The sequence below is a fragment of the Sebastes fasciatus genome, chromosome 13, assembly GCF_043250625.1.
Source record: "Sebastes fasciatus isolate fSebFas1 chromosome 13, fSebFas1.pri, whole genome shotgun sequence".
NCBI classification, from domain to species: domain Eukaryota; kingdom Metazoa; phylum Chordata; class Actinopteri; order Perciformes; family Sebastidae; genus Sebastes; species Sebastes fasciatus.
The window spans coordinates 20,383,668-20,450,071 of NC_133807.1; the positions used below are offsets into that span (position 1 = coordinate 20,383,668).

The window sequence follows — 66,404 nt, forward strand, 5'->3', positions numbered from 1 at the left end:
AGTGTGAAAAAGTATCTGATGTGGCACCATTGGCCTGGGACTGCTCTGACGCTATTAAGCATAAAACTTGAGATTTAAGTACATATGTGACAGTAACGCCGAGGCCAAATCACATTTTTTCTTTACGTAAAAGTGTCTCAATGCTAAATTGAGCCTTTAAAGCTGTTGCCTTAAAATGATCTAAGTGATTAATATAATATAAATTATTATAGAAGACAAAGAGGATTCATCGTTCCAGCTTTGAGGTCAGCCGGACACTCTTTATAGCCACAGTAACCAGTGGTCTGCTCTCCAACCAGTTGCCTTTACGAGCCAGCCAAACACAACAACAGATGTTTTCACTGATTAGCTCCTCTTCTCTTTTTGAAGGTGCTAAGCAGTAAAATCACCTGTTGTAGTGTTTGGTTTGGAGTTAAAACCTGCCTACTCATGCGTTTGGAGAGCACTGCATTATGTTTGTTCAGCTAAATGCGCTATTGTTTATATTTCTGTCTTGGTTATGCAAAATGTTACTCGGTGGTCATGCCAAATAGTTAATTTAGTAAGTAGGGAAAGTAATACTAGAGAACAGCAGTCAGTACAATCCAGTAAAGGCTTCCATACATGTCGTCTAATTTAGGAGTTTTGAAGTAACATTTTTCATTTGTGATTGAAAAGTTTAAAACTCAATTATTAGGCCACAATTTGTATGCAAGCCTTTGCTGTACTATATCGATATATCTATGCCTTTTTTTCTTCTATTGGGCACAAAGATATAAAAAAAAAAAACTTGTCTCACATCTACAGGGTGTCTACAGCAGATAAATCAGCTTTTAAAAGAGGCATATCTGATGCACCTTGCGGTCATTAGAGCTCATCCATGGAACGCTTGACATGTGTTGGTATAGTTTGGTGGAGAAATTGTTGGATTTGTCAGTGGAGCTGGAAAGTGTACAGTTAGTTATGTTGTTTAAGACATTGGAGGGCGTTGGGCAGGTGCTGCAAATTGACTCTGTTGGTATTTTTGTGACCCTTTGACTACAGAAAGTATTCACAATTTCTGCTCTGATATTTTGAAATGCAAAAGAGGTGAATACTTGTTTCCCACAGATTGGAACAGGCAGAATTGGGAAGAGTGAAATGTTGAATTGGAAAGTGATTAATGAGCATTTTTGGGCCAGATTTGTTTGGATTCAGAAGATCTGACATAACCCAGCTTCTATCATTATATAGCACTTAAAGCAAACTGTTCAGATGCAGTATAAAACAAAACAATTCACAGGGCAACTGATTTGTAGAATGACAGATAGAAGCATGATTAAATGTGGTGTGACCATCGACTAGGTCAAGCCTAATGTACCTAAAGATGGTATACTCTCTGATATGTATGCCACAGCACTTACTGGGTGATGTTTTGCCTCTTTCCTTTACATGCCACTCTTTGGTAGGTAATCCATATTGGATATAGTGATAATGAGAGCGGTCCTTACAAGTGAAATGCAATTTTTAACTTACTTCCTGTATATTACAGACTAGCGAAATGCTAAAGCTCCCACTGCCTCCGTTGTCACTTTACATTGAGAACTCCGTCCAAATAGAAATCATTCCTACTGCTGGGTCACGAGAAGTGCTGCTGCTGGTGTTGGTAACTCTCTAACAGTAGCTATTAACTTTGCTTTTGACACACTCTTCTGCAAGAGAACTCCTGACGCCCCTCTCTATAAAACAGTGGTGTCACGACAGCTAAATGCAGTAAAACACCTTCCTCCTGTTGTGCGTTTTGAGATATTTAAATATGAAATTCACTTGAAATCAAGCCGTTCTTACCGAGGATCCATTCCTAATTTGGAGTGAAGTCAATAGAGATTGTTCATGTCAGGATTTTCTCTTGGCTAAAAGAGGACATGAGTTTTTCCCCTGTTCCATAGCTGCAAAGAACAGTACGGGGAACTTTGCTGCTGTACAACCTGCTGTGATTTTTAAGCAGGGGCAATGCTGTGTTCTTACTTTTTGTATTTTCACTTGGTTTCTATGTTGATACATCCTATGTTCTCTTTCTGATACTTAGTTTTATATGCATATACAGTATATAAATATATATATTACATATTTTTCTATATTTATGTCTTTTACTATTCTGGGAGTGGTGTGATTATGTAATCATTCTTAATCAGTCAAATTATGTTGATGCTGACCTTTTTTTTCTGAAAAAGTTGTATTCACATTTACAATGAGAAAACTATTTTCATAACTTAAGTGTTCTTTGTGAGTATTTATACCCCATGAATAAGTCTTCTCAGCACATTTACTATGTGTCTAATTCTCAAATTGGACAGACCGTGACTAGGGTTACATACAGGCTGCAGCTAATTATCTGAAACAGTCAAGAATTAACCGTTTAAAAACGGGGAAATGACGTTCTGACTGCAAGATTCACTGTTAGGAAAGAGCATGTGTATCTGTCATTTTAGTTCATAACGTGAATCTTATAATATTGTTTTAAACGATACAAAATTAAATGTAATTAAGTGAGATTCTACATAATTACTGGATCATTAAGCTTGAAATATATGCCAAACCTCCAGCAAATCAATGATCTCAAATATTGAAAACAAGTGTACATAATTCAACACAAGAGCACATTGGTCTGATGTGATCAAATTTTAAAATGTCTAATATTGATTAAATGTTTAATCCTCAGTTGGGTCTTTTGGGCTCAATTAGTTTAGGAATACATTAGAATATTTTATTCAGAAAAAAATAAATAAAATGCTCTTATTTTGTAGTATTAACCTGCATGTAAACCTAGTCAGTTGTTCCGGATGCAAAGACGATGTACTTTTCTCAAGATGCCAATTGATTTAGTCGACAGTTTCTAATGATGATGGTAATGCTTTTGTAACCGCTAAGAAACTTTACCGGAAAATAACTCCAAAGCTGCTAAAAGACTGTCCACCCAGACCTCTTTATGTCTAAGGTCTGTTTTAAATCAAGAGTCAGAGGAATATATAGATAGATATTACATGTTTACACAATTCATTTTGCAGCAAGTTATTTTTTACAAGACAATACTGCTTGAAGTGTTTTCTGACAGTGACCTCTTGTGGTAAAGTTTCAATACAAAAAGCTGTAAAATGAGGCATTGTTTAATTTAGCACATATTACTGTATTTGGATCTGAGGTGGATGTTTTTAGGCAGCACACCTTTAAAAATAATTATAAAAACTGTAAAACCCACTAACTGTAAAAAGTATACATTTCCGTTCCATGCCATAATAAAAGACAAACCTGTCTCCAGGTGATTTAAGTACTTTGTTGTTAATGCTACATCCAGTGTGACCCAGTAGAGGTCCATTCAAATACATGTTGCTCTTAGGCTAGTTTACCACAAGCAAATGTTTTCCAGACATAATTTATGATTTCCACAAGCCACTTATTTTTGCTAAAATAAAAGCAACCCTGCAAATAAGTTTAGGAAGCGTTATACAGAAATGTAGACAAAGAGAGTTATAAGCATTACCTTCTATGGATGTTTCCTTCTTTACAGTTGAAGCAGCTGCAGCTTATTACACAGCACCAAGGAGCTGTAATGGAACTAAAGTTATCAGTGGTTATTTTACATTTTATATGAACCATAACAATGCAAATGTATGTATGGAAATTAGCGTTTCTTGTTTAACTTGACTAGGTATTCAAGGTTTTAATTTAAAAATACGTCCTAAAAACATGTCTTTGGTTAAATAAGCTGCCACACACAAGCTTCGCCAGTCCTACAAGCTACAGTATTTCACTTTTGACATGTAGAAAGTCAGTTCTAGTATAAATTGAGAAAAAGCTTCATAATAGAAGGAATGGAGCACGTATAATGATGATAGGGTTGTGGGTGAAATACATTAAATGTTAATTAAACAGCAGCGGTTTCTATGTTAAGTTTGTACTTTTGGTTAATGATTTCTTTGTTCTAGTCTCGTAGCAACATGTTGAGGCCAAACAAGGACAGTAATAAGGCAGCATAAACTGAGTATGTACCCGTCACGACTTGTCATTACTCTGCTCATATATATTTTATATTTATTTCATTGAATTGTGTAATTTTATTAAAAAAAAACACCTAAATTATTTTTTATTTTACATTCATTTATTTACATGTTTTCTCAATGAACTACCCTCATGTACAAATAAAAGTATGTATTTGTTTCTGCTCTGATTTAAAGTATGGTAAATTATTCCTATAAATAAGTCTGCTGTGTCTGTTTTTGTACCTTCAAATAAAGCTTTTTCCTCATTGAGAAGTGCAGAGTCACTCAGTTACACAGGCAAAAAACAATTATTTAATTTTGTACGAGTGCCACACAGGACTAAGACACACAAGTCAACTATTTCTTTGTACCCAACTAAATTAATTTCTGCTTTCCCAGAAAGACAGCTACAATTGGCACAAGAGGATATGAAAATTAAAACAACCTATGACTTGATATACAAAATTGGTCTTCAATACCTAATGTACTTAGAAGGCTACATGTCTCCCATGTGACATAAACACAGATGATAACATTTCTAGAGAAAAAAACAAAGTGGGAGAAGAAACTAGGGCTGCAAATAATGATTATTTTCACTGTCGGTTAATCGGTTGATTATTTTCTCAATTAATCGATTAGTTGTTTGGTCGATAAAATGTCAGAAAATGGTGACAAATATCAATCAGTATTTCCAAAAGCCCAAGATGACGTCCTCAAATGTCTTGTTTTGTCCACAACTCAAAGATATTCAGTTTACTGCCATAGAGTAAAGAAAACACAAAATATTCACATTTAAGAAGCTGGAATCAGAGAATTTTGAGTTGTTGTTGTTTTACTCAAACCAATTAATCGATTATCAAAATAGTTGCCGATTAATTAAATAGTTGAAAACTAATCGATTAATTGTTGCAGCTCTAGAGGAAACAAAGTCTCTCAAAACACACAGATTTGTTTATGTTTCTCTTTTCCCTCCACACAGAATTTGGTTTGGTCCGACTACGCCTGAACTACACACATTAAAATACATTAAAATATTCCCAATTCATAATCCAAACAACAAATAGAACATATTTAAACACCATAAATTACACCAATCAAATTCTGGGCATATTTCATAATCTCTGCAACATGGAATTATAACATGAATAGGGACGTGAACACGTCCAACATAAACACATTTACAATAACGCAGAAGCTGCAAAACGACTAATTGCGAGCGTCTGTTGAAGGCTGTCTAAATGCACAGAATTAAACTCTTTAGCATGCTGGGAAAATTAATGAGAAGAATACAACTCCCACTTCGTAGGAGACAGGTTTATCCAATTTGTCCATGCTATGGTAGATACAAAGGATTGTGAAGTGCTATAGTCTGCAGTTTGAAGTGCCTGCTCCAAAACTAAAGTGTCTCTGAACAAATCTTTCCGTTTGTCAGGAAACCATGCAGAGGAATGCTCAGCAAATACTTCAAACGAGCGGATGCGAGAGATGGTCCATAAAGTGTCATTCCCTGCCATCGCTGGCTTCCCTTCTTCTCCTCCTGGAGTCACATATTAATCATCTCCTCTTTGAAACTGACATGAATCAGAGGGAACGCCCGTCAGACGGCCAGAGAGCGAGCACCGACACAATGAACGAAACAGAATCAGGATCAGGGACGCCGCTGAACATCCAGCAGCTTGATTTGAAGAAAATGCACAGCTCCAGATGTCTCCGATACAGTGAAGGTGACACGGCATTATTACTGCTGAGATGAGGACGGGTCACTTCTCTGGTCATTGGCTATCAATTTTAAAAACGACTATTAATTCCATCCTCCTCTTGGTGCTTAAATTATTCATTAAAACCGGACAGAGGCGAGCAGTCCATCTTAAATACTGGGATAATGAAAATTAAACACCTGGATTCAATCCAGCTCTGTGCGATATGCGACACAGCCGTTTCCCCAGGGGGGTCAGAGACGGGGGTGGCAAGGGCACAAACATCTTGCTGGAAGAACGCCTATAACTCATCATCAGAGGTGATCAGCATGATCTTGTCAGACTTGCGGGAGCTCTTGTTGCCCGTGGCCACTTTCCCATTTGCGCTGGGCTGGACCACCTCCTGTGTGGACTGCATGGTGTACTGCTGATAGGCTGGGGAGAAGTTGTGGATGGCATCCTGAACCATGTCTCCCGGATTCATGGTCTCCTTCAGACCGCTGGAGATGCTGTGCATTGTAGGGAGGTTATCTGTAGGAACATAGGAACAAGGAGATGAACAGTTAGACAATCATGTACGTGACTGCAATGTTATAGCCTTTAAAAGAAATAGTTTGAAAGTATAACTTCCTGGAGTCTCCTCTGGTTGCCTGGCAACTGCTCCCGGCCGAGAAATACGTCACTAGAAACTCGTCGTCCGGTATGGCGTGCCTGCAGTGCATTCATCTCTTCCACAGCACGTCGCATTTTTCTAGCGGTTTTTAGATGCGCATAAAAGTTCAAATATCCAAACTTTTCAACGCTAGGCACGGAGTCTCACCAATCGTCAAAGTCAAACTTTGCCCAGGCAGTCAAATCAAGCAAGAGGCAGGCTTTACAACTTTACCACATCCTTCCTGTTTTGATGCCGGTAGATGTGGTGGGGCTAGCCAGCTGTTGGGACTGTGAGAGAGCTATGGAGTATGTCAGAGGGGAAGGTGGAATTCATATCTCATGCCGTGATAGTTGAGAGTGACAGAGCGAAAGAGAGAGACCACATCTTCCTGTTCACAACATTTGATTGCCAAGTTGCAAGCACACAGCCCTGCTCCACAGGTGCATCAGCTGTTTTGCCTGGCTAGCTTTGCCAAGGCATTTTTGAAGCGACCGCTCCTGTATGTATGTGCATTTTTTTACCTTTAAAAACAGAGCCATGCTAGCCGTCTCCCCCCGTTTCCAATCTTCCAATCCTCATATTGCTTGTTTTGTCCTACAAACTTACAAAATTTACAATCATATACACAGAAAATCCTCATATTTGTTCTATTTATCCTTTATTTTAAAGAGGTCCCATTGATATACAATATCTCTTCTGTCAGGGAGTGATGGCATATTCCAGAAGCCAGAACAAAAGGTTTTTAATTTTTGCTTGATAAATGACTTAATGACGTGTCAAATTAATTTTGTCTATCGATTAATTGCCTTCTTGTTTAATTGGTGCCATAAACTATCCACTATGTGACATTACAGCAGTAATGTTTGACAATCAGTTTAAAAAAAGAAATCACTAAATAGGCATGATTTCTTTCTTTCACCATGGCTTTTTCACAGGCTGCAGTCTGTAAATGGACTGAACACAACTCAGTCACAGCCACTCACTGATGGTCCCTTAGCACCCAGCTGTGAGCGAGGTTGAATTTACCCCAGAACTAAAAGGGTCTTCAAGGCAAAAAAAAGAGCGGGCAGACATCCACAGCCTTCTGCTTCAGGGTCACTGGCAGTGCTGTCTGGATCGGCTTATAGAGGTGGCAAAGAGAAGGGCAAGGTACGGTGGGATGGGTGGGGGGGAACAGGGCAGTTAGGCACGGTCTGCTGAGTTTCTCCTTACAGCCTGCCTGCTCCACAGAGGAAAAGGGAACCAGAGGTGTGGCAATCTCTGCAATCACACACATCAACACCTGAGGGACAATGTGCACCAGCAGAGCTACAGTGTTAATGTTAGTGCCGGAAAGGGGACAGGATGACTGAAGCAATACCACAAAACATAAAAAACGACACAAAAAATCAATTGTGAAAGTGTATAAGGGTTTAGAACATTATGGTAGAAGTATACGATGGTCATTCACATGCTCACTTGTGTCTCATAAGTTGTTGCAGCTATTTTTGGGTTGATACCATTTGTTACACAGATTTAGTGCTAAATATAACCTTTTTTACCACTTGAGAATTGATAAATATGATCAATAATCCCTCCAAAATACCACATTAAGACACCAAGACCTGGAGGAACACCAGAGAAAAAGTCATGCTGTGATTTGTGATTTTGTGCCAATGTAGAATCACTTCCACATTGGCTTCACTTCTCAGACCCTGGAGTTGCCCACTGCATAAAACCCATTTTCATTCACATATCTTGAGGTCAGAGGTCAAGGGATCTCTCTGAAAATGGCCATGCCAGTTTGTCATAGCCAAAATGTAGCCTAAATTTGAAGCGTTATTTATTTCTAACATGATATAGTTGGTACCAATGGATTCCTTAGATTGTTTAGTTTCATATGATGCCAGTATCTAGCCCGCTTCAGCCTCTTAAAGACATTAATGACTCACAGGGTTTAACTGGACAGCAAGATGAATAATGGATTTCTTTCCATATGGGCAGGAAGAATGGGTGAGGATGAAAACCAATAATTTTATCCCATTGCTTTCTTTGATTTTCATCTTGATTAAAAAAAAAAAAAAGGTCATATCAAGCTGATGCAGAAATGTTTCCGTTTTCATCATCACCTCCCGTACATCTGCATGTTAAGCAGCTCAAGGGAACAGAGGGTTTCCTATAGGACTGAAATAAATGGCAAAATGATTGATATCGCTACGGAAGGCTTTTCCCATGGCTTCCATTTGTCTTTTACTTGCAAGCAGCACTGACGTCAAAGAGGTGCCGCTCCCTCCCTGCTGGATACTGTACTGTGGCTTTGAATCCCTCTTCATCTTCTTCTACATTGTTTCACTGGCAACTGTCCTCTAAGCAATGAGTAACAATGTGTGCCCTGAGGCCGATGAAAGCCCCCGCCAACTTCCAACCTGACCGACACACTGATCACGACAGCACTACATTATTTCAAGTAGAAAGTTTTAAATATGTAGACATCCCAGTACAGTACAGTTATGCAAGCTGTGAAAATGCTGTCATTATCCAAGGAGTCCAATCATTTGGCACATAATGTTCCCAGATTTGAACTTGGAGCAGCAGCAGTAGGCTACCCATATACATTAAATTAAATTAACCTACATGCATATTTCCCAGTTTCTCCTGTATGATGTTTGCTGAGAAAGTTATAACAGTTCACTCATGAACTGGAAAGTGTTCAAACCATCCAGCTCTGTGAGAACTTACACGGTACTGTGATATCGTTCCTCTTTTTTCAGCTTTTCTGTACAATATACTGGTGAGATTTCCACCCAGTGAAAGCATTTTTTTCAGTAACATGGGCCACACCGCCTACCTCTACCTGACTGCTCTCTCGCTGCTCTGATGCGGCTCGCACGTGTGTGGTGTCCACACAGACAGCATTGATTCTGCGGGGTGCAGCCTCGTGTCCTGAAGTGTAATGTGTGCACATCTGCATAGTATCTCATTCTTTATTTTAAATGTATTTTAAAATTGTAATTCTGATAATAATCCCCATTTTACTAAATGTATCGGTTATCTGATGACGTCTACTTTTCTGTAATGAATTACAGTAATTACGTAACACCGTTCCATGTAATCCGTTACTCCCCAAGCCTGTTTAAAAGTCAGTCTGACTGGACTAAATGGCTGCAAAAGGCACAAAGAAATGCAATTACTGTTGCTAACACTTTCAAGCCTGTGTGAGTCCTTATTCTGTGGGGGGGGGGGGGGGGGGGAGAAGGGCAATTAGCCTCAGATCATGTCAAGATATTTTCAAAGGGAGGGCAAAAGGTAATGAGACAGACTACGGCGCTCACCTGGCACTTCATTCTTTTTTTCCTGGTAGACGGTGCAGGTGAAGGCATATCGGAGGGCAATAGCAGCAAAGAACATTTCAATGCAGATGATGAAGTTCTGCCAGCCTGCTGACACGGTGCCGGCGCCAACCTCTTGTCCTTCGATGAAGAGTGCGTTGGGTATGACGCCGCAGCGCTCCAGGATGGCAAGGACCATTCCTACAAAGCAGCAACATTTTCATCAGCTATTTATACTCTCATGTACCAATACAGAAGAGGCAGATGGGTGACCTTACCTTGCCAGAAGGATAAGAAGATGACAGATTTGATGGTGAGGAATTTTAGCACTGGTTCATACGGCCTGAGCAGGTCACTTGTTGCGAAGAAGAAGAGGAAGAGAGCGTAGAGAGACAGGCTGACTGAGAAGTTGTAGATGATTGTGATGTATAGGTATCCTCCATTTATGCTGCACAGAAACAGAGTAGGAAAAGCCCCATAATTAAAACTTTGGTAAATTTACAACCATGACATTTTTCCATTTGTGATCATATGACAAGCCTGCGTACAGCGACTTCCCTAAAGCCCTGTTCAGACCTGGCATTAACATGGGTCCTGGGTGATCCGATCACAAGTGGACAGCTTTAAGTACGTCTGTTCACACCTGGCATTAAAATTACGTCTCCACACGCATCTACAGTGACCACTTGTAATCGGATTTCCCATTCTATATGCAAATAAATACGTATTTAACACATGGCTAATACAGCAGATGTTGTGACGTAATATTACATAAATGTCAGTAGTAATATCCTAAATATTCGTGAATTTGGGTACATTTTATTAACATCAAAATATAAGGTTATTGTCAACCGGCGGTCCCCGAGGGAGGAGAGCGAGCAAGAGGGCCTTGTCTAATAGTCTGTAGATTATGTAGCCTATAGGTAAGTTATATTTTAATAAAATACAGTCGTACCGACAGGATACAGTAGAGCACAGAAGCTGTTTCCATGCCGTGGGGTAGACAAGCGCTGGTGTCTGCCTGTCTATCAACATGAGGAGTGCAGTGACACCCTGCGGACCTCCACTTCCGAATGTGGTCTGAGGCCATGTTCAGGCCTGTCATTAACATGTGGGTGATCCGATCACAAGTGGAGTTTGAGATCCAATCGCTCAGACCACATTCGGAGGTGGTCTGGGCCGTATATGGCCACATTCTTTTATCAGTGTGTACGTGAATGTGTCCTGGGCCACATTAAGGACCGCATACTCACGTCCCTCTTGGATCCGCAGGGTGTCTTCGCTCCTCATGTGAAACAACAGGCAGATAAGCGCTCCACAAGTAAACGCTAGTTTACGCAGTAATGCATAGCTTTTGTACCCTGTTGGAGCAACTGTATTATCTTTGTAGGTAATAGCAACATATTAAAATATATCTTATCTTGAAGCTATATATCCAGGCTACAGACTATCAGATTAGACAGGGGAAGTGCATTGCTGCCTGCTGCTGTTGTATTTCTCATGTCACAGAAACCACTGAGAGTGAATCTTGTGTTTTGGATGTTATTATAATACTCTCTGTGATGTGTTGGTGTTTTTGTTCTGGTGCTCTGCACAGGTCTGACACCAGGCCCGCCCTCCTGATCTCATCCCCAGCTCTGAAGCTCTGTACGCTGCACGACGATGTCAGTGGCACAGAGATCCCCGGGGACTGCCGTTAGACAATAACCTTATATTTTTAGGTTCATATACCCAAATTCACGAATATGTAGGATATCACTACTGACAAATGTACTCTTATGTTGCGACGTCTGCTGTATTAGCCATGAGTTTACTACATACGTGTTTATTTTCATATAGAGCGGAGAAGTGAGATACGATCACATGCAGTGGTGGAAGAAATACTCTGATCCGTAGCAATACTACAGTGTAAAAATACTCAGTTACAAGTAAAAGTCCTGCATTCTTCTGCGTTACTTAAGTAAAATTACAAAAGTATTAGCATCAAAATATACTTAAAATACCAAAAGTGAAAGTACTCATTATGCAGAATAATGTATATTATAATATTGGATTGTGTTCATTGATGCAGTTATGTGTTCATCACTTTAATGTTGCAGCTGGTAAATCAATTAAAATAGTTAATCGTGATTAATCCCAAATGAATCACCTTAAAAAGGAGATTTGTCAAGTATTTAATACTCTTATCAACATGGGAGTGGATAAATATGCTGCTTTATGCAAATGTATGTATATATTTAATAATGAAAATCAATTAAGATGGAGCCCGCTTTAACCTAAAAATCGCAAGATGCGTTAAAGAAATTAGTGGCGTTAAATCAAATTTGCGTTAACGCATTATCATTGTGTTAACTTTGACAGCCATAATCATAATTTCTTAGTTGGTTTATAATTTGTATTAAGAATCTGAATCTGCAAAGTAACTAATACTGTCAAATAAGTGTAGTAGAGTAAAAAGTAAAATATTTGCCTCTGACATGTAGGGGAGTAGAAGTATAAAGTTACATAAAATACTCAAGTAAAGAATAAGTACCTCAAAATTGTACTTAAGTACAGTACTTGAGTAAAATGTACTAAGTTACATTCCACTACTGATCACAAGTGGTCACTCGAGACGCATTCTAATGCCAGGTGTGAACAGATGTTCTTACAGCTGTCTACTTGTGATCGAATCACCCAAGATGTTGGCATGTTAATGCCAGATCTGAACACGTTTTTTTGACGGGCGACAATTCATTAATGTTTTGAATCCATTTATTACTTTGGGCTGAATGAAGAAGACCGCTTATATTCGTTGTCATTTTCAGCCATACTGCGAGAACAGCTGGAAATACAGCCTCTTATTTGAAGCAGTTATTAAAGCCTGTTTGTACACGTCGTCCTTATTTCAGGATGCATTTGATAAACCTGTCCATATTTCACTGTCAGACCCTCTTTGCATTCTAGAGAGCCTCTCTGACGCTTCAGCTGTGACTGCATTAATTACTCCCATCCAGTATAGAGTGCACGGTTGGCTGAAAGCGTATAAGTAAACAATCAGTGAATCATCATGGTCTTGCTACAGAGCTTAAAGAAAGACATGAAAAAAGACTCCTGCTTGCTAATTTTGCTGTTGAAGTATATGGAGAAATAAGCAGGAATCATTTAATCATGTCTATCTTTAAGCTCGACAGTAAGAGGGTAATGATATAAAGCTGATTAGAAACGTCGGTCTCAAGCCTTTGTTGAACTCTGTGCTTCTTCAGAGGAGTTTAGAAACAAGTGTTGTCACAGCTGAATCTTCAGAATAAGACACTGAGCTGAGAGGCGGAGAAGAGCACCTGAAAATAAGTCAGGCAGAGTTTATGGGCTGCAGATTTTATAGCTTTTGATTACACGCTAAAGACACTTTTATTGATACATTACCCTCTCCATATTCTTTGGAGACCCTTATCTGGTACGACTGGAAATACACTAAAATTAAGTTTGTCAGTCTGCAATTTACCTCCCTCTTTGTATCACATTCAAAGTAAAAAAGTATGAAATGAAACAATGCGTCTCCCCTTATAACACTGTGCAACATACAATAAGAATGAAGTGTCTTCATTTCAGGACACTTACTGCATCTGGGGAAAACTTATGAAGAAATATAATTTCTTTAGTTCATACATCAAATACCCTTAAATTATTCTTTGCAATACCAACAACACCCAAAAGGATGTGATTATAGCTTGGATGATGACACAACTGGGACAACATGCAGTAAAGTACCTGCACAGTCTCACAGAAAAGTTTGAACCCAACACTTTCAGCCTGAAATGAACCCTTTTAATTCTAAACATCTTCATCGTGCCAACTGTGAGGAGGTTTGAAAAATTATTTCCATGTGCACATAAACAGCAAAACTAGCCTGCTGGCAACGACATGGAATGCGTAAGATACATAAAGAATGAAATGGAAAGAGAGGTGCTGCTCACTTAAAATCTCCATCGTGATATTTGCCAAAGGCCTGCAGGATGATGGTGATGACGGCCATGATGGGTTTGACAACGCAGAACTGGAGAGTCGCCTGGAGAACACATTACAATTCAGAATGAGACACCCAAACAAGCAAGGACACCATGAGGGAGGAGGAGGATGGAGAAGGAAGAAGGACGTCAGAATCTGTTTGTACATACCTGAAAAACATCTGTAACTGCTCACTGACAACAAGCAAAGCTCACTAATTAAAAAAACCTATATCTTGTTTGTTTAATCCATGCAAAAAAACAAAGTGTATTTGCCGTTTTATGGGCGTGTGAGCGTTGTGGGTTGGTCTGTTTCTTGGCCAAGAAAAAGACTGGCATTAATATCCCCTCATAAAACAGTAAATTATTGTTTTTAAGCTTCGGTTTTTAGTACAGGTTAAACAAACAAGATAAAACCTGTTAAAAAAAACTTTATCTTTATCGTCATATACAATCATACATAGCACAACATAATGCACTTCAACCTGCATTTAACCCTCCCTGAGCATTAGGATCAGTGAGCTGCTGTAAAGCGCCCAGGGAGCAACATGTGGTTCAGTATCTCGCGCAAGGACACTTTGACATGCGGACAGCAGGAGCCGGGGATTGAACCGCCAATGCTGTGATTCGCTTTCCCCACTGAGCCACAGCTTTAGAGGTGCTTAATCACAGAGTAGTTTTAAATTCAGAAAACACCAAGAACATGGTATTCTCCACCTCCACCAGTGACCCAGACTATCCTGCCATTAAAACTGAACTTCTTGTCCGTCTTCTTCCAACCATTAAACTACTGTGCAGTCAACCTTCATGTCTGTCCTTGACGAATGGAGATATTATGTATTGTCATGCTGCCCCATCAACACTTCAGCTGTTAAACCCTGTGTATCAGAGTGCATTACACTTTATCACAAATGACAAATATCAGACTCGTCATTGTTCTCTGTATCACACGGTCGGATGGAGCTCCTTATAGTGAAGAAAAAACAGCCATCTCATGTTATTAATTTACAAAGCTCTACTGTTGAAGGTCCAAACAACCTCACGTCTCTTCTAGTCAAGTCAAGTCAAGTCAATTTTATTTGTATGGCCAAAAATCACAAATCACAAATTTGCCTCGGGGGGCTTTACAATCTGTACAGGATACGACAACCTCTGACCTTTACAGAACGACCCTCTCATTCTCTCATTTAAATCTAGTAACTACATTACACAATCCAGACACTACTTAACCTTAGATATCCCTCATGTACGCACTGTTGGCAGAACTGGTTTCAAGTACTAAGCACCTTTTAAATGGAATGACCTGCAAACTGCCCTCAAACTAGAGTCCTACATTCGCCTGGGAGATTTTAAAGCTTTATTAACTGAGGTTTATTATGATTCCTGTTTTTAATACCTTGTTTAATGTGTAGTTGTGTCGTTTCTGATTTGCTAATTGTGTTCTTGTGAATGTTTCTTGTTCTCGGAGATCTCAATCACAATGAGACTGTCTGATTAAATGAAGATTAAATACAATTATTATTATTGCTATTACTACTACTACTTATTATAATTACACTGTTTCTAATTTGGCGGCATCTAACAGTGAGGTTGCAGATTGTGACCAACTGAAATTTCTCTCGTGTGCCAAGCGTGTAGAAGAACTACAGTGGCCGATGCGAAAACGTGGAAACGCGAATGGCCCTCTCTAGAGCCAGTGTTTTGTTTGTCCAGTCTGGGCTACTGTAGAAACAAGGCCGCCATCTCCATGAAGAGGACCTGCTCCCTATGTAGATATAAACTGCTCATTCTAAGGTAGAGAAAACACTCTTATTTTCAGGTGATTATACACTGAAGAAAACATACTTATCCCCCTAAATGTTACACACATTAAACCTTTTATTACCTTAATTAAAAAGGCAATAAAATACATTGAATGCCTCCTCTGTTAGTTGTCTCCCCTTCATTTCTATAGAGCAGACCATCAAATACTGATGTCTTCATGCTGATGTGGATGGGGAATGGCTGGAGGATGCAGGGGGATGTAGACCTGCATGCAATATGAGACTGGAGGACAGGTGTCCTCTGTGTCCAATTGAAGCCTGAACCAACCAATTTGACAGAGACGGCTCTAAACTCCCATCACCGCTTTGACACTTGAAAGAAACAGACCAGGAGTGTTCAACTTGATTAGCCAGAGGGAGGCTTTTTACAACGGCCAGAGTCGGTGGTGGGCTCGACAAAATGACATCAATAATCATTTAGATTACTGATTCGCTTTGAGAATATTTAGTGACAAGCTGGCACCAGAACAGGCATAAAGACAGCAAAGACTGTCAGTACTAGAAGCTTCAAAGAAAATCATTTAGCATGATACTTCCTGACATGCTTGATATTCCAAACACAATGCATGTTAATAATACTAGTGGATTGAAAGTCAAGCACGGTTTCTGCTTCAAATTAATTTAGTTGGTAACTGCATACAGACTCTACGCAGACTTAATAATACACTTTAATAAATACATGTGCGTGTCAGATGATACAAATGTAAGATAAGAGGATATGTTAATTCTACATACTTGTTAGCGGCTTGAATAACAGCTCTTCTGCAAACTGGTGCATCAAAGGCTTATGTGAATTTAGGAGAACGTGCACATCTGTTATATTTACCACATTTGACTTTTCCAATTTTTTGCCGTTAGCAACCTGCCGTCGTTTGCCTTTACAATACTAAATAATATCTCGGAGTATTCACGGCTTGAAATGACCGGAAGCATTTCCTTTCTGTTGTAGTTCACTGCAATAGTTCACTGGTGGAAACTATCAACAGAACTGATTATTAATCTTCTCCTGAGTCCTATTAAACAGCAACACCCCTCTACTTTATGTATTACAATACAGACGCTCAAAGCTGATCCTTCTTAATTGATAACAGTTTAATTAACAAATGTATCGGACCACAAGGCCATTGTTTTTATTGTCATGTTGCCTCAAACTCTTCTCCCAGCCTCTGTGCTGCTGTCCACTCTTGTATCTTTAATTTCTTCAACTCTCAGAGGCTTTTCTGATAAAACCTCTGCCCGACAACAAAACATTATTCTAATTTTTTTACATCAACTGCTTGTGTATTCTTGCTGCTGTTCTTCCCTATACTACAGAAAACAAAACTATAATAAAAACTGTTCTTCTAAATGATAACATTTGGTAGTGAAAGAATGTAGAAAAGCCAAATGTATTCAGGGTCTTGTGTTAGTGTGAAGCCAGGTGAAGCACGGAGGCAGTCGCAATGCACAATGTTTTGCACTATTTCCCCAATGCTCAATATTGCAACAGCTGCCCCTCGAGTGCAGGATTCCACTTTTGCCAAGTTTCAGGGAAATAAAAAGTGTCCTACAGTATGATAAAGGACTTAAAAGAATAGTTTGGGTTATTTGAAGTGGGGTTGTATGAGGTACTTCTCCATAGTCAGATTATGTGTACGCTATATTTAAAATATTTTCCGATGGAGAGCTTAAACTTATCTATTAGTGATGCAAAACCGAGCCGTAAAAAAAAAAACGTTTAATGACTGTACAAACCCGAAACGTGGGCTTGTTGAACCATAGCACCACGATTAACTACAGGCCTGCTAATTATCTGATGAGTTGCCAGAGACATAGAAAAGGCAATTATCTGAACATATAACCTACTTGACCATTAAGTAACCTGCCTTATTTCATGTATAAAAATCATTGTTTTGGCTTCATATAATATAGAAATATCATTCATTACTATCAATCAATCAATTTATATATTTTGGAGTTCAAACACATTAGAAATGGTTATGTTTTCTTCTCCCTGATGCGCAAAAACAAACCGAACCAAAACCCAAAAACCATAATACAAACCCAACCCTTAGCTTGTTGAACCGTTGTACCATTATTATCTATACTGCTGTTACAAATAGAGTCTGCTGGCTTTGAAGAGAGCAAAAGATAAGTTTGAATTTCAGTTCAGTTCCCCGTCGGAAAGGGCTATCTGACGGCAAGATAACGCGGAGAAAATATTCTAAATATAGCGTACACTTAAACGGATATTGATTTTTTTTAGGTGGGCCTTTCTTTCAGGTGTCTAAATTACGTTTTGATGCTACCCCCGTCCACGGCAGTACATTACTTTGCTCCCGTGCAGTAACTTCTGTCTGTTTCTCCAAACTGGGGGCGTGCCAACCATCATCTACTGTAGGTAATACACTAACTATGGATAAATACCTCATACAACCCCACTTCAAATCACACAAACAATCCCTTTAAACTGAAATGTCAAAAAACTGTTTGGGATGCGAGAGCAGCTTATCCTCCAACCTTATCTCTAAGAACCACCATTACTCGAGGCTGCTTTTCCATATCAGTGATTCATTTGTTAACTCCTCTTCTAATCAAACACTGAAGCTTCCCAAGATGTGCAAAGAATTTCAATGTTTTTACTCCCACCCCAACCCCCCCAAAAAATGGATCAAGGCCTTCTAGATCTTTAGCTCTACCAGTCTTATCTGCTAGTACTTGACTTTGATGAGCTTTTGCAGATATTTCACCTTGAAGTTTTCTCTCAAAGACGAACACACTGTTTTTTCTCAAAGTGACAACACTATGAGATCAATATAATTGAGTGCTTTCCAGTTATAATAATCAATTAATATGTCCAACGGCAGTTTATCATTACTTTGAACCCAGTTAGTCACTCGCTTCGTGGGAGTTGACCTGCAAGACAGCATTTAATAATCTGAAGTGTTCAATATATTGATTTCTGAAATTTTCTGCTGATGAATGTTAATGAGGTTGACCTATTTTAAAAGCAGAATAATTCAGTGCTAAGCCCTTGCTCAAGGCCAACACTTTCACTGCACTGTCACCCAACAAACTCCCTAGAAAAGTCATATAGTACAATACTACAATGCTCTTTTAAAAATTATGAAATATCCTTTAACTAAGATTCCTTTCAGATATGCCACCAGAGTGAACTTGCATGTTTTTCCGTTTAACAAAACTTCCTGTGAAGGCACAGTGTTTATCACTTGCCGCTTGTAAGAAAAAAAGAAAGTTCATTTCCCCATATATTTTGTTTTGAAGACATTTTCATCAGTGTTAGTCTGGGAGCTTGCGCAGCATCCCAAGACACTGGGAGGGAGCGCTGCGCTGACAGCTCATATCATCTCTCTGTGTTTATCATCAAGCAGCTTTCACCTGGCCTCAATTGCTTTTGTTTCCTTTTTTTTTTAAACCAGTGGATGTTATCCTCTGAAAAGCACACAGCCAATTATAACAGCTGTCATTTTCAAGCAGTCTGGAGATCTGGGCAGAATGGTAATTTACATTGCAGTATCTTCAGTTTTTTTAAGACTATTTGATTTATTCTTATTTTCAATGTGTGTAAATTTACTTCAGTGGTCAAAGGAGCATCTCTAGAGCGGAGATAAGGGGATGATTGAAACTCACCTGTTTGCAGAATCTTAAGAAACCGATGGAGTAGCTCGTTCCACCGAGGCAGCAGGTACCATACAGACAACTTGACCTGTGAAGACAGCAGGAAATGATGAGCTATTAAGTCGTGTCAGCACTGAGACATTATATATTTAGCATCAGATACCAGAAGCAAGTTTAAGTATGTATCAGGTGATGTGATGTAAAATAGAAAACGTGTACTATGTAATACAACGGCTTTACAAATAGAAAGGTGCACAGTAGAGTGCAGATCTCCGCCGGTGTGTCTGCTGTAATGTTTGAATGAATATGACCCACAATAGGCTAACCTCACATCTAGACTTCAAGTGTATCAGGTGCGTTTTTCACTCGCACGTCTCACACTACAGATACACTCTCATGATGTCTGCACCGGCTCTGTGCAGGCGCTCGTCTCAGCTATGTCTGGATGTAACCGCAACTTGTAGCGTTTATTTAGGCTTCAAGTCTATTTTTTTTGACAACACATAGATAGATAGATAGATGGATATACTTTATTGTCATTGTCATTGAAAACAACGAAAAACAGTTTAGCAGCTCTTTGCACGCGTGTAAACGTGAGGTTTATGCACAATAAAAACGTGCAGAATAACTGTGTCTCTCGCCGCAGAGTAGCGACTCAGCAGCGGTTACGTGTAGCGAGTGAGGAATCAGCAGTCAATAAATAGCAGTATCAAACAGGCAATAAACGGTGTTCGGAGAAGATGTGCGTCACTGCAACCACGAGTCATCCTTGAGCTTGAAGTCATAAATGAGCATTATCTTAGAGATAATAATAATAAACACTAGATTGCTTAAATGTTCAGTTTTTGTTGACACGGGAGCTAATAATGTCATTTTTGGTTGATTGATTAGTCAATTGACTATTTTAATAATCAATTAACCTTTTGAGTCATTTTTCTTTTTTCATTTTTTTTAAAGAAAATAATCAGCAGATCAATCGATAATGAAAATAACTGTTGGTTGCTGGTTAAAAATATTAATATTATCAAAAATAAATATATATATAAAAAATTGGCACTGACAATTGTCAAAAAAAAATTTAAAATTTAAACTTGTTGTTCATGCAAAGCTACCTACAGTACATCGGGAGTTATTTAGAGCTGTACAAAAATCATGTAAACTGAAAGACGAGCTGCTTACACCATATTGTATGCAGTTGCATAAACAATAATCTTCTGGTACTTCTAGTATTCAAAGCATTAATGCATTAAACATAAATATTGCTGTTATTTTACATACCATTCCATAGAGCAATACATGTAACATGTACAGTAGGTAAAGGTGTCCTGTGAGAACAGTGGATTTAAAGGCTTCTTGGTCTTATGGTGTCTTTGGCAGATTAACTAAATGGGTCGAGGCTATAGCAACAGTATCAACGACAAACTGGACTGGTCTCTGGTTTCAGCATATGTAATTACATTGTTGTAACTATGTTTCGTTCAATGTTTTATTACTCTAAGACAGTGGTGTTGTGTTTACGAGGCAGTTTAGGGGGCGGGGAGGCAGATGGAATAAATAAATTGGTGAGACGGACTAACTGCTGAAGGACTGAGCCTGGAGGAAGCAGAGATGAAGATTAGGTCTAAACTCAGCCTCATTCTTGCCAACCTTCCCTATTTTCCCGGGGGACTCCTGTTTTTCATTGCCCTCTCCCAGTTTCCTCCTATATTTTTTCACAATTTATGACAATTTTTCCTTTTCATTATCTGTTTCTGTTACAGCGTGTATAAGCCATACGACACTAAAAGTCTACTTATTCCGCCCGGACAACAAAACAGCTATACTCGAGCACATTTTGCATGTCCTGGAAAGAAGAATTCACATCTTTAAAAGGAAAAGGGGCTTATTATTTTGTTATTTTCATTCATAAAAAGTCACGAGAATGCAGGAAACAAAGTCTGTGAACCACCAGGTCCCAGGCTTTGGTTTCAAAATCCTCCCAATATTTGAAGTCTCAGGGTTGGCAAATATGCCCTAAACAACAGCTCACATTCATGGGGCTCTGTAGCTGCATAAGATATGGTGCTGTTCAGAGCACTTTAGGTGCTTTTCATGCACATAACCTTCAGACTGTACAAAGACTGTGCAATATTTCATTACCTGCCTAATATCTACACATCTAATTCTTTTAATTTGCCTGTCTTTTTCTTCTTTGTAGATAAGTTACTGATGCCCAAATACTCAAATGCATCGTCATCGCTTGCAAATGAGAGCAGTCAAATTTAATTTGAGAAACAAATTTGGATTTGCCTGCAGAGTGAAAAAGCATTTCTTGCTCTCTCTGTTAATTCACCAGAACCTGTGTACCTCTTAGGTGTATTATTTAAGCAGTTTACACTTAATCTAGTTTGTTAAAGGGAACATGACATATTAATATGAAGCTAATATTGACGTACAATATAAATTAGAATAGGAGTGGTGTGCTACTAAAATGCCGTGACCATGTTTCTTACATGCTAACACCAGATTGTGAGCACGGTAATGGTGTGATCTAATTAATCTGCCATGCTGCTGATTAAAAACATGCTCCACTTGAACTTTAACACGCTACAATATTATCCACAATATCGGATGTCTCTGGAAATCCTACAGGACGTGTAACAGCAAGGCAGTGCAGGGAATTTTTCTAAAACAAGATGTAGGATTTATGCTTCCCTGTCTCCAGTGGCTGGTGTTGAGCAATGCCTCCATTTATCAGGGCTCAACATTAGTGTCTCCACTTTCTTAAGAACCTGGCAAAGAGCTGCTGCCCTGTGGCTGAGTCAGCTATAAAACACAGCCTGTCTATAGCTGGTCAAAAGCTCTGAGGTAAAGGATAAGTGTCACAGATTAACAACGCAGTTGTTTTATTGCCTGCTCTTTCACTGCGTTGCTCAAACTAATTTAAGGGCGGAAAGATGCACCTATCAACCATTTGTGATTATAAAAATGAAGACAAAACCATATCGTAGTTTGCCTCAGTTGAGCTGAGGAGAAGGTGATACTTCTGTCAACTTGTCATTTGAAAAATATTTTTTTAAATCTTAAAACCAGTATGTACATGTATGAATTGGCATGAGAGCACTCACTGTACGGGCTTCCCTCGGATCTCTGACATGATTGCACTCTCTCCTCCCAGATACTCAAAGGACAGGCTCAGGAAATTGTAAATGACAAATGCTGTAACAGAAAGAGAAGAGTTACTTCTTTAAACCCATGCATGGCCTGATTTTAACTGTAGAATAATTTCTCATCACCTTCAAGTATAACTTAAAGGTCAAATCATTTCAGAGGAGAAAACGGCCACATGATAAAAAATAATTAGTCCTACATTTTGGAACAATAAATGTTTCAGTCCTTACAGTAAGAAGCTTCCAAGGGTTCTGTGTCTTGGAAATCCCCTCCTAATCCTTTGTTGCTATTTAAGGAGGGATTAAATGAAGCTAATGCAGATGGTGTCCAGTCAAGAGAAGGTTCATTATGTTTTAGCCGTAGCCGCTGGTGGTATTCCAGTCTCCCTGCTTTCTGATGCGCTGCACTATCAATCAGCCACTAAATTGGCCTGCAAACTGGAAACTAATCTCCTGAATAATGTATTTCCTACTTTTCCCGTTCTCAAATAACTTGTAATCTATTTTGCATATGATTCACCTTTGGTCTTAAAACTTACAAATACAAATACAAATACACAATTACAGTTGCAAAGTACAATGGCAATTAAACTACAATGTATAGAACAGGGTTTATATCTTATTTTAATATTGAAAATCACTGCATTACAAAACATTTAAATTATCCTACCTTAAAAAAAAAAAGTTTTTCTTTTCATTTGCAAATACCAATTAAAGGTCGACTCCTCCTAGAAACTTAACACCTCTAATAATGAGGTCTACCTACTTAACAACAAAGACTGACTCGTGTGTAAAACTAGTTTGGGCAGTTCCTCGTCTTTCCTTTCCAGGTCAGCGATGTAAAATATGAGGACGTTATCAAGCAGATAATGTAAAGGGGAGTGCATGTGTGAACCTTACCTTCGTAGCAGTCTCGAACAGAACCAAAGTAGACGTAGTACTGGTCGTTGCTGATAAAGAGCAGGCTGAGCCAAGAATCAAAGGAATAAACTGGCACGATAAACAGGATGCGGATGATGTAGCGCTGCTCATTGGGGACTGTGTAGGATCGAAGGTGTGTATAGATCTACAATGAAAACACATAAACAAAGCATATGAAACACATTAGTAAACTAGAGACCATCTTGCTATGGGATCACACCAGCTGCGACGCCAAATCAGGCGAGGGGCGTAAATTAAATAGCAATAGCCTCTTCAGCCCCTTCCCCCCTTGGTACCCTCTCCCGCCCCAGTTTCAGCGCCCTTGCTTGGACCACACCCATCTTCGAACTCATCCTTCATTTTAATCTCAGCTATACACCTATAAAGTTTCCTGACTGCATCTTGCACAGTTGTGACGCTATCACTGAGACAAAAGATGTCAACAGACAGACAGAAATAAACACCTGGCAAAGAACTCGAAACCGCTACCGTTCCCGCTACAGTAGGCATCGCCGACACAACATTTTGCCATGATGACTCACACACAGACTCACAAGGTGAAAACAATACCAGCATCACGTTCATGGCTGGCAACAAGGAAATGCTAATTCCCTTATCAGACTCTTAATTTCTGATCATGATTTATGAGATTAAAATAGAAAACGATAACGCCAACAATAGGGATGGGTACCGAAATCTGGTATTAGACGGGCACCGGTGCTAAATTATAAAAGATGGGAGTATTGATAAACTCCAACGTTATCGGTTCTTTTATCGTAACTTTTTAACGTGGTCTTAACATGGCTACACAAAGAGCGAAGCCAGCGAACAGCAGAGCAGAGAGGCGGCGGTGGAGAGACAGTGAAGTAAACCAGGTGAAGTGAAGATAACTACGCTCGTTACTGTGTAAGTGCAATGAAACCTTCACGAGTAAAAAGCCAATACTTTATCAACACACCTGTTCAACAAGCATAAACATGATGTAAACATGTAGCAAAGCAATATTTCAATCTGCTCTGTCCGCACTCTCATCCACCGCTACTATGTTTTACACAAGCACGGCTAATAGCGAATTGTTACAAATAAGCTAAAACAAAAGCAGTCTGTATGTAGTCTAACTGTTTAGCTTACGTTTGCCACGTTTTTTAAAATTCTTGTAAACTTGCTGGGTGCTCATATCATCAGAGGACAGGAGGAAGGACTGATACTGACTGTCTGTGTTCCTCATTCTTTCTAAACTTCACTCAGGTATATTATTTATTTTACCGACATTCTATATTTGTTTCCAGTGAGTTTATATAGTGACATTAATGTTGTAAACATTACTAATGCTGCTCTAGAAACAATTATGACATATAAATAAATTCTAATCCTGTTCTGAATTTATTCCTTTTTTAAATCATATATTTAAAAAGCAATTATTTAGTAATGAAAAGGAAACGATAAGAGTATCGATAAAGAACCGAATTGACAAGATTAGTATCAATAAAATCCTGATGATACCCGTCCCTAGCCAACAATGTTTTCCTATAGCGTTGACTCTGAAGCAATATAAACCTTGTGTGATTAACGAGCTATATCAACCACCAGAGGGATGCCAGAAAACAAAACTGCTCTGTCCGAATAAAGATCCGTCACTATGAAACACGGCAGCGAGGTCGACTAGAATATAGAGCGATCACACAACTCCCATTTTAATTACGTGCCAAAACATTCCAGCTTTACACTTAGTGGCCACACCTTATACTGCACAGCTTCAACTTCAGATACACTGAGCTGATAAAACGGTCTTAATCTTTACTTTTCAACCACAAACACACAAACACACACACACACACACACACGTTCCCATATGGCCTCCATAAAGGTAATGTGGTGCAGCTGACAACAATTATTGGAATACACACAGCATATGGCAGACAATCTGATTATCATTCTTTCCAGTGACCTTTACACGGCTTTATGGCAAAACCAACACCTGATATAACCGTTTTAACACACATGAGCCACGTCCAAATGATGAATTACATTTTTGAATCCCGACTTAATTGTCCAATTTGCCACTGTAGTAGTGAGGCTGAGGTAAGCGTCGGCTCATCCATTCTGATCTAGAGCAGACACACACTTTATGATGTGTATGTCAGTGAAGGGAGATGTGTTTTCAACAGTGTAAGTTAAACTGCCCCTCTCAGGGCCCCTTAAGTAATGAGGTTGGCCAATCCCACCAATGTTAAAGGACCAATACTGTATGTAACATATTTACTGTAACAAATCATAAAATGACCATGATATGTCATCAGAGATTAAGGAAATATGCTAAATTAAAACACTGGCTTCTCTGACAACAATGCTACAGCCAGTATGTTCTCCTTTTAAATTACCTTTCCGGTCTGAAACGTCTGTTTTTGTTTTGGTCGGTGTGATCCCATCCTCTGCCCATTTCAACACCCTGTCGCCACATATTATGAAACAAACAAACCCTTCTGCACTCATGGAGGCAAGTTAACGAACTGGATCAACGGAGATTACATAACTTTAGATTCTACCGACCTCAAAAGCCTCGGTACATCTCTCTGTAGTCTGTGTGCAGCTGGTTATCATGGCAGTGAGTATTTAAAACACACAGCCAGTGGAGTGATTCTGACTACTGCTAGTGGCCAGTGGAGGAGCGGATGGGTCACGGCTTCAGTGTTTTGAATTTGGACTGCAATTTTATTTTAAAACGCTAGCTGTCAGCACTACAAATTGTTCCTCTAACAAATCAAAAACAAAGTTCTTGCAACATAAAGCTGTGGGGAAACTGCCATAACCTGGCAGCGTCTCGGATCCAACAAATAATATGTTGTAGAAATACATCAATAGTTTATAATATTGCAAATTTAATTTATCCTCAAATAAATGAATGTGTATCTGACTAATACTCGTAGGATCTCTTCAACTAAACAATTAGCATATTTAATAGGACAATCTGTCAAATTGTTTCTCCAGTATTATTAGTCCCTCTGCAGATGACTGCAGTCGTGCAGAAAGAGCTCTTAAAATGTAGCGTGGTTTATTACAGACCAAAGCATATTAGGGAATATTATTATGATGGCAATCGTTTTCTAGTAATGACTCGTTCTTCATAAAGAGACCATTTAAAAAAAAAAAGATTAACCAACTAAACTTTTCTCAGTCGACCAAGATGCTTCTGACCCATTAGTTAACTAATGGAGTACGAGGGGGCAATCCAAGTAATAACACTGAGATCGCTGCTGACTAATAACTCTCTAAAGGGAAAGAAAACAAACACATCGCTACCATATCCATGTGTAACCTCATCAGACAATCAGCTCATTGCTGAAAAAAATAGTCCATTAATTGATGACTATATTGACAGAAAATGAACTATTCTCATGATCCATTGATCATAGAAGTTATTTTTTTAGGGTGATGATTTCCCGCTTTGTCTTATGTGAGTGTACACGGAATATATTTCGGTTTTGGACTATTGGCTCGGTAAAACAAGAAGTATGAAGAGATCAGCTTGAGCTGTACTGTAGGTAATTCAAATTGTTTGTTTTATTTGACCAACAGTCCAAAATCAGATATGACAAGGAAATGCAGCAAATCATCACATTTGAGAAGCTTCAACCAGAAAATGTTTGCTTGAAAAATGACTAAAAAGAAAGAAAAAATTGTGGCCGATGAATTTTCTGTCTATCCACTAATCGATTAATCGACTAATCATTGCAGCTACAGTATACAGTAGTTTCTAGAGTTGGGGAAATAAATGATTCATTCAACAATCGAGATTCTGAATTGATTTACAACTTCCAAAAATCTATTTTAAAAATGCTTTTTCTACAAAAGAACCTACATATTGCTACTGATGGACAGCAATTTGACCAAGTCAAAGTTGTGTCAAGTATTATTGTGTGATTTGTTGAAAAATCCCACAAAAAAATACCAATTATTTTGTATACAATTTATTTTAGGAATTGCCAAGTTTCTGAGATATAAAAATTGTATTTATGCAACAGGCAGTATTTTTTTTTTTTATATAACTTGAACTTGTTATTCTTGAAGTCAGTGAGAATTAAGAAATACTAAAAACGTTTTAGTAAAAAGGGGTTTATTTGTAAGTTCAGCATAAATATATGGTACCTTTTGCCTTATGAAACCCTTGTGTGTTACACTCAGCTGATATAATAACTTATTCAAATATAAAAACTCCATAATCTTACACACACCACCTTTATTAGCGCACAATGAACTGGAGTAAATCCTGAAATTAGCACCTCTCTGTACTGAACTATCTACTTGAATTGTTCTTAATCGAGAATTAATTTTGAATTAAAAGATACCTAAAGATTAACACGTCTAGTAGTTTCACTCATTCTTGGGCTCACTTGCTGAATAATATTTTTCTGAAATGATTTTGCCTACTTTAATTTAAAATGTACCCAGTGGGTCTGGGTCAGAGCATTTTAATTCTAAAAACCTCCATTTGTAGTTGCAAGCTAAACAACATCCAGAGTCTCGCTCTGCTCGACGCATTCAGCTTGATTAAATGCCCATTAGAGGCTGGCTGCACATTAAAGCCTGATTACTGAGAGGGTGGGGGTGTGATGCATTTGGCCATCTCTACATGTGAAGTGAAGCAGACCGGAGACTGATGTCCTCCATTTGCCTGAAAAGCCAGAAAAGCCTACGTCCTTCCTGCCTCCATAGCGCTGACCTGACAGTAATGCATAGTTGTATGCTGAATAATGACTTCAAGCTAAAGTAAGGCCTGCGACTTATTCCTGCAATGTCTGTCCTGACAGCAGAGTTACAGGAAGAGGAACCATCATTTTGAAAAACAAATATAAAAACAGAAGTGATTGTACATACTGTGACTAAACGAGAAGGACATGTTCAAAACATGACGCAGCCATACAGCATATCAGGTAATTGTAGTTTGTTGCTCTTAATCCCGAATGCTTCAAGTTGCAAAGGGACCAATAAGCCCAAAAAGACAAATGAGCCACACTCCACCGATTACAAGCCCGAAAAGCATTGGCAACTTTACAGCAAAGAGGATCTAAGGTCACTGTCTTTCTGTGTTTAGTATTCAGAATGTGGCTTTAGGAGTCTATAGCAATCCTCTAGAGCCAAGTCAGAAGAAACACCACCAGCATTGCAACACCAGTCCTGCAGATCATTTTATTCTCCCTGTGTGACAGAAGGGAGGCCTGTTGCAAACCTGCTCCATTCTCCCCGCGGTACACTTGCTATTTATTTGTTCAATTAAAATGTCTTGTGGCAAGTGTTTGGCCAAACAAGTACTATATTAAAAACGATAGAAACCAATTTGCTGGATATTGAGTCACAAATCCCTAAACAAGGATTGTCTTCATACTCACAGGGTGCAACATGCTGATGCTTTGTGAGGATGGTACAAAGCTTAGAAAGGTTCCAAAACAATAACAACACTTTACTTAATTAAAAAAACAAAACAGATAGAGTTAGGGCTGCCCCTCTTAGTCGACTAATTGGGGGTTTTGGTATCGAGTAAGATTTCTTTCGTCGACTAGTGGGGCTGGGTATCTTTTAAAAATATGATGATGCCAGTACCAATACTAGAACCATTAAAGTGATACTGATAACAATAGACTACTTCATTCGATACCCATCATGTCAATGGAAGCTGTGTGTGTGTGTGTCCCACTGGCTGGCTACTCACCACCGCGCTGCACAGCGCTCATAAAGCAGTTAGCGCTGATAATGACGTCACCCAAACCCCGGTTGCGGGACCGCAATGCCGCGGAACTGTAACGGCCACCCTCCGGTCCACCCCCCCCCCACGTTAAGTGTTAGCTCTGTCAGCACTTGTTACCGCTGGTAGCGCTGTAAGCACCGTTAGCTGCTAGCCGTCGGCTCAGACATCTCCGTTAAAGAACGTATATTGCCAAGAAGTGAAAGTCAATTGTTGGTTCCATCACAACATCACCGCCCAGCAGCAAAACTACGCTTCTGCCATTTTGGACTGAAAGCGACCACCAGAGCCCCAGTAAAACATCCACCTAAAAAGTGTTGTACAAAATAAAACAAAATTATTTCTATTGAATTGTCTATAGAATATTCTACCAAAATTACCTGTGTTGAACAATAAAATATTGTAAATATAATAAGCCAAAATCACGGCAGCAGCTGTTGTCAAAAAAGCACCAGAGTTTTCTATACTCTCTGTCTCCGTGTTCAGAGCCGTGTGCAGGCATGCAATTCTGGCTGTAGCTGCTGCGGTAGTGGGCCAATCACGTATCGTTTGACTGGAGAAGTTTTGATACTACTGGGTTGTTCGGTCGATACCTTAAAAAGGTATCAAGTACAGATACCCGGCCCTATCGATTTGTCATTTTTTATTCTTTTTCGATGCTGAATGACTTATTAATAAGAAACTTATGAGCACATCTCTGGTAAAAACAAGATTTAAAGCGGTGCTTTTGTGTGAATCTTTGTGGAGAAACTCAGTTTTATAGATCTGTCAATTAAATCACCTAATCGATTAGTCGACAAAATCATATGAGTGTTAGTCGACTTTGGTCGAGGACAGCCCTTGTTATGACTTTATGCGTGTCAACATAAATATGATCAAGGCGTATGACTTCCAGCGTGAGGATGTTGGATGGATGCACATTCAATACAGGGGTTACACAATCATCGATTAAAACTGGGAACCATTACTGCTGCACGACATTAAAACCGCAGCGAACAAGAAAACAACACCCTCATCCTTTATAACGCTGTAAATGTTTTCTCAATATCAATTGATTTCCCTGCTGATAATACACTGCACCCTGCCGCATTCTCTACAAATGATAAAACCATAATGATAAGCTATCATCTGCGCACAGTGGGTAACTCGCCCACACTAGAGGAAACACTCATTTAGAGCCGTGTTGAAATGGATTCTGGTTAAAGGTGGCTTGTGTTGAGTCATTTATTCTTCCTGATGCACATAGAGAGAGCTTGCTGTGCATTTATTGTCCTTTAATCAGCTAAAGGAGTTCCGTCCATTTTAATCTGATAGTCACTGTCAACTATAAAGTAAGCAAAACATTCCCACAATGCAGTGCAAGCACAAAGAAGAAAGAAACAATACCTGCACGGAATACTTTACGACTGACGAGATAAGACGAAGTGTGAGTATGAAAATAGGCGGTGTGACACTGGAGTCAATACACTGTGCTGTAAGGTGATAATGATGCTTTATGGATACAAGAATTTGTTTCTGTCCTCTGGCAAAGGAGGTGCAATGTGTCACTCGACAACCATCTGTGATTACATTTACATCAGTGCATAATGCTTCGACGCTGTAGGCTATTCCTCACTAGTGTTATATGGCGCATTGATATTCTTCGAGCATTAGAAACATTCTTGTCTGGGACTTTTGTGAAACTCACCTGGTGGCATGTGAGGAGCAAGGCGGAAAAGACAAATATCCCTGAGAGGGCCTGAGCAGCCAGTGTGTTTAAAAACATCTGGTCTTCTATGATTGTCCCGTTGCTTGTTTGAATAATGGTCATATTGGAGATGTGTGACTTGTCTGGGAGAATCGGTGCAGCCAGGTGAACAATGGAAGTATTTTCAGCTGATGAGTCCATGTCTTGAAAAGTAATGTTCATCTAAAACACATGGAAAACACACAAAGTCAGTGTAAGGTTTACAGGTAAAATGTAAGAACATCTCCCCTGTGGGTCTGACTGAATATCAATCAATCAAACTTTATTTATATAGCACAAGTCATACTCCAAGGGCTGAACATAAAAAGTTAAAAAGAACATGTGTTTAATAAATAAATAAAATATAGTATAAATATAGTATAGAGTATTGTCCAAGTATTTCATGTCACCTGCTGTGAACAAAACAAAACCTAGATTTTATTGTTATTATACTAAGAAAATAATAATTAATTAGAAAATATACTACTGTAGAGGGAAGTGAAAGACTGTTGTTTAAATCAGTGATTCTAAAAATGGGGTCTATTGGCACTCTGTCAGAGAAATAATTTGCTATTAATTATAAAATCGTGCTGTATCATTAAAATGTGCATATCTACAGATGAGGATCATCATAAAACAAGCATATTGTGCCCATTACTCCCACCCATGTTAGCTTTGTGCCAATAGAAACTCTGTTGATTGTGACACACATTTTTTTTTTTAACTGGTAAATTTAACTGTCTGGGTTTATTAGGACTGTGCCAGTCTTGCTATTGTTCTTTTTCTGAAATTACTTGAAATATGGGCAATAAATGCTGTCAAGTTGAGCCCAAAAGCAATTTGAATAAAAACACCCTCTGTTTAAAAAGGTATAAAAGTGGTGTCAACATTCAATAATAATATTGCTAATGTCCCCACTGTGGGACTAATAAAGGATTATCTAATTTTATCTTAACATGATTCAAATTGTAATGTTTTTTTCTGTTTATCATTATGAAACAGGTATAAAGTATTTAGGCTGAAAAGTTTTAGAATACAAATAGTTCCAATGGCATTTAAGAGTACAAATGGTAGTAATGCTTGGATGCATGTGTGTGCCCATGTAAATTATATTACTATATATTTGCTTTTTTGTTTGTTTTGTTTTTTTAACTCTATTCTTTCTTTGTATCATTATTATTATTATTATTATTATTATTATTATTATTTATTTTCTTAAATTTTTATTTTCTATTAACTTATTTGTTGATTTAATTTATTATTACTCTCGTATTTTATCATTATTATTGTTTGTTTGTTTTTTGTTATGTGTCTTTTTTTGTTTGTTTAACTCTATTCTTTCTTTTTATCATTATTATTATTATTATTATTTCTTTTCTCAATTTATTTTTTACAATTTTGAATGTTGAAGTTGTTTTCTCTAGTGTACTTAATGAGTTTGTTTATAAGCTCATCTACTTAAAAATTGGTTTATAAACTACTGTAATTACTGTAAACTGTAAATTGCATATATGAAAACAACCTTGAAAAAAGGGAAAAAATAAAGTATAAAAAAAACAAAAAACAAATGGTAGTAAGCAGCATATGAGTCCTTGTAAAATCTCCTCCCCTGTATGTCTAATAAAAGGATTATCTAATTTTATTTTAACATGATTCAAATTGTAATGTTTTTTTTCTGTTTATCATTATGAAGCAGGTATTTAGGCTGAAAAGTTTTAGAATACAAATAGTCCCAATGGCATTTAAGAGTACAAATGGTAGTAAGCAGCATATGAGTCCTCCCCTGTATGGAAGTGGTCCTAGAGTCCCAACAAAGAGCTCACCTTGTCCCAGGAAGCAGCTTTATCCAGGTGAGATGGCAGGTTAATGTCCACGTTAGAGGATCAACATGGAGAACAAAATCACCTTTCAGAAGAGACAACCGACCTCATTTACTGCCATTTACAAACAGCCCGTCGACTGTGAATCAACGACGGGTTCAACCGGACTGGACTTCCTTGTTTGAAGCAGGTGCCTGACCGAGGTCGAAGTCCACCGTCGGCAAAGTAAAAACTCACAAAACCTGTAGCTGATAAAATATAAATAAAAACCGGTATAATAAAGCGGTATAGCCTGAAGCGTTTACTCTGTGAAACCAGTTTTAAAAAATCCAAGTTTCAGTGTAAACGAGGCGGATTTTAATGTATCCTTGAGCGGTGTATCATCAGAGCAGCAGCAGAGATAAACAGGTTGGGCACAGGTGAACGCGTCACGTGTCCGCAGCTACACGTGTGTCGTCATCACGTTGCCTTTGTCATGGAAAGATTACCTTTCAGTCAGCCTAAACAGAAAAGGTCATGAGCTTTTGGAAAATAATGTGACATTTTTTCCCCTGAAACCCCTGAAAAAAAAACAATTATATATATATATTATCATATATATATATATATATATATATATATATATTTTTTTTTTTAATTTATATTTATTTAATAGATATCTTTTTTATTGTTTCAAACTATTGGACGGTTTGAAACAAACTATTGGACGGTTATATATATATATAATTAAAAGACAATTTAATCTAATTAAATTGTCTTTTAATCTAATTTTATGCTCCTTATATGTGTTTATTATGTCATCGTTTTATCGTCTTTTTATTTTCATTTATTATTTTGTATTGTGTTTGGCCTCATTGTTTTTGGCTTTTTATTGTCATATTGCCTTGTATCCTGCTTTTGCTTGCTTTGACTGTCAAAGCACTTTGTAAACTCTATTTTTAAAGGTGCCATATAAATAAAGTTAAATACAGTTATTATCATTGTATTGTATCACTTGTATCTGTTCTGTATGTGGTGCTATTGTTTACCTGATTTTTCTTGTTTATCATAACTTTGTCTATAAAAAAAGATTATGTTTTAACCAAAGAAGCGAACTTTAAAGACATGCAATATGTATAAATATAATAATAGACAGACAATAATATATATAAAGATATGCAATTAAAAAATTGCATATCTAATTGTATTGCCATTTATTTACATACTGTATATGGGCTACTGCAATCGAATATAATCAAACACAAACTCAGAAATAATAGAAAATCAAGCATAAAGTTGAATGAACACCTCTCTAGCACAGTAAAACATGGAATATAAGATTCATAATTGGCATATGTATTCAGGTTATACTGTATATCTACGCTTTAATAGCTTGATGTTACACAAACAAGTGACACATAAAATCAGCTTTACAAAGTTAAGGCCTTTATCAAAACCAATCACACATAAATGATTCCAAATGACTCCCACATATTACAAATTAATTTTATTTATGACATTTTACACAATTCTGAGGATGCTAAAGCAATATTCATGACAGCCGATGTATCTGAAATAATAGTGCTCATTGCTCAGTGCATTATGTCATGATCTGCAGTAACACACTGCTAGTACAGAATGCATTGCTTTCAAATGTGTTGAAAATGACTCTAAATGACTGTCTAACTGCTTTTTCACAAGTGTACACAGCAGTAATTGATAAACAAACAGATTAGAGAGGAAATGCAAAGCCCGATTTTCCAGTTTGATGAGAATATTTGTGATACTTGAGTTATATTTGTTTCAAAGACAGAAAAAAAGACGCTTTAGAAGTGACTGGTTTTATTTTATAAAATACAAAAATAAACAAACAAACAAATTCAAAACAAACAAAAACTGTAAGGTCAACACATATTTCATACAGTAATGAATGAATGAAACCGAAGCTATTGGTTATCATTTTGCAAAGAAAACATTCTTCAATGGCTCAAAAAATCAAAAGGATCTGAGTCAATGAAATTGGATTTATACATTTATATTGTTGCAGCACAAGTCTCAAGGTTTTTTAAAATCACAGACTGGCATTTCGGAAATAGCAAAGTCCTTTCAGTTTAAAAATAAAAGAACAAAAAGAAAAATGTGACATTGGGGGCATCCTGAAGGCCTGTATTTCAGCAAGCCTCCAGGCTTCATGTCCATTATGTTGATTTCCTACCAGACTTGACAACTTTTGATGATCTCTTTCATGTGTCTTATTGAATCTATGGAGGAATCCTTGAGTGCCAGTCCCAGTAAGACGGGCCTGTTGCCAGCTTCTTGCGACACAAAAGTTGCCAGGTTTTTGGCACAAACATGTGTCAGTGGCTGAAAAGAGAGACACAAATCAGACGTTTAGATAATGACACACAGAAATGCTGGCAATGTAACATGTTTGTGTCAGAAGAAAATGAATTAATGAACATGAATGACTTGTATTTGAAAAGGCCTGTGAAACTCTACTGATAAAATGATGAAATTATGCCTGTAGCACTTTCCTCAGACACTTATCCCTTTACTCTGTTTGTACATCAATAATCTTCTGTTCTGTTTAGCACACAAACCAATTTTCAACCTTTATAAACATGTTCTTTTCTTTAAGGTGAGACACCACGGCGAGAAAACAATGGTCAATTTTGAGTTATTTTGCTTCCATAACATGTCTTCTTTCAGACTAGTGGAAAGATAACATCCAAAATACACATTTAGGTGTTTATTTTACTACGTTTTCTATTTGCGTCTGTAGATTTCTCCTAAATTCACCAAAAGTTAGCATTAGATAGCGCATCATTTGCATATTTAAACATATAATTTCAGAAAACTTGTAATACAAAAACATAATTAACTTAATGCAAGTAATCAACGGGGGGTTTCGCGGTGATATTTATTAGTCAGCATTTTTTACCTTATTCATATGTAGTGTCTTCAAAATGTGTGGATTTTTACATCGATATCTTTCAAGACCGTTTTCTCAAAATTAGTTTTTTTTTCTCACTCTGAGCCAGAAATCTCCACTTCAGTAGCACTTAAATACACTAAACTTTCCAGTTTCATTCCTATCTATATTCTGAAGGTTTTTACTGAGGGGTTTGTTCATATCTCATTCATAGACTGATTTATAGAACACTTTATCTCTAAAAATATATCCCAAATTCCCTTCGTATAAACCTTTGACTCTAATATGTTAGCAAAATGAAACAAGAATTTTGAACCTGGCTTTATCCAATGTTCAGATTACTGTTCTGGAAAGTTATGCAAATTAGCACATATTTAATAAGATAATGCCTCATTCACATATTTAAACATAAAATTAAAGAAAACTTAGAATACAAAAAAATAACTGTCTTAATGTTAAGTAATTAACAGGGGAAGTATCTATTAGTTTAAAAAAGTACCTCATTAACCTAGGGTATCTTATCTTAGCAAATAATTGTTCCATATCTTCACACACTGAGGTTTGATAGATATCAGCTCACTTTCCAAATCATTTCATACTGTGAACAAGTTGGCCAGAAAAAAAAAAACTTTTCCAATCACATTCTGTGCTGCTGCCATCGCTTATAAGGTAAATAGTTATAACTTGCCTTTACTGCCATGCAGCATTATTGATTGGGCTATATTCCACACACACCATGAGAAAAGTAATCTACTTTTTGTGAAGTTCTCCCAAAGTGAGCAGCGTTTGCACGTCTTAGAATATGACTTACAATGTGATTATATTTTAATGAAACCCCTGATGTGGTTGTCGCAGGTTATCTGGCTGCTGTGTAATCCAGTAAAGATGACAACAACAGAGATGAAGACTCGGCTGATGACATAATGCTTAATAAAATTACATAACAGTATTCAATCATAATCATGCATTCAGTCTGTGTTATGGTGCTTCAACACTGCAACTCTCCCCGACTCTAAAACCACACACTTTACGAGAAAGTGCAAAAATCCCTGTATTGTCAATTCCACAAGCAAACATAATTATACTTCATTTCTCTATTGATGATCCATGTCTAGCACTATACGCCTGTTAAAAATTGCATGCTAATGCAGAGCTGAAATAGGTTTCCTTGTGCAAACTTTAACAGACCACTGAACTCCATCCCTGCACACACGTCTCATTTCTCCCCTCCCAACACAGCAATTCAGAACCAATCTTATCTGCCCTTTCACAGCATGAAATGAGTTACCCTGTGTTGCAACAAGTCTGTCTGATGTCCTGTGAACAAGTCTATAACACACTGATACAATATTAATCTGAGCCAAATCATCCAGCGTACCTCGTCTTTGCCCAGCAGTATTTTGGTGGTGAACGTCGGTTTGCTGATATCATTAGATCTGGAGTCAGGTGTGACAGATATCAATGTCCCCATTTTGCCGTACTGAGTGAGAACTACGAGTATGTAATTGCTGAACTCTGTACAGACGACCTGTGTCGAAATCCCATTGACTTCTTTCTCTGTCTGTCTCGTTTTGATGATGGGGTCAGTAGACGACATTTTGTTAATCCTGGAGAAGGAATAGAAACAGAAAAGGTTACACAAGGATTATTTGTAGGGCTGCAGCTAAGGATTATTTTCATTATTGATAATTCTGCCAATTATTTTCACTGTTTATAATTTATCTAGGGCTGACCCGAATGCTTCGACCATAGCCATGGCAATCGACCTCCAAATCAGTATTTGAATGCTTTTGTTTTTGTTTTTGTATGTATTTAATGACAAAGTATATATCTCAAAATAGTCCATTAAATAAGGAATAATCCCACAGACAGAAATACATGTTAGCCTGCTGCGCTGTGCCGCACTGCAAAGCTCTGAATACTTTAGAATATTTCTCACCGAAGAATGAAGCCCAAACAATGGTGTTTAGGACAGCCCTAAATTTATCTGATTAATAATTTAGGCTATAAAATGTCAGAAAATAGTGAAATATTGCCATTACAACTTGGTGGCAACCAAAATTCCAAACTGTCACTGTCACATTGGTTTACTATCATATATGACAAAGAAAAGCATCAAAACAACACATTTGAAAAGGTGGTACAGCAAATGTTTTGTCATTTTTTTCTTGTAAAATGACAGTTGCCAAATAATTTAGTGTCAAAACAACTAATCAAAAATCGACTTATCATTTCAGTTCTATATAATTAACACCACAGACATGTGTTTTATGTAACTGTGGAAGTAATGACACTATTCTTTAGTTATAACATTTAATTGGTGTAGGTTTGTTATATAACGACCTACAGTTAAAACTGCAAATAATGTTACTGCATAAATGGAAAGGAAATACCTCTCCAGTCATATCTATCTATCTACTGTATCTATCTACTATATCTACCTATCTATCTATCTATCTACTGTATCTATCTATCTACTATATCTATCTATCTACCTATCTATCATATTATAAGGACTGCTGCATCCTTCAGATAAGTCTATTGTGCATTTTCAGATTTTAAATACATTACCTTTACACATAAAACCTCTCAGTTGTTTTGCAAAACACGTCTAAATGAAGACAACATGCTTCATGATTCAAACTAGTTGTGATGTTCAGACTCTGATGCAGCACATTGTTAGCAGCTAAGTACAGAAAGCAATACGCAGAAGTATTAGAGAATAGTGTCCTCACTTAAATCCACACCCCACCACCTGCAGAGACATTTTAAGATCGACTTAAGAGTTACTTTCCAGCAGGGTAGTGAAAGAAAAGCTCCACAGAGGCGATGAGTACTGACATGCAGAGGCTAACTGTTAGCTCAACAGCTAACTGTTAGCTCCAGTTGTAACACAGTTGTCATGACAGTGAACACATGTTTCAGCGTCTGTGTAGAATAAATATATACCCTCACCTTGTTTCTTCGTCTGGGCAAAGACTGAAGCTCCTTCTGCACCGAGACACTTCACTTTGAGCAACTTCAGTAGCGATCTGGTGGAGCTTTGTCACTCACCAACACCAAAACGTGCGTTGTTTGGCGTAAGCTCTCTTTGCGTGATGACGTAGAAACGTAAGTCAGGACTGACTTCCGGGTTAGTTTCTGGCTCAAATGAGACATTACATGAGGATTTTTATTTATTTATTTATTATTTATTATTTATTATTTATTATTTATTATTTATTATTTATTATTTATTATTTATTATTTATTTATTTATTATTTATTATTTATTATTTATTATTTATTTATGTTTTATTTTTTATTGAAGATAATTCATTTAAAAACATTAAGGCATTGTAATCTAAACTCAATACTTCTAACACACAAGGCACAATTGGATAGGAAAGATAACTTAAATTATACAAAATAATATAATAACAAAAATAAAGAGGGGGTAAAAAATGATTAAAGGAACAAAAAAGAAATGCATAAATAAATAATAACACTGCAATCTTCCATAGTAGCTCTAGGGGTGAGCTACTATGGAAGAGTGCAGTCTAATTATTTATTTTAATTTTATTTATTTTTATTGAAGATAATTCATTGTCAAACATTAAGGCATTGTAATCTAAACTCAATACTTCTAACATACAAGGCACAATTGGAAAGGAAAGATAACTTAAATTATAAAAAATAATATAATAACAAAAATAAAAGAGGGCATAAAATAATTAAAGGAACAAAAAAAGAAATGCATAAATAAATAATAAGACTGCACTCTTCCATAGTAGCTCTAGGGGTTATCATCATATACTGTATGTTCAGTTCTTCATAAACTCTGAGGAGAGACTTTGCATGTTGTCCATTCATTAGTCTTAATGCACTGAGATGATTGCCCACAAGGTCCCTTTTGAAAACGGCTTTTGGGGTGTGAAACATCCATTTACACTAATGGCTATTTTTTTGACAACATCCCAGGTAATATCTAATTGAATGAAATTGAATGAAAAACTGAGAATACGGAATAAAGGTCTATACATTTTAATAAAGTAAAAACATGATTAGATGTGTTTTGTCAACTTGATACTTGTTCGCCTTCCAAAATCAAAAGAACTGTTGTTACCATTAATATTTAAATGATGATCTGTGCATAAATAGTGTCTCAGAACAAATATCATGAGGGTTTATGTTAAGTCTGAGCTGGGAAAAAAAGTGAAATTGTCCCTTAAAGTAGATTTGCTCCTGGCATTTTATGTTTTAATAATTGTTTTCTGTCCTTGGAATCAATGCACCTTCCTTACAGGTTCACCAAAGAATCACAGTAATTAAAATTAATTAGAAGTGGAATTTTATGTTTTTTGCCTGAAGTTTGCTGGATACTTGAAGGTTAACAGACTTAAGTGCACTTTGTCTTTCTCATAAATAATATTCAAGGTTTCCAGCATTGTTCTGCAGTGCATAATTATACTTAAAGTAATACTTCACCCACTAAATATCAATTACTCATCCCGTGTTGCCTTGAGTTCTTGAAGAAAACTTTCAGTTTCTCTCGTGCCTCCACGGTGAACGGAGAATCAAAATAAATTGAAGTAAATGGGGCCTGCGTTTAACATACAACAAAACATACTTATTAATATTATATTCAATGTCTGCCAATAGATCCCCCTAAATGCTATACACTGTTCCTTTAAATATAAGGTTTTAGCAAAGATGCATGTGTTTGGGAAGTAGTAAGCATGCAACTGCCAAACAAGACTTGGATTATACTGCACGAGTTGTGTGAGAGTTTTTAAACGCATGATATTTGATATAGATTTGCTGCTGTTAAACGCGGCCCCCATTTACTTCAATTCATCAAGACTTTTCTCCGTTTTTTGATTCTCCGTTCACCGTGGAGGCATGCGAGAAAAAGTTTTCTTCAAGAATTCAAGGTAACATGGGGTGAGTAATTGATATACAAATGGTCATTTTGTGGGTGAGGAATTCCATTAATCTGCATAGTGAGTTTCCTGGAAATGACTGTGATGAAGTGAGGCTGACTCAACTGAACTTTAATAAAGTATTATCAAGAGTTTAAAATTAAGCCGATCCTTTGCCCTGGTATTTCAATCAATATTAAGGAACAGAAACAAATCTTCCAAAGCAAGAAACCACAGAGGCAAGATGTTTTCTAATTAACTGTCAATGGAGCTTTAATTTTAGGAGCAGATAAAGACTTGCTTTTCATTGTCATTCTTATTTTTAGCAGTGAGTTTCATTAAATAGTGGCACTTTACAATAGATAGAGGGGACAGGAGAAACTTTTCTTGACTGCTTGTATCTGGTGGTGCAAAGACGTTTATGATTAACAAAGGAAATTGAAGTATAAATAGCCCATAAATTGTGTATTTTTGACCTTGTGGGGTGAAAAACTGACCCAGCAGGGATATTGGCCTGACATTTGAACTACATTTAAATGCTATATGTAGGCTATGTAAGGACAGTTTAGGAAGACTTTTCCATTTTGACTACACATTGGCCAATGACAGCAGCAGTCACATCTGCATTTACAGCTACAGGAGAGGCGAGTGTTGGAGGGATTTTCACTGTTAGCAAAAGTGCTTGCATGAGATTTTTTTTTCAGGTGGATGTGAGGTTCCACTGATGTCTGCAAGTGCTGCATCAGGCTGACTGATCCAAAAGGAGCCATCCCCATGAACATGACACACTCACAATGTCAAATAGAGCCGGCTCAGCGGAATTGTTATGCACTCTGAGTAGGCAGCAGTAGGTATGAAATTGGTTGGACCGCTCCCCATACTCCCTGGCTGACCATCTGTGTCCTTGACTGATCATTTTGATCTCAACAGAACAGTAATGCAAATAATATCAATATAGAATATTTCACCGTAGCTCGTGTCATGAACTGTCACAGAATATGTGATAGTATGTTCATGTGATCTAGCAATGCACAGAAATGTTTTTGAAAGGCCACAGCAAGGTAATGAAGAATGCTTAATTAATGATGACATTATACTATACCTTGTAATGAATTAGAATTAGTTATTCAGTCTTGAGAGAAGAAATCTACACATACAAATAAACAAACAACAACATGTCCCCCTTGACACCTTTTACACATCATAATTTAAACCTAGGGTTTTAACGGTATGAGATTTTCACGGTAACACGATAACCGTCTCAGAAAATATCACGGTATCAAGGTATATATATACTATTATTATTATTAGTATTATATTCATCAGCAATGTCCCTTAAAGGAATGATAACAGAGATAGATAGATAGATAGATAGATAGATAGATAGATAGATAGATAGATAGATAGATAGATAGATAGATAGATAGATAGATAGACGTTATTGATCCCCGAAGGGAAATTGAATTATAATAAGTAACAGAATCATAAACCTGATTTGAAAAAAGCATGCAACTACAATATGTTATATGTCTTAAAGCATGTTAGTTTACATGCCATCAGCACTAACTAACTAACTAACTCACACACTCACAATACTGCAAATAAGCTCATGTACACGGTATGATAACCGTCTACTTTCCTATATACCTTGAGACTGGTATACCGTTACAATCCTATTCAAAACACACCAGGACAGTTTTGTAAAAGCTACGTGACATATTCATGAAGATTTTGTTTGCCAACTCTCCCAATTTTCATTGCCCTCTCCCGGTTTCCTCCCATGGCGCAATTCTCCTGCATTTCTCCAGATTTATGGCAAATTTTCACACCTTTTTTTCCCTTTTCGTTATCTCAACAGGTTCATGGCACTGTACAGCGTGGATAAGCCATAAGCCTTTCTGTCCGGACGGCAACAGAGCTACACCAAATGTCTTTTCCCGGTGGAGGAGATCTCAAGGTTCGCAAGTATGGTTGTATAATGTTTTCTTTCCTTCATTTTCCATATAATTGCGCTTTTGGTTGAACATTGCCATCAGCTGCTGTTCAGGAACTGAACGGAACTACGAAGAAAAGATATCTCATACCAGCTTTATAAAGAGGATCATGAGTAGGTCTTTATGATAGAAAATGTGTAATGAGTTTCATATTACTCATTCCATGTAATATTTCTTTGTGAATTACTAAGGACTTGTTTTGCATAATGAATTACAGTAGACGCACACTAATGGTCACAGTGGCTGTTTCAGGGGTTCAAGGGTCCTTGAGCTGTTTCCAGGAGAAATGAGGAGTAGTTTAATTCATTATAATGTGATTCATGTGAAGATAGTACTGGTTGAGAATACTTATTGGATGTTTTTCAAATCAGAGGTTTTGTATTCTTCCTTTTCTCTTCTTTCTCCTTCAACCTGTTCCAACTCATCAGTCATGGTAACAGTAGTAGCCCTGAAGCTACAGTAAATACACTGGAGGGCCTTGATATCTTTGGATTACACATCAAAACGAGGGCAGGAGTTTAATTTTAGTTGTTGGTTATGTGAGTAGATCTGTACTTATCAACATGTACTTTGGATGACACCTCAACGTGTCAAATTTAAGAACCAGATGCACTTTAAAACTGTCTTGGAAAACATCCTTGAAATGTTGTTTCATGTTCTTTCTTTGGGCTATAAACATGCTACAAACGCCAGCTGTATCCCAAAAGTTGAGCGTTGGCGTCACAAAGAGAAAAAGAAACGTTTACTGTCACACATTTCCAAAAGAGTTGATGGTGCTTAAGGGTTTTCAATTTTAAAAACACATCCTATCTCTGTGTCTGTATGACTAGTCAAGCATTTTCTCCGTCTCCGTCTGCCTCACCACAGACACTCGGTGTCAAAACGTCGAAAATAACGCATTTGCTGGACAAGACAGCTCCCATCACCAACCTGCATTTCATCTTCAAATTTTACTGCATTTGTTTCTCTCATCAAGTCTCTCTGGTACGCACTGAATACATATCATGCGGGCTCATTTTTGTCTCTTTACACGTTTTGAATAATAACTACCTCAATATCAGATCGTCAGTGAAACGTTTTCCTCACACCTGCTTTGTAAAACCAGAGAAAAGCTCATATGGGGGCAAAAAGGCATCTTCATGCCTCAGTACATTCCATATAGTCACAAATTCTGACACACACACACACACACACACACACACACACACACACACACATAGGCAATTATTACCCTTGTGGCCACTAGAGTGCTGTGCTGTATTACAGATAGAGCTCAAAAGCGACTTTACCGTGACATTTGGAAGTTGCACTCATGCCACATGGGATTAACCCCTGGGGTTAGTTTCCATTAAGTGTTTTTAAAATACAGGCAAAGACAAACCAAAGGGGAAATACAACATGTTTGAGGGCATTTGTTAGAAAGCCTCTGCAGTCTGTGATTTCTGCCTGCAGACCGCCCAATTACAATAGTGTTGGTATTAGTGTGGTTATCTAATCTATATTAGTATGGTTAAAACAAATCTAAATCAGTATGAATAACATAAATTTAAGAGGCAATTTGTAAGCTTTGTGTTATCCAATAGCAGAAGATGACCAATTTTCTGGGGGGAATGAAATTTAGAGCTGCAACGATGAATCGATTGGTTGTCAATAGGGCTGTCAATCAATTAAAATATTTAATCGTGATTAATCACGATTGTCCATAGTAATCACGATTAATTGCAAATTAATCACACATTTTTTTATCTGTTCAAAATGTAACTTAAAGGGAGATTTGTCAAGTATTTAATATTCAAATTAACATGGGGGTGGGCAAATATGCTGCTTTGCAAATATGCAAATGTATGTATATATTTATTATTGGAAATCAATTAACAACACAAAACTATGACAGATATTGTCCAGAAACCCTCACAGGTACTGCATTTAGTGTAAAAAAACATGCTCAAATCATAACATGGCAAACTCAAGCCCAACAGGCAACAACAGCTGTCAGTGTGTCAGTGTGCTGACTGACTATGACCTGCCCCAAACTGCATGTGATTATCATAAAGTATGGCCATGCTAGTTTTACCTCGGCAAAATTTTGTGTACATTTGGAACGTTGTTTAACCTCCTTTATGAAAAGCTAGTATGACAGTATTATTGCTACCAATGGATTCCCGCAAGCCCGCGACAACCTAAAAATCACAAGTTGTGTCAATTGTTGCATTAACTAGTTGTCAACTATGAAATCAATCGCCAACTATTTTGATAATCAAATAATCAGTTTGAGTAAAAAAAACAACAACAACTCAAAATTCTCTGATTTCAGCTTCCTAAATGTGAATATTTTCTGGTTTCTTTGCTCCTTCAAGATAAGATATTCCTTTATTAGTCCCACAGTGGGGAAATTTGCAGTGACAGTAAACTGAATATCTTTGAGTTGTGGACAAAAACAAGACATTTGAAGACGTCATCTTGGGTTTTGGGAAACACTGATCGACATTTTTCACCATTTAACTGACATTTTATAGACCAAACAACTAATCAATTAATCTACTGGAATTAATAACCAACAAAGAGGGTTTCTGAAGTTGAAAAATCACTTTCCAATTGTAAAGCAAAAAAATCTCTGCCTGTTGAAATCACATTCTTGACTATTCTCTCATCTACTTTACATTTATTTTCAACGTCTCAACAATGGAGGACATTAATACAAGCGTTAGCAAGACATTTCATTCTCAAGCCCAAACAGCACATGACAAAGCCCTTTTATTCCAGTATATTGCACCATCAAAGAGGTTACCATTTTCTTAAGTTTCACAAACCATGTTTCAATAGTTTGTCTGCTGCTGAATGGGTTGTGACTGACAGAAGGCAGATCGAAATACTTTGGAGAGGAAAACAGAAATCAGAGAAGCAGCAAAGACACATCCCACCCCGTCTCATCTCAGCTATTCACAGTGTTCCAGAAAAGAATACATTAAATCACCACTGGAACATCTTTCAGACAGTAAAGGTTTTTGGCTCAATGTTTGACTGCTTTGTTAAATGACTCCATGCTCCTCAAATCATATCACACAAAAGCAGAGACGTAAGAACATAAGACATGAAATCCAGTAGAAAAAAGATTTTGAACAGCTGCATAACAACATTTATCATGGCTGATTTAAGTGCCGTTGCAAATGTTAATGACCATAAGTGTCAGAAATTTCTTTCTTTTTTTTTTTTCCAGGTCTTCAGTTTAGATGAAGATCATCTGCTCTACTTATCTTGTGAATGCACAAACCAGTAACCAGTTTGTAAAAGCTTCGCCCAAAACAGAGAGGCAGTTTTAAATACCTCAAGGTGTAATAAAGACAATACTTTGGAAGGAACAAACGGTAAGCCATATGTGGGGAGTGGGTCAGGCAGAAAAGGTGCCCACCAGGGTCAATCAAAGAACACGCTTCAGAGCCAGAATTTTTTAATTTCTGCACAGGAAAGCGATGAAGACCCTAGAAGGAGCCCTTATCCAGCCGTATTTTCACTATACCTGCTGTTTATGGTACCATGGGATAACGTCGTACCCTGAAAACAGACTTCAGACTTCCCAAAATTAGTTGATATTCTTAATCTCCCCATGAGACCTCATCTTGTCCCATCTCATTTTAAGAGCCTTGGGTGGTTGAAAGCTCAGGAAAGAGTCTCTCAGATTGAGTTATACATGGTACATATAGGATTGTGCATGGTGTTGTCCCTCAATACCAAATCTCGGAATTGGATCAGCTATCGGTCTAATGATGAATAAGCCTCTTGGGGCAAGGGGCTTTATTTCTGGGGTTCCGGTGTAGCCAGCGAATATCTGGGCCAAGACTTCCTTTTTCCGTGCGCTGCTCATTTTTTACAGTCGGATTAGTCACTTGAGATACAAGACTGGAGTTGGAGTTGAGAGACGAGTTTCACGAGAAGCCTTACAAGCTAATTGTAAACCAATAAAAAGCTGAATCATCATCAGACGATAGCTGGTGGGTTAAGAGATTTGCATTTCGGCCAATAACTTTCGCCTCTTTTTGCTCTCCACACTAACTGTTTACCTGCATTCAACCAAAGCCTGCTCGAACGTTATTGGTCAATACTCGGACTACAAATGGAAACCAGAACGCTTCCGGTACAAAATCTTGTTCCATTGCATACAGATACTACATGTGACTGCAGAGTCTGTTTATAGAGATTACTCAATACCTGAAATAGTAATATCCACAGATATTCCACTGTTCCACCTCCCAGGTTTAAGAGTAACCTGGGGAAGGGAACATTTCTATTCATGGCAGTGAATCAGTGGAATAGATTGCCAGGAAATCAAAAAATCATAATCAGCTTGGGAGGTTTCAAGCTGGCACTTAAGAATTGGCTCAGAGGATGTTCACAGCGGGATATTATACCTGATAAGAGGATGCCTTTCTTTGTTTGATTTTTCCTGGTTCTGTATTAAAGTACAGTGAATACAGTGAATAACTTGTGTAGGCACCGGTGATTATTTATTATTTGTGATTACCCATTACCGGTGATTATGATATTTATAGTTTTTGATTGATGTTTTTGCCATGTCATTCTTGCCATGTCAGACCTGCCGTCTGGACCCTTCATCTGCACACACCCCCATCCCTGAGATTCCTCAGTATTCAGATCAGCCGTGGATGTATACTTTGCTTGTCCTTGTTTGCAGATTACACTTAAGAAAACGTCCTTGTTAGTCTCCTCTGCAAAATATTGCTTATGTTTTCATATTTAGAGTGGAAAAACCCTATCTTTACCTTTTCAGCAAGAATATTTGAATAATTAACAACAAAGAAGACTTGCTTTAAACAAATTGCTCTCATCTCAGGGGTACTTAAGATATTAAGTGCTTCACATTTTCATTGTTCTCACACATTAAGCAGCAATATTTGGTCCTCAATCTTGTATTTGCGATCATTAATCATTACTAACGACCTTCATTAAGTTCTAACTTAGTTTATCTATGTCCACGCATGTTTGCCGTGCAGGCTGAGAGCCAGACTTGGCCAATTATGAAAATATAATAAGTTAATACAAGATGGAATTAATGTCATAGGAGTCAGGAGATATTGATGGGTTTCACCAACGCCGTCTAAATAGTTGAGCATATTTGGTTGATGAGTTCATTAACCGTAATCAGTTTCAACTGCCTCTTGACACGTGCTTGTAAATGAAACATAAGTAGCGTGCCCTTTAGTGTTGTTTAAATTTTCACACAAATGTATCACCTGATTAATTCAAATAACTTTGTTAATTTGTGGCACTGATTATCTGCCTGGTCTGTGATGCAGCACCTCATTAGATCAGGATGGCCAGAAGGCATTCATAGCAGTCTCGCTGAGGAATAATATGTTCCAAACTAATATTGATATTCAGCAGCATGATGTGCAGAAATATAATTCCTAATTGAATTATTAAATAATATATATTAATATGAGAGTTATTTTTTCCTTGAAGCCTCAGGAACTGGACTCAAATATTATCCATTTGCTTTCTACACTGTCGCTGAGTATTCCAGAGGAGGATTCACCCCACACCTTCAAACTCCACTGATACCTGGACTCTCAAGGCCTCCTAGAAAAACAATATGCCAACAATGGAGGGCATCTTCCAGATCACGTCTGCGGTTTAAAATAACAAACTCTGCTTGTGAGAATGTGTACACTGCTGCAAACTCTGCTGCAAACTCTCCACAACTTGCATCAGGGAAACGTGTCCTCATACAATGGTTTGTATGATATCTTACGAAAAGTTGTTTTGTTATTTTTTTATGCGTTTTCCTACGAATGTCCAGCAACATGAGCGATCAGTATGCCTGCACAAGCCCCTGCAGTGCAGAACCTGTTTAGGCAACAAAACTACTTGGTTAAGTTTAGGAAAAGATCATGGTTTAGGTAAAAATAACTACGGAAGTGGTGTTTTTGAAGATACGTAACAAATAAGTCAACGCTGACTTCTGGTTTCACACGGGACACAAACAGCGGTCTTCTGGGTGAAAGACCTGTATTTGTTTGACCCACCCATCCGCCCTGACCTCCTCCCTATGCAAACTTTGTCACTCTACGTCACCTGTCCTGGCTCACGATTACATGGGTTGTATACGAATTATAGTGCATTTCGTAGCTATAAATACACAGTGTAAGAGAACAACCTGATCAAGGAGGGCCATAAGTCAGGAGTAGAAATATCTAGTAGAAATTTTGTTTTAAGAATATAATGGTTAAGTATTGTATTCTAAATAAATTATATATACAACAAAGGGGACCGGGCTTTTGCTGTCCGGGCCCTTCAGCTGTGGAACTCCCTACCTGAGGTTCTCAGTATCTTCCTTTAAATCTCTTCTTAAGTCTCACTTTTATATTATGGCATTTTCTTAATTGATGGTGCATTGTTGTAACTACTTATATGATTTTATTTTTTGTATTTATATGATTTTATGTTGTATGTATTTTTAAGTTCTGGGTGTTAATTACTTTTATCATGCTTTTATTGTAAAGCACTTTGTAACCTTGCTTTGAAAGGTGCTATATAAATAAAGTTATTATTACTATTATAAAGGTATAGTGTGTAGGATTTGGTGACATCTAGTGTGGTTTGAGATTGCAACCAACTGAGAACCCCTCTGCTCACTCTTCCCTGTCCAAGACTGCAAAACCGTGGTAACGCAGTTCGCCACGCTCAGAAGCCATCCTCATCGTAACAAAACTACTTTAGAAGCTACGGAAGTCAGACGGTGGCTGGCGGTACCACGGTTTTGCACTATACGGCTCACATTATCGCAGTTTCACAAGCGTGTTGGAGAACAACAGTGGCCTTCAGATAACGTAAGAACGTGAAAGTCTCTCTCTAGAGCAAGTGTTTGGTTTGTCCGTTCTGGGCTACTGTAGAAACATGGTGGACTACGTGAAGTGGACCCGCTCCCTATATAGATATAAAGGGCTAATTCTAAGGTAATGAAAACACTACGATTCTCAGTATCCGATGATTATACACTAAAGAAAACATAGTTATGAATATTATATTCCATTTCTGCTAATAGCTGTCAGAAAATGTAAATGTATGGACGATGACGCGGAATGTACATTTTTTTTTATTTCTTTTTAAAACGATAATGTATAATATAATAATTAATGTGAAGAACTAAAAAAAGTTATGTCTGGTCGATGTTAAAGCTGTGAAGAATCCCTTGTAGTTGTTTTGTGTTCTGTGGCAATGCAAAATACCTCTTTAGCGATGCTGGAATAGCCACATGTTTGAGAGAAAACTTGCTTGAAAGTGTTTTTCTCACCTTTGATAGAGGTGATTTGCACATTTCAGAGCAGACAGGTTTTTACTACGTTTGAATACCTGGAGCGGTGAAGACTGAAATACTTTTCATCACTTTATTCATTCAGGATCGTCTTATATTCATGCTGCTTTCTTAGAATCATTCTTCAGGTGTTAAAAAAAACACATTTTATTCTATTTATGTTGATCTGGTTATGTCATAATGTCCTGACTGGTCTGCATTTTATAAGCACAGGCAGAATTATCCAAAGGCTAATTTACTTGTAATAGGTTTCGTTAAAACTATTTTACAATCTGGACAATTCAAGAGCTAATGTGCTTGATTTGTGTAAGCAGCTCACTATGGAGCAGTACGAAGGTGACTACATATTTAATGACTTGGTAGCTGAGACATTTTCAGCTCTCCAAAGACGTAATGAGGAGCTTTAAATTGTGGAGCGGTGTGAAACTCTCCACTTTCTCCTCTGACACTAGAAAGGATAATTCACTGTGATTAATTCACTTAGCTAACAAACAAACAAAAAAAGCAGAATTATGCGGGTTAATTAAGTACATAATACATGATAGTGCAGCTTGTAAGATCTGTCACATGCAGGCGGAGGAAGGGGTGGTTATTATGTCGGATCAAGACATACATGATATGCATATTTTAGAGAGCAGGAAGTTCTCGCTCAAGCAGTCGAGAGGCATTTCACATTTGAATACTTCATGTGACGAAGTGATCCCATTTGCTGTATTAGCCTCGATGCAGCCTGAAGGTTCAGCCAGCATGAGTTGAACCTCAAAACAATCAATGAATAAAACAACACACGTGGCTTCTGTGAGAATGGGGGCTTTTAATTTTCCTGCCCAGATCAGCCTCTGCACAGTTTTCTCGTATCATGCCTGCGAGGAGGCTTGTCACAGGGTGCTCTGTTGTCTGTTGTCTTTGTGTGTGATGGGCAACTGAGGAAGGTTGTCAGCAGACAAAGAAACCTTTTAATCACAGATGTGGTCTCGACAGAGAGCCGCAGCAGCAGGTTCATAACGTTTGGGTCACTGCAGGTCCTCATCTAATATTCTGAAAGGTGGAAAACATTGTGAATAGATTTTGGGCTGAGCAAGGGAAATTAAATCTGTAATCTACAAGCCGTGTCAACAAGCATTCTTCATCTCAGCACAGACTTTCTTTTGAGCGCTGGTTTCCATTTTTTTGTAGTTGCGGTGGGTGTGTCGGTGCTGCTGATGTGTGTCATTTTGCATGATTTATCACCAGCGAGAAGCCTGCTCACACACACTGAGAATGGTGTCAGGACTTGACTGAAAAAATGCTAAAGAAAAATGAGCTGAAATGGGCTTACTTCTTCAATGTGTGACATTTATGCTAATTTGAAATGAAGATCCTCATTTTGAAAGACCAGCCTTTTTTACGTTTTGCACACCATCTTAAATTTCAGTAGCAGCATTCATGTCACCTTTGGCTGCCATTCAGTTTGTTGTTTGATGCATACATGAGACCATTCGGGTATTGTTTTTCATGAGACATAATGGGCACAATATTTTACTGTGACATGGCAATGTCTTTGTAGGCGGACCACCCTAAATTCATTCATCAATCTGGGTCTCTGTGTTTGATGACTCGGTGGCATTTTGTGAAGACTGAGTGCAGCTCTGTGATTCTGCCTTGGCATTATTTAGAACAGCAGGAGGCTCAGAGATACATTCAACACACCTGAGAAAAGGTCACAGAGAAAAATGGAGAACAGCGGCAAATTGCCTCTCTAACCCATTACCGGTCTTTGTTGCCACAATATGTTACCCGGTCTGCCACACTGGAGAGCCGATGTGAGCTACGGGCTCTGATTTAGGCCCAGAACTTTCACTGTGTTGCATTAATCTGGTCTGGATGTTTTCCACTTGTCAACACATTCTTTGTTTTACCTCCTCGGGGGAATAATAGAGGGACATTATTTATTTTGTGGGTACCTAACATCAGGGTTCAACTGTATTGATAATTGTGTGTTTGTATTGTTTGAAGTGGCACGAATATGAGTGAATAAACAGATAAGTACCATAATTACGTCTGTGGTTTACTGTTTTTGCTTCAGAATAATGCTGAAGTCCTTGATGAAAGTGTTTTAAATGATTCACAACACTAGGAATTGCAAAGATGAATATGTTTTCTCATTCATTCCTGAGGTTTATGACTCATTCATCTGGCCTGTGAATGGGGACTACATGTCTTCATGGCACAGCCCATTAAAATGTATATGTATTATATTTAATTCACTGCAGATGCCGTATGTACAAAGCAAAACTTACATATAAAGTATGACTGTTTTCCAATTCTTCCTCTAGGCTGCTCAGTGGCTCAGATCAGAATATACATGTTTGTATTTACTCAGTCCTCACTGTGCATCTTTCATTGGTCTTCCTGAAAAAATGAGGCATGTTCCTGGTGTTTACTTTCTGATTACATTTTCTGTTGATTGACTAATGAATTAATAGACTAATTGTTGTTATTTTAAGATCTGGTATTTTGGCAGAAAACAAATGAAATACGTTGTCAGTGAACATTTTACTGATATGCTCAGCATCAACATTTTGAGACTTCCCAGACACGTTAATTAACTTTTCAAGAAAACATAATCCTGGCGGTATTACATTTCCTTCAAACCATATTTTTCTGTTGCAATTAATTGTATATAAATGTATTTATTAGGAGACAAGGCTGTGTAAGTCTGTCCTATCTAAATAACACTGATTTAGCTTGTATGTTTTTTTCCCCCTTTCAACAGAAGAACATTTTAATATGTGCAGGTTCAACCCTGTCTCCTACAAAATATTGTTCCCATTCAACTCAACTGCATTCTCAACTATGTTTTGAGGGAAACGTATTTTCTCCCAGATTAAAGTCGCTGTTTTAAACATGTGATTAACGGTCTGAATTGAAACAAAACAAAAATGCAACAAAACTACTTGTGTGTGAAAGTCCTACGTTTGTTTGACCCGGCTAGCCATCCACCTCGACCTCCTCCCTACGTGGACTTCCACGGTCTTTGATTAGAAACATATTTGTGATATTTCAAAAACAAACATAATCCGGAAGAAAATACTTTCCCTTGAAAAGTAATTTACAATGTTGTTTCGTACGGCAACGTCATTTTTAAGAGACCATGCTGGCAGGTTTCATAAGTTAGTTGAATAACTTATGTGCAACGGTTAAAGCTAGGGTGGGTAATGTATTTTAGAAACATTTGTTGTTATATTTGTTGAAATTCTCCTTACACCCCAACACCAATCAATACATGTAATGCTCTGACAAAAAAGAGAAACAAATCTGGTATCTGTGGCTGTCGCAGGACTGTAAAAAGCAGGCTACCTGCCCGCACTCTGCCGGTGCACTCATTGAGCGTCCTGTGAGTACTGACAATAGCCATGTTCGTTGTTTACGTTCATTATGATACGTTTATGTTTGTAATTTTAATTGTTGGGGAGTAGCTTTGGGGGGAGGCCTGAAGGGACGGACTGTTGCCGACTTGGTGACTTTCTCTCTAGATTTAGTGACTTTTGGAGCTAGTGCTGGGAGCTACTTTCATTGGAAAAGAGTTGGCAATACTGAGCTGGGTTTTTTTGGTTTGATAATTTTTTAAATCTAGCTTACTCTTAGTGGTTTCTCCAATGTCAGCTTTAATAAGATACAGTTAAACGTTACCACAGGAAGTCCATGGCACATTTCCATCCATGAACTTATTGAATAAGCACTAACCTACATTCAAGGTATCCATCAGGATACTGTGACTTTGTTTAACTCAGCAAATCAAGCTGATTTTTAGCCAGATTTTTTATTCTCCTTTAGGGCTCCACTAAATCAACAACATGGCAGGAGCATTCAGAGCGGGAGTGCGATACCCGTCATCATTCACAAAGGCGCCAGAGATCAACGGAACACTGTGTGTGTGTGTGTGTGTGTGTGTGTGTGTGCGTGTGTGTGTGTGTGTGTTTGGAGGTGTGAAGAGTGAGAGGGTAGTGCCTGATGAGGTTAGGGAGGTGTGCACCTCTGTGGGTCTCTGTGGTGTTTGCTTTGGTTTACAACCTCTTTTGAAAAGACTCAGAGCAAAGCCTCACATGTTCAAGGCTGTGTTTCTCCGAGTGTACCCAGTGTCCAGGGCTCGTCAGGCACACGGAGCAAAAATATGCCAGTTTAATGTGCTCACTGAACAGGAACATTGTGTTTGACTGGGGCTGTTCTTATCTGCCCCTTGGTAGTATCCTTCTCACATTCTAATTTGCTTTCCACTGAAAGGCATTTTTGTTATTAAATTATTCAAATGAAGACTGCCATGAAATAAACTTAAAGAGAATGGGTTAAGAGTCCACTCTAGGCAATATTGGTTGCTCGCTATTTTGCAGAAAAGAAAATAATTTAAACCAATAGCCCCTCAATCCATGAAGGAGACCAAAAAAAAGCAATCAGATAATTTCTGTTCGATGTTTCCACACAACAGGAACTGATGAATTAAACCTTTAAACCCCACATTTTCCTCAGTATGCCACTGTTAAATTAGAGTTGACATAATTACATACAGGGTGTGTGAAACTGAGATAATGCTAGTGTAAATTATTGTTTTCTTCATATAACTACTCAGTAATGGATTGTTGTATTGGTTGCAGGTACAATTTGGAGTGAAAATGAGCAGTTATTGGAGTGTAATGCCACAAACACAAATTGGCCAACAAACCAAAAAGACACTGCACAGTCAAGACAATGCGTTCTCATCCCAACTCGTCATATACTGACCCTTTGTCAGAGCCCTCGGCATAATTTTTCGGTCGCAGTAAACACGTGCTTAATGTTGTGAATTAAACAAAAACCCTTGCTTAGGTTCAGGCAATAAAACCACTATAGTTAGGTTTAGAAAAGAACTACATGGTTGGGCTTAAAACAACTACGTTTGTACAGTGAAAATAACACTGAACGTTGTGAACATGGGACACGAACGAACAGCTGATTGTAATGTAACACATAGGACAAGAAAAACAACGGTCTCCTGGAAGAAAATTTGGGTTTGTTGGACCCATCCTCCTCCCCTCCCGCCCACCTGGTGTGTCTTTTTTCGCTCTTAAAACTACGTCACCCCACTCCCAGCGCACTTTCCCTGAGCGTTTAGTATTGACGGCGATGGGTTTACATTGTAGTTAATGGAACGCTTGGTGTGTCTCATACCAACTCTCTTGTGCGTCGGTATCTAGCCGTGGGCCTTGACAAAGCGTCGCTATTTGATGCCCTGGGAATGAGAACGGGCTGGTCAAGAAGAACAGCAAGCGGGCGTTCAGACCGAAAGCAGCCTGCTTGGTGGGGGCGTGTTGTTTAAGGTACCGGTGAGGCAAGGAATATGATCCCGGAAGTCCATTGAAGGCTTCTCAAACACAAAAACACTGCACAATGCACAGTGACAAAGCATTTTGTCGGATGACGCCACGTTATGTTGTGGAAAAAGTTGGACCAGGTTCTACTTTTTTTGCCAGACGGTCCTGCAGGGTCATATGGCTGGATCAAGGGGGAAGCGGATTCGAAGTTTCTATGGAAGTTTAATACATTTTTCTTTTTTGTTACCATTGAGGCAGATTGTAACTGACACAAATTCAAACTGAACTTTGAAAAGCAATCTTTCAAGCCTCCACGAGGTCAGTATTTGATACATTCATTCCTTAGAAGTACTGACTCATTACATTTGGTTCAACAAAAACATTTGGGTTGCCTGACACTAGCAGCTCGGTTGGGCAAAGTGCTGAATTTCAGTCCTTTTGTAGAAAACGACATGACAGATGATCACGTTACATGTTGCTGTCATCTGAATCTGTGAAGTTAGCTAGTGCAGTGAGCCAAAAACATAAAAGCGCAACAGCAAAGCAGACATTTTGACAGGTTACTGCAACATATGCTGTGCAAAAACAGCTTATTTAGCTGGTCAGACTGATGAAACAATCCTGGTGAAGTTATTGGATCTGCATTATCAAAAAGTAAAAGTCGTCACCCAGTCTCCTGATGATGTAATGTTGAAGAAAAGTAAGAGTGTGGAAGGTGGATGAAGGTATAACACCTTCAAGTTTGACCAAGGTTTGCTTCCTGTTGTCCTTTTTAACTTGTGATCTTTCCCTGAGCTGAACAGATGTTAGTTGCCTAGCTTAAAGCTGCAATTTGTGACCTCTGATCAGCGCTGCCTAGTTTGACCGCTTGATCAGAGTTCACACGAATTGCGAGCAGTGATTGACAGCTGCTTAGAGTCTCCTCAGCTCTGATTGGCTGTTTTCCTTAGAGCACGTTGAAATCTTACTAATGCCATAAGGAGCACAGGAGGACACAGAGGAATATGAATTTTTTCACAGATTATCTGTCTCATGCACTACTGTCAGGACATAGTATAAAATATTTTTTTATTAAATTTGCAAAGTTACCGACTGCAGCTTTAAAGGTGCTAAATGCAACATTGGGAGCATTTCTATTGTCTCTGCACGGCGACAGATGAGTCGGCAGCTTGCAGCTAATGGTGCTAACAGCACTAACATTGTTAACCTGGGGGGAACCGGAGGGTGGGTGCTCTGCAACCGCGCCATCGGTCCGGACGGCATTATCAGCTGTAACCGCCGTGTGAGAGCAGTGCAGACCGGCAGGCGTGAGCGAGCCAGTGGAGCACGCTCACACGTACAAACATTTCACTAACAGCATGCACGGCCGGCCCGGCGATGTCAACAAAGCACAGAGAAGCTCAGATTACAGCACACACAGAGGGAGAGAGACTTCATTCTCTGCTCAGGTAGACATTACTCCTCTATATCTTTATATAGACAATTAAATATAGACAAATAAAGATCAATTCTGAACCTAAAAGAATAAGCATGATACGTCTCCTTTAACTTAACTGTAGTTGCCACATGCAGATACTGTAGAATAATTAATATTAAAAAATTTGCCATTGAATATAAATCAAATCAAATCACTGTTCTGTTTGATAGGAGGGTTGACAACTCCCATCACAATAAAGCCATTGTTAAGTGCCTTTGCTGGGAATCTTCCCGATTAAAAGTTTCTTCCTAATGCCTCAAACAAAATGGCTTTAGAATCACCAAAGGCAAATGCCAACAATTTCTGGAACTAATTCTTCAACAAGTCATCCCCAGGAAGCTGTAGAAAAATGTTAACTTTGCTCCCGCTGAAAGTGAGTTCAGGCCCCGGAGCTCTTCAACAATTAATTAGAGATTTCTAATGATGGAACCATAGTTATGAATAATCCATGACTCAAGCCACAGGAGTTAGCATAGTCTAGAGGGAGATCAACAGGCAGGCTTATTGTAATTATTATCATTCTTATTTCATTTATTTAGTTTGCATCCAATGCTTATTAACCTTTGCTATCAACCCTTTGATAAAATCTGTTTGCATTGGGCTGATTTCAAGTCTCAAGCCACGCATAAATAAACAGTATAGCCAACAGCTTCTTGTCATTAGCAGAAACTAATTAGGTACGATTCTTTTCTCTTTGTAGTCTGTTGATTGGTGAACGATTATCCTGCGTTTACATTAAAACATATTACTTTTAAATTTATTCAAATCCATTTTCACCACTTTTTGGGGATCTGTAGGTTCATTCCTTATCACAAGAGGACTTGAGTCGACGGTTCTAGCATGTCTAATCAATGGTTGTCAATGTCATTTAAGTTAAACATTTAAAAGAACAATCGCTCCCAGAACCTGGAACTTTTTCACACTAGCTCTTTGACAATTTTACAGCATCATGGAGTGTTTTCATATTAACATCACAGCGAGGATTACTGTCGTGGATTAGAGGGCTGAGTCATGTGTGGGTAGAGCAGGTAAGCAGAAGCAGAGGCAGAAGTGTTGCTATGGTGTTGGACTTGAAAGTACTCTTTATGTTTCAAGACATCAGACTTGCGTAGGCAAAGTCTGTGCAGTTGTCATCCATCTGACCTCCAAGCTCAAGTCACATTCCTCCGTGCTGTATTTGATGTCAAATTTAATGTCTCAAGAGAAATCAGAAGTGTCGGCAGTAACAAAACAGTGAAAATGGGTCTAAATCTATATTTTTTTTCTACAGAAACTAAGTACACTAACACAATGGAAGATTATATGAATTATTATTCTAACAAGGTTGTTACTAATGATAGAATCCATCATGCAAACAATGGAGCTTTAAGTGCTTCACTGTAAGAAGTAGCAAGAAAAACACAAAAGAAAAATGGTTAAGCAAAATGAACCACAAGTTTACATCAGTAAAATGACCTTTCAACAGTTGAAACCTGTTTTAGAAACTTTTATTGCCTTTCATTAAATGTTCATATATAATAACTATGTGTTCTGGAGCTGCAACGATTAATCGATTAATAGTCAACTATTAAATTAATCGCCCACTATTTTGATAATCGATTAACCGCTTTGAGTCATTTTTAAGAAAAAAAAGTCTAACTTCTCTGATTCCAGTTTCTTAAATGTGAATATGGTTTCTTTACTCCTCTATGACAGTAAACTGAATATCTTTGAGTTATGGACAAAATGAGACATTTGAAGATGTCATCTTGTGCTTTGGGAAACACTGATCGACATTTTTCACAATTTTCTGACATTTTATAGACCAAACAAATAATCGATTAATCAAGAAAATAATCAACTGATTAATTGACAATTAAAATATTCATTATTTGCAGCCCTAATGTGATCCAGGTTAAGATTGCATACTCATACATTTGAAGATGATGAACATTGATCCAATAGATAGCAAATGCATTTTCTGTGTCTGTAACAAATCTGTGTTTGAGCTTTAATTTAGTCTCTTTTACATAACTACTGTTATAATTTCCTATTTTGACAATAGTCTCATTAAACTTCATGTCAGTTTTTCTGTAAAATGGAAAAACTGCAAAACATATGATCAATTCCAGTTTAGTTTATTGTGAATACATCATTAATGCAGAAGCAAAAGACAGCAATCTTGTGTTTTGTTAAACATCGAATGTGTTGTGATCTCAGCTGCAAGTAAACAAATGAAATCCAAACTTTGCCACATAATGTGTCTATCTGAGTGAAAACTGACATTTGAATTCAAAGCTCTTGTCAAAGCTGCAACCTGGAAGTTTTTCTACTAGACAAATACCCATGTGGCTCTCAAGACTAAGAGCTGCCAAATCAGAGTAGATGAATACAGAAACGAAACAAAAATCACAATTACCAAAAATAGGATGATGATTTTGCGTAGTTTATAATTTCAGGAAGGATGTCATTGCTGAAGTAAATATCTCATCACATACTCTCTGACTCCTGCAGACACCTGAAGTGAGCAACACAACTTTTTTGCTCTGATAAGCAAAAGCAAAGGCTACACACACACACACACATACAAACAGCATGAACACACACGCAGTTCAGCTGCCCTTGTTTTCTTCTGAAAGGCAACCCAGTGGGTTGAACATACTGGCTGATATACAGCATGTGTACAAAAAAGTCCCATCCAAACAACTTTCAAAGCAACCTGTGAACCAACTCAGTTCACAAATTGTTTGCCCTCTCTGCCTCGAAACTCTGTGTGCTTGCAAATAATACTTTAAAGAGCCAGTACACCTGAGGATGTACCCAACAGATATCTGGACTCAGCCGACTGGATTTAAGAGTCTGGCTGATGCAGAGTAGAAGTTCCAGAAAGGATGTGATTAAGAAAATGTGTGTGGGTTGTAAATAAGAGTGAGTAGATTAGATTAGCAAGTAATCTATTTGAAATTTCTTGGGAATTACTGCCAAATTACCCCAATATTTAACTCAAAATGTATAAAAAATTACTTTATTATAAACATTATTTAATAATTATATTCCGCTATTTCCAAATAGCTGGTAATTTATTTAATACATTTCCAGGAAAGGAATACAAACTTAATTGATATGCTTTATTTCCATGTCTGCTGGTAAATAGATAATAATTATCAAATAACTACTGAAATTTCTTTCAAAAAAACTCCCTGAATCTTTACATTAGCTACCAGGTTACATTTGTTCAAACAATAAGTCAAACAATGATGAGATTTTAGCATATAATGATTAAATAATGTTTATAATAAAGTAATTTTCGATAAATTTTCAAGTAAATACTGGGATAATTTGGCAGTAATTCCAAAGAAATTTCAAATAGGTTACTTGCTAATTATCGCCTAATTACCATGAAATTTGTGGACCTGTAAAATGAAGTATTACCAATAACACATCTAAAAGCAAAACAACAGATCAGATAGGGGACCCTGGAGCAAAATCTTATCAAACGGGGTCTAATTTGTGTCAGTTTAGGGGTCCTTGACGTGAAAAAGTTTGGGAACCACTGGTCTGGACTACTGTACAGTGATGAAGTTAATGTGTATTTAGTGTATGCAATTTTTGTTCTGCTGCTTATCTTTTTTATATATATATTATAATATATACTATGCTTCTATACTCCAATTATTAAATATTATTCATTGTACTATGCCTTAGATTCCTGTGTATGTGAGGTGAGTGTTAAACATAGTATATTGTTATCTTATATAAAGTATAAATTATGTACTACGGGGCACATGCTGTATAGCTGTCTGAACAGTCTGGAGCAGAGGAAAGAAAGAAAGAAAGAAAGATTGAAAGAAATGCTTAAAAGTTGGTAGTGTGAACATAAGTGTGAACAAAGTGTGAACATATATATGCAATCAGAAAACTGCATTGCATAAAAGGTGCTACATTGCAGCACAATACCCTGTCACTTTAATTGATCTGCTGCTGCCTACAGCACAGAGAAGTGACAGGACTTGTTCCTCATACTCTCTCTCGCTCTCTCTCTCTCTTCCTGAACACTGCTGCTGTCCCTCAAAGTCTGATAGGATCTTGACATGGTCTAAATTAAAACCAAAACTCACCTGTCTTTGAACTCCTGCCACTATCCAGAGTCATTACTTTACTCATTCATCTTTTTCAGTATGAAATATCAATTGACCAGGTGTCACTTTGAAATGATCACTTGCTACATTGTCTGACTTATCTGAATATTGCTTTCAATGAATGTAACATATTACCACCTGGGACAAGGATTTCTTTCATAGAAGTACTATTTATATATGTCTTCAGCTGTTGTATAGGGCTGTGTGTTGGAATCTGGCAATATGATACGTAGGGCTGTCGCAATAACCGCAATATTGCAATACCGCGCTATTGACAAGTCAATCGCAGGGGATGGCGAGCAACCGCCACAACCGCTATGTTCACTTTTTTACATTTTTTGCAATGGAAGCGCCACGGCAGCAGCGTGACAAGGTATTCTGCGCTGAGCGCTGCACGTTTGGTGTTTTTTTCTGGACGCCGTGACTTAAAAAATGTTCAACTTTGGGTAAAACGCTGCGCTCATCAGTGTCTATTTTTTACCCAGCCGTCCAATCACTATGGAGGAGGGGCGGGAAAAATACCACAACGACCAACCGTCACACCCTACATGTAGGCTACACGTGCTGAACAACAACAACAGAGGAGAAATGACTACACATAGGCGGGAAGGTTTGTCCTCTCTCCCTACGTGCTTCAGCCTTTCCTTCATCCAGAGCAAGCACTCTACCTTATGCAAAAAAATGCTGTGCTTCGCTGTCCTTCTCTGTTCTGCATTTAAAAGCTTATAGCATTAAAATCAGGATAAATAAGGTAATTTGCTAAAAAACAAATTGCAATAATATTGCATATCGCGCTGTTGAGTCAATCATTACCACCAGAGGGGGAAATTCCTTCACCGCGACAGCCCTAAAGATATGTATCATGATACAGGAGCAACATATTGTGATACTGTAAGCAAGGTGATATATTGTTATTTTTTCAATCAAATTGGAAAACTGTCATAGTATAAAGAACACACCACCATATGCATAAAATCTGAGTAAAAAACGTTGACTTTTTTTTATGCAATCAGAACAGTGAGATCTGCATTTGCATTCATCAGAGTCCCTGTAACATCCAACATCATAGCACTACTTTGAGAGGGCACATATCTCTGTTAATGAAATTAAGTATTGACTGAGTTAATTTTTGCATGTAAACTATAAATTAAAATGTATAGTGTTTTTGAGAATCAATACAGTATCACAAAACATATTGCGATACTCAATATTTTCTTACACCCCTGCTGTTGTATGTAGATGATCTGAGATGATGTGTGTTTTTAACCAGATTCTACATGCACAGAGGCACCGAAGATTAACAACTGTATAAAAGGCAGGAATTGCTGGTCAACCAGCCGCGTACGTCAGCCTGGCCCCCGTCATGTTGTTTTAAGTAAGGAAGCATCCTAATAAACTCTTAAGCACTCAGAATGATTAGCTATTGCATAACCTGAAACAGCGCCAAAGGGTTAAAGCCCAGTTTTAATGTAGTTCAGGCATTACTGAGCTTCAGTATTGGGCTGTAGTCCAAAAGGACAATTTAAGAGAATTACTGAAGGCACATTAAGTTGTCAAGATAGCCATTCCATCAATGAAAGCCTAAAGAAACACTGTTGCTGAGGAGAAATGCATCCCACACATGTGGGCTTTGTTCATTTGCCGCATGCATATCCTAAATTACCTCTCTTCAGCTGAAGCAGCTGAATGTACTGTACGTACATTCTTCTAAGGTAGACCACTATACTGCATGTGGCTGCATGCTGTGTGTTTCTGTTGCGTTTACAGTGAACTGTACACTGTGTGGGCTGATGCACAGAAATTCATCACAAAACGATAACTGTGGCTTCTTCATTTGATTTGAGTACATTTATAAAGATTTAGTTTGGAAGAGGTGAGAAGAATGTGTTATTTTCCTTTGGGTTACTACAGTTATATTGTTTTGCATCGGCTTCTCAGCCATCATCATTATCTTTAACATCGCATGGAAAAGCAAAACAACACGGCAGAGAGCACTCAAAGGCCTTTTGGTATATGGGTACATCTTTTGAAAATATTGTTTATCAATTATTTAAAGTGATGTTCACTTTGGCAGAAATATTTAAACAAACCATCTACTTTAGGCAATTAAATGTCTCTCAGTCATCATCATTTTTAGAGTAAAACTACACATTTTAATGACTAAACAGATTAGTTTTCAAGGCTCCGCCGGTTACTGTGTGTCATCATTTATATTCAGAAATATATTTTTTGGCTTGTACATATTCAAAGAAATAACTTAAGTGCTCACGGTATACATTATACAGTACAGTATGTCTATAATTTCAATTAGGTGATTTGAATAGTTTATGGTTTGGCTGGCGGATTTCATGCTTTATGTTTTATCATCAGGATTTTCAGAGAACTGCATTAACACAATGTCCTGAGTCCAGTAATACTCAGTTAGAGGGTAGAAACTGTATAATCTTGTTTTTGGCTTATTACCAGCATTGTTTCACACTAGCAGAAAATACACCAATGACTTTAATGTACACAGAGTCTGTCTGTGTTTGCAGTCCGCAGTCTCTCCCACTGTGTTACACAAACTCATAAAAACAATGTGTACTTACAGTGCACAAGGAAAGGTGATCCATCATTGCAAAAGAAGCAGAAAATGAACATATTAAATATTACTATTTCACCTACAGTATGTTACTGTAGATGCACAGTCTTTGTTACTGATATCTCAAATATCAGAGTTTCATAAATAAATGCAAGTAACACTGTCTGACATAACGGTGTTTCTCCTCTCACAATTCAGAATTATTTCAAAAATTGGAACAGACTCGGATGTTACGACTTCCAAAAATACACAAAACATGAGATTCTTGGCACTGTCAAGACCTCATTTGTGCCAAACTTTCAATTATTGGTTTAACACCATCATAGCATCTAACTCCATATTTAAGTTAGATTACTGTTGTTGGCGGGGTACCCAGGCAGAGGTCAGGTGAAGAGATGCATCTGATATCCATTTTATGGAGTTTCTTTGGCAGCTGATGTACAGTTACTAATTTAAAGTTACAGTGTGATCAGACCCTTCTGGAGGATCTACGGCCCTGTGGTCCCTGTGGATCGTCCTCAGAGCTCAGACAGGCATTAGCTAATAGCTTATGAATCTCTGCATTATATTGTTCAATATGTAGCATTTGAGACTAAAATCCAAAGAATAGCAGACTAACAAACGTATTGCAATTTACAGGTTGTATTTGAATGGTGTTAGTATAATCATCTACAGTATTTAAAGGAGAACTGCATTTACAGATTTGGGGTGAACATATACATATATGAAAAAAATTGGATAACGTCTTTTATGTCTCCGGAGGGAGAAATCTGCTAAATTATCTCTCCTTGAGGCTATAGCAGCTCAAGGCCACATTAGCTGTTACTTGCATACAAAAAACTGAACATCTGATCAAACTGTCGGCGATCAGGTTGCATTGTGGGTTATATATAGGCACCAGGTTTTGACCAGACAGCAACCTCAAGGTCTGACATGTGAAGCCAATGCTGAAGAGCCTTAAACTTGCATTCTTTCTAATAGCCAGCAGGGGGCGACTCCTCTGGTTGCAAAAAGAAGTCTGATTGTATAGAAGTCTATGAGAAAATGACCCTACTTCTCACTTGATTTATTACCTCAGTAAATATTGTAAACATGAGTTTATGGTCTCAATCGTTAGTTTCAAGTCTTCTTCAATACAGCATGATGTTCATTTAGTAAATTATGGTCCCATTTAGAGTCAGATAGACCATAAAGCAGGGGATGCTTTAGGGCGTGGTTACCTTATGATTGACAGGTCGCTACTACGGCGTAGTCCGGTCTGGGAGTTGTCTGTGTTTTCGTCTTACAAATTTAACCCTTTCACTGTGTTCATGAAAGTTAATTGTAACATTTTTGGTTACCTCAAAATGTCTTTTTTAGCCTTTGTTTGTAGCTCCACCCTCTCGTGTCACTTCTGGTTGCAAAAAATCAATACCAAAAACCAACATGACGAGGGCCAAACACCAAGATCACAGTGACTATGTCCACTTCACAATACAGGTTATGGTTTTGAGAAGGAAGAGGAATGTGTGGAATAAAATTGATGATATCTCTGATTCTACTGCATCAATTTTCTAAAACTCTCCATTACAAGTTTGACACTGCATTGCTAAATAGGTAGCCTAATCTTTTAAGTTTTATAAATATCCAAACATATGTGACATGTTCTCTTGAAGGCCTGTGTGAAAAGGGTCTTCTTTTGTCTGCTCGCTTGCAACCTTCCACTAAAATGTTTCTCATTTCCCGACAAAGATCGACAAAGCCAGGTCACAGCTATACAGAAAGCCAGATATCAGGAAAAAGGTGGCCTTCACTCTTCTCAATACACGAGTCACTGTACCCGACCTCAAGATTATGTAACTGCTACAAAAGGTGATGCTGACAGATTGGCCCGAACAGCTGAGCCATTCCTCACTTTTCTCTCTTTTCTTCAGTTCCATTGTTACATGTAGACTGAATTTTTGGACTCGGTTGAAAGCGATAAGTGGGAGTGCTGCGTTCGCTTGCATTTAGTATTTTCTTTGTTCTTCACTGGGGAAGCCCAGACTCACCTTGTCCGCTTTCTGAAATTCTGGCCTGAGTTGATGGACACTGACTGAGCATAAATATTCAAGCTCTGTGGCACCATCTGTGCTGCCACATTAGAAACAGCATTATCATTTCACAAAACAACAGCTTTCATGCCACACCTACTTGTGGTAGAACCATAATATTGTTTGTTCAGCTTCAACGACGCAATGACATTTTTAAAAGTGCACTGTTATTCAAACACTCAAAATTTTAAAGAGGGCGATTTACATAATGCAGAAAGGTAGAGCAGAGATTTACAAAGGTTCAGTCTTGCATTTAATATGAGTAGATATTATTATTCTACAAATGATCAGTGACATGGAGACTCAACAGATGAAATATAAACATCATCAAATGTTAAGTAATGTCAGCTAAGATACAAGGATTTAATTTCCTTTCTGTTTTCATTTCAAACAGATCTTTGCCTTCTGTGTGAATATGCAAAGGGTATTTGTACATGTGCCTTATTCATTATTGAATATTTCTAATGTGGTATAGTGTGCTTACTAAAGCTTAGTTCTTTTGACTGCCACTGAATATAATCATCAGTAGAAAAACAGCACATAAGTGTTTTTTAATTAAAGTCTCTTGCTTAGAAATGCCTAAGGCAGCCTCTTTATCTCAAAGCAGCATGTTGTTGAGAAGAGGGATATATTATTTTCAGGTCAAAATTAAATCCTCTGGTTCCTATCAGAATCAAAGACCTGCAAAATGTGTTTTCAAAATGTGTTTTCAATGTGTTGTTTTTTTTCTTAGATGTAAGAAGAAAATTTTGTCTGAAGTTGTCTGCTCACTGCAGTACTCAGCAGAGGAAGTCTTTTTATGTTAACTCTTATCTACCTGCTTTTGGAGAGTAAAAACTGTCCTCTGGTAGAAAATATAACGCAGGAGAAGAGTGCGTGAGAGATTCCTTCATGTAACGCTTAGTGAAAAATGTAGTGTGGCAATTTCCACATTTAAATTGAATTAAATATTTAGTCAAGCAAACCCTTAATTTAGGATTTAGTTAAATATTTATTACTTCAAACATAGAGGATTTAGTTGAATATTAATGTAGGAAAACTTAATATTTAACATTTAGTGAAATATTTAGTTTGGGATCAACTTCTGTAATGTCAATTTTTTTTTTAAATATATCCCACTATTTCTTTCTAAGTTCTTTCTTTTTAAGTGTAACTTTTTAGATGGAAAACAAACATAAATGTGGGGGCAATCCCAGTGAAACCTCCTATAGAACCCAAGTACTTGCTGCAAACTCTGTAGACTATTATCATG

At 37.8% G+C, this 66,404-nt stretch overlaps 3 protein-coding genes across 4 annotated transcripts in view; 1 reads left to right on the forward strand and 2 right to left on the reverse strand.

Annotated features, from left to right (window-relative positions):
* mafk (v-maf avian musculoaponeurotic fibrosarcoma oncogene homolog K) overlaps positions 1–449 on the forward strand; it is a 9,119-nt gene extending 8,670 nt beyond the window's left edge. Inside the window, exon 3 of the mRNA XM_074656059.1 lies at positions 1–449. This exon is cut by the window's left edge and continues 759 nt beyond it. The gene's annotated coding sequence lies outside the window, so the exon portion shown is untranslated.
* A 3,841-nt stretch (positions 450–4,290) lies between these two features.
* On the reverse strand, positions 4,291–32,882 carry tmem184a (transmembrane protein 184a). Its single transcript, XM_074656058.1, has 9 exons — positions 32,445–32,882; positions 30,583–30,804; positions 23,135–23,300; positions 22,193–22,283; positions 19,098–19,173; positions 13,615–13,706; positions 9,937–10,106; positions 9,662–9,859; positions 4,291–6,226 (listed from the first exon to the last, which is right to left on the reverse strand). The coding sequence occupies exons 2-9, from the start codon at positions 30,802–30,804 to the stop codon at positions 5,997–5,999; spliced, it is 1,245 nt and encodes a 414-aa protein (XP_074512159.1). The 5' UTR covers positions 32,445–32,882; the 3' UTR covers positions 4,291–5,996.
* Positions 32,883–33,912: 1,030 nt separating this feature from the next.
* psmg3 (proteasome (prosome, macropain) assembly chaperone 3) lies at positions 33,913–38,466 on the reverse strand. Of its 2 annotated transcripts, none has more exons than XM_074656061.1 (3): positions 38,308–38,466; positions 36,731–36,959; positions 33,913–34,784 (listed from the first exon to the last, which is right to left on the reverse strand). In XM_074656061.1, exons 2-3 carry the CDS (start codon positions 36,947–36,949, stop codon positions 34,632–34,634), a joined length of 372 nt encoding a protein of 123 aa, XP_074512162.1. In that variant the 5' UTR covers positions 36,950–36,959; positions 38,308–38,466; the 3' UTR covers positions 33,913–34,631. The 2 variants fall into 2 exon arrangements, with proteins under 2 accessions (XP_074512162.1, XP_074512161.1); XM_074656060.1 differs by having other exon boundaries at positions 38,302–38,460.
* Between the last annotated feature and the right edge of the window lie 27,938 nt (positions 38,467–66,404).

Excerpts from the sequence above, each read along its gene's own strand:
- psmg3 (XM_074656061.1), bottom strand. The coding sequence starts at position 36,949 with ATGTCGTCTACTGACCCCATCATCAAAACGAGACAGACAGAGAAAGAA. Across the intron at positions 34,785-36,730 it reads TACTGCTGGGCAAAGACGAG|CCACTGACACATGTTTGTGC; the intron begins GTACGCTGGATG and ends CTCTCTTTTCAG.
- tmem184a (XM_074656058.1), bottom strand. The coding sequence starts at position 30,804 with ATGAACATTACTTTTCAAGACATGGACTCATCAGCTGAAAATACTTCC. Across the intron at positions 22,284-23,134 it reads TGTTCGAGACTGCTACGAAG|CATTTGTCATTTACAATTTC; the intron begins GTAAGGTTCACA and ends TTTCTGTTACAG. Across the intron at positions 19,174-22,192 it reads ATCCGAGGGAAGCCCGTACA|GTCAAGTTGTCTGTATGGTA; the intron begins GTGAGTGCTCTC and ends CTGTCTTCACAG.